Source organism: Nicotiana tabacum, chromosome 16 (assembly GCF_000715075.1).
Source record: "Nicotiana tabacum cultivar K326 chromosome 16, ASM71507v2, whole genome shotgun sequence".
NCBI classification, from domain to species: Eukaryota; Viridiplantae; Streptophyta; class Magnoliopsida; order Solanales; family Solanaceae; genus Nicotiana; species Nicotiana tabacum.
The window spans coordinates 17,802,647-17,874,735 of NC_134095.1; the positions used below are offsets into that span (position 1 = coordinate 17,802,647).

The 72,089-nt window shown below is 37.1% G+C and overlaps 2 protein-coding genes and 1 non-coding gene across 5 annotated transcripts; all 3 read left to right on the top strand.

The window, feature by feature from the left end:
• Positions 1-9,136: 9,136 nt before the first annotated feature.
• LOC107807465 (metal transporter Nramp3.2-like) lies at positions 9,137-13,871 on the top strand. The gene is made up of 4 exons (XM_016631863.2): positions 9,137-10,026; positions 10,782-10,918; positions 11,021-11,673; positions 13,195-13,871. Exons 1-4 carry the CDS (start codon positions 9,413-9,415, stop codon positions 13,417-13,419), a joined length of 1,629 nt encoding a protein of 542 aa, XP_016487349.1. The 5' UTR covers positions 9,137-9,412; the 3' UTR covers positions 13,420-13,871.
• A 16,180-nt stretch (positions 13,872-30,051) lies between these two features.
• Positions 30,052-33,955, top strand: LOC107807466 (metal transporter Nramp2). Of its 3 annotated transcripts, XR_001652902.2 has the most exons (5): positions 30,055-30,968; positions 31,422-31,558; positions 31,655-32,307; positions 33,215-33,496; positions 33,590-33,955. XR_001652902.2 is itself a non-coding variant. In XM_075232619.1 (4 exons), the coding sequence occupies exons 1-4, from the start codon at positions 30,421-30,423 to the stop codon at positions 33,416-33,418; spliced, it is 1,506 nt and encodes a 501-aa protein (XP_075088720.1). In that variant the 5' UTR covers positions 30,052-30,420; the 3' UTR covers positions 33,419-33,955. The 3 variants fall into 3 exon arrangements, 2 of the variants coding, with proteins under 2 accessions (XP_075088720.1, XP_016487350.1); XM_075232619.1 differs by having other exon boundaries at positions 30,052-30,968; positions 31,458-31,558; positions 33,215-33,955; XM_016631864.2 differs by having other exon boundaries at positions 30,056-30,968; positions 33,215-33,955.
• A 126-nt stretch (positions 33,956-34,081) lies between these two features.
• Positions 34,082-34,183, top strand: LOC142171308 (U6 spliceosomal RNA). The gene has a single exon (XR_012700882.1). It is a non-coding gene; the product is annotated as a U6 spliceosomal RNA (small nuclear RNA).
• The last annotated feature ends 37,906 nt before the right edge of the window (positions 34,184-72,089 follow it).

Here is a 72,089-nt window from a genome sequence, read left to right on the forward strand (position 1 = left end):
TGATTTGTTGTTGAAATGTTGAAGAAATCATGTTCATGTGATTTGTTGTTGAAATATTGAAGAAATCATGTTCATGTAATTTGATGTTTGAACATTGTTAGAAATTGATCATATTATCTATATTTTGGTTAAGTTTGATTAATTGATTGTTATAGCTGATGGGGTAGTTTGGTAATTTGTAGTACGTTCAGGGGTAAAATGGTAATTGCAATAAGGTCGGAGGGGTAGTTTGGTAATTGAATATTTTGTAATTCTTTATGTTAAGCATGGGGGACAAAATATAATGGGGTGGGTTTGTGATATAATTGTTTAATATAAAGGGGGGGACAAGACAAAATTTAGTGGGGAGGAATCTTGTATTTGTTTAGTGAAGCATGGGGAACAAAATACAATGGGGTGGGGTTGATATATTTATTTAATAAAATGGGGATGAGTGAGAAGAATAATGGGTTTGGTAGGAGAAAGTGATTGATTTTAATTGATTAAAGGGAATGTGATATATATAGGAGGTCTTGGACAGATATAAGAGAACAGACAGAGAAGAAGGAACGAATCTGAAAAAGAACAGATAGACAGAACAGAAAAACACAAACAGAGAAAAAAAAGAGCTAAATATTTAAGAGAGAGAAAAATTCCGAAAAATATTCAAACCTTCAAATAAAAAAAACAAAAAAAAATATTCTGCTTTCTTTCATTGTTTGAAATCAGCATTAATTGTTGTTGTTTCATAAAAGTTGGAAGCATTTGTTTTGGGATTACTACTCCACCGGTCTGTTACTGGGTTGTTACTGTTGCTGGGCTGTTGTTGCTATGTTGTACTGTTATTACTGCTGCTGATTCTCATCTTCATTTTCTTTTGCTTCCAATATCAGGTACACAACTGAAAAGCTGGTTATTGTAATCCGAATATGAAGCATGAATACGAAAAATGAAGAGTTGAAATTCTGAATTAGCTTTAATTATATTCTGATTTTTATTTGTATGTACAAATTATTTAGCTTGCAAAAAATCAGAATCATGTAGCTATTTAATACACATAGTGGAACATTCGACGATAGCTTAACAGTTGAACTATCTGCATATATTGCCTAAATAAATAAATGGTGTAGTAACTTCGTCGAGTCAAAAATCAAACGAATAGGTCATCTAGTATGAACTTGGTAGAAATATTGTTTAGTTAAATAATATTGGTTAATTTCAGCATGTAAATGGTCTAGGATTAAAATTAGATTGCTAAGTTTTTTTTTAATTTGACAAACTGATAGCATGCCTAGTATAATGTAACTAGGTAATAACATGTGAATAAGACGGCCCAGGTCTAGTTTTATGCCATACACGTTGGGCCTGGGCCTGCAGTGGCAACGGACTGTCATGTTTGCATCATTTTTAGATTTTATGAATCATATTCAAAATTCATCTATAACAACTCAAACATGTAAATAAATTAAGATATTTTTTCTTTTATTTTGTAGAGACAAATTTTAATAAAAATATGTAGGTATTTTAGGACTGTCCTTTTAAAAATAAAATGAGATGAGCCTCGCTTAATAAAATGTATAGATTGCGGGGCCCTCAATAAATGTACATTTAATTGCCTAGAATTCGGGAGGAGTCGTTTAGCAAATTTCTCGGCCCTACCCAAAATAATGATACGCTAGTCGCTTTAGGCGCGTATTTAATAATGTTATCTTCTTAAACTCGGGTGCGTATTTCATGCAACCCAAATCCAAATCCCAAAACATTGAATAAAAATGTGTTCCGGATTGCGGGAGCATTTCATGTGACGTAATCCAAAGACATGTTTTAAACAATGTTCACATTCTTGTAAAAATAATAATAACAATAATAAAAGCGGTAAAAAGATAAAATTTGCACATGAGCTCATAATTGTATAAAAATCAGATATTTAAGCCAAATATGACAGTTGAAGCGACCGTGCTAGAACCACGGAACTCGGGAATGCCTAACACCTTCTCCCGGGTTAACAGAATTCCTTATCCGAATTTCTGGTGCGCAGACTGTAATACAGAGTCATTCTTTTCCTCGATTCGGGATTAAAATTGGTGACTTGGGACACCTTAAATCTCCCAAGTGGCGACTCTGAAATAAATAAATAAATCCCGTTTCGATTGTCCTTTAATTGGAAAAAACTCCCTACGTACCCCCGCGGGGGCGGAAAAAGGAGGTTTGACATATATAGAGGAAGGCGACAACAATTCATTAGTATTGATGGTCGACCGACTCTGACGTGCATTTATTGCTTTTGGGGAAGAGAATCGACGGGACACTTCGGTCATTTCAATGCTTACGCCATAAGAGTGATGCCATCATAAAGGACTTCGGGAATTTAAAACGTTTAATATCATTTTATTCTAAGAAACGAGGGTACTATCTGTATGCGGTCGAAGCCGGAGAGCTCAATTTTGAGGACTTAGCGGAACCACGGGGCTCGAATTCGGGCAGTACGAAGCAAAGATAAGAGCTGAATGGAAAATGCATACCTCGAGGGAGCAGATCGGAGACCCAACATGATCTGCCTCGAGGGTAGTATAATTTCGATGACACTCAAGAAAGAGCGAAAATTTGCCAAGGACACGTGGGTCAGGTTATAAATTAAGGGATAAGCTTTGTACGAAATAGTACAAGTCTGTACTAGGTTAGTATATAGTTGTACCAATAGAATTCTTTACCATAATTGGAAATGTACTAGATTAGGGTTTTCCCCTTCTATATAAAGGGGACCCCAATCTTTGTAAAGGAGGATCTCATTCACTACAATAGAACATTCTACTACACTTTTCTCGTTTATCGTGCTCCACAATTGTTCTTCATCTTTATTATTTTTGCTTTATTATTCATACTTTATTGGCTCTTAGCTCACCTCGAGCCCCCCGAGATAATCGAGCTCGAGGTCCCCATTTCTCTAACAATACTGGCTTTGTTCATTAATTCTTCTTACTTAAAACTAATATGACCTTTTCCCCTGTTATGAAGCTCACCACCATCAAATGTCTGCTAACTCTTGCCATCAAAAGAGGATGGAATGTGTTCCAGTTGGATGTCAATAATGCATTCCTCCATGGTGATCTTCATGAGGAAGTTTATATGAAAATACCTCCAGGTCTTGATATCACTTCTTCTTCTTCCATTCCAATGGTTTGCAAACTTAAGAAGTCTTTATATGGCCTTAGGCAAGCCTTTCAAAACTGTCTGAAGCATTGCTCTCTAGAGGCTACATTTCAAGTCTGAATGATTGCTCCTTCTTCACCAAGTCTTCTTCTGGTTCTCTAGTGGTTCTGGTTGTTTATGTTGATGACATACTTTTGGCTGGAGATGACCTCACTGAAATGAACTCTTTGAAATCTTTTTTGGATGGTCAATTTAAGATTAAGGATTTGGGGTCAGTACATTGCTTCTTGGGGCTAGAAATCATTACTCATCCTCAAGGTTATCTCATGAGCCAGCACAAGTACACAACTGATCTTCTCACTTATTTCAATTGCCACCATTTCTCTCCAGTTGTGACTCCTCTAGATCCTTCTATTAAGCTCACTTTGGACATGGGGATCCTCTTCCTGATCCTAGTCTTTACAGAAAACTTATTGGGAAACTCAATTTTTTGTAGCATACAAGGCCTGATATCTCTTTTTCTGTCCAACACCTGAGTCAATTTCTTCAGCAGCCTCAGGTCCCTCACATGCTGGTTGGCCTACATGTTCTTAGATATCCCATGAATGATCCTTCTTAGGGAGTTCTTCTCTCCAATTCTTCTGATTTCTCTCTTATTGGCTATTCTGATTCTGATTGGGCCTCTTATGCCATCTCTCGAAAGTTTGTTACTGAGTTTTATGTGACTCTTGGTGGCAGTCCGATTTCATGGAAAAGTAAGAAGCAACCCACTATTTCTTTATCTTTAGTTGAAGGTGAGTATAGGGCCCTAAGGAAGGTGGCTGCTGAGATATCTTGGTTGATTAGACTTCTTGGGGATCTTCGACTACCTATTAACAGTCTTGTTCCAATCTGTTGTGACATCTAGCCTGCTCTTTATACTGCCAAAAACTCATTTTTCATGAACGTACTAAGCATATTGGGATTGACTGCCATTATATACATGAATTCTTGAATTCTGGACTAATTTCTTTGCAATTTGTTTCCAGTGCCAACCAGTTGGCTGACATAATGACAAAGGCCTTGTGTGGACAGCTTCATCACAACATTCTTGGCAAGCTTGGTGTGTGTTCACCCTCCAACTTGAGGGGGTGTTAACCTGCTTATGCGCACTCCAACAATGGGCCATCTTAGTATTAATAAGAGAAAAGGGATGGCCCAATAGTGTTGTCTTAAATACCCTGCCCAATTGCATTTTTCACTTTCTCTTTAGTTCCTATGCTTTTATTAATACAACTGTAATACACATAATAATAATGAGAGAAATAATAAAATGGAGGGTCTCTTTATACCGACCCTTTTCTTTCTCCTTCTCTTAATCTCTTCTAGGGTTTTTATTCTCTCTCTTTGGCCATAGCTCGCAGATCTTCGAGCTAACAAACACAACCTATATATAAGAACTTATTTTAATTAAGGATAATTTTTTTACTTAAGAGTTCAATAATTATAAGTTTTTTATGACAACATAAATGTAAACTCATAAAAGAAAATTATGCATAGCTTATCCTTCTTTCTTTTTCCGTTTACGTACCATATATTTTCATGTAGAGTAGGGAACGTATGGTTTCGTTTTTGTGATATGATGTCATGTCCGATCCGTTTGAACAATTTATGGAAAAAGTTTTTGGGGAAATCTTTTTTAGAAGAACTTAAAAAAAAAATTGTGCAAAGATTAATGAGATTCGTCAATTGTTGAATAAAGAAGACAACCTATATGTTAGAACTTATTTTAATTAAGGACAATTTTCTTACTTAAGAGTTCAATAATTATAAGTTTTTTATGACAACATTAATGTAAACTCATAAAAGAAAATTATGCATAGCTTATCCTTCTTTCTTTTTCCGTTTACGTACCATATATTTTCATGTAGAGTAGGGAACGTATGGCTTTGTTGTTGTGATATGATGTTATGTCCGATCCGTTTGAACAATTTATGGAAAAAGTTTTTGGGGAAATCTTTTTTAGAAGAACTTAAAAAAAAAATTGTGCAAAGATTAATGAGATTCGTCAATTGTTGAATAAAGAAGACAACCTATATGTTAGAACTTATTTTAATTAAGGACAATTTTCTTACTTAAGAGTTCAATAATTATAAGTTTTTTATGACAACATTAATGTAAACTCATAAAAGAAAATTATGCATAGCTTATCCTTCTTTCTTTTTTCGTTTACGTACCATATATTTTCATGTAAAGTAGGGAACGTATGGTTTCGTTGTTGTGATATGATGTCATGTCCGATCCGTTTGAACAATTTATGGAAAAAGTTTTTGGGGAAATCTTTTTTAGAAGAACTTAAAAAAAAAATGTGCAAAGATAAAATGGGATTCGTCAATTGTTGAATAAAGAAGTTTTGTGAATATTCTCAATGGTTTTTTTGTAAAAAGGTACCTCAATACAATTCTCTTTCGAGAAGAAATTTTCGAAAAACTTTTTTCTGTTAGAGAAAAGCACAAACAAACACTCAAACATTTGAAGATTGCATTATATATATATATTATGCTCTAGAAAATGAAAACAGGAATATTTGAACCGAATAAGTATAATGCCTCTTGCCTTTTTAACTTCAGAAAACCAACGAACGATATTTAATTAGATTGAAATTCAGTTCTGATATCCCTCTTGCTTTTGGTGCATTCATGCGTTTTCTCTTTTTTCAACAACTCAACTCATTGCCTGATGAAATACGTAACTCAATTGCATCCATAATAAATTTCGAAGGGTTCATAAATAACATTTATTTAACAATTTATATTTATATATGACAAAATAAATCGTTTTTGTTATATCTGTGCGATTTTTGTCCCCGCTTCTTTCGCTTAGAGCCCGTTTGAATTGACTTAAAAAAGTGACTTTTCCGCATAAATAACTTTTAAGCCAAAAAGAAATAAGTTGGGGTTGCTCAACTTATTGCTTTTGGCTTGTTTTAAGCAGTTTTTAACTTATTTAACCACATTTTAACTTTGTCAAACACAGAAAAAATCTAAAAAGACCTTGAATGCTGATTTGACCTGCTTAAAAGTCAATCCAAACACCCTCTTAATCATTATGAGTTAAAAATTTTTTTGTTATTATTTTAAAATAGATAAATCCAGATGTATATACTTTTCGCATTCATGTTTTGATCTAAGTGCAAAAGGAAAAGCAAGATCACAGCATTAGAAGAAGTAGTATTTATCCCCCTGAAAGTTGAGTTGTCCTTTATTTGAATTTTAAGAAGAGTCTGAAATCAACAAGAAATAGAAAAACTTTCAACTAAGGTTATTAATGGTACGATAAGAAAAGTACCTCCACTATAGATAAGTACTAATAAAAGTTCACAAAGAATCAGTCACCTATATTTTTCCCTTTAAAATTAGTTCACAAATAAATCATGCGATTTTTCCTCTCTAATAATCCAGAAACGACCAAACTTATAGCACTAGTGCTTGTATTTAATTTGTTCTTGTAATTGTTTTTTCTATAAAGTTGATTGATAAATTAAATAATACGTTATATTTCGTTGTAATGAAGATTAAAGTTGCAAAGTATTTCATGAGTGGGTATTAAAGTGATGATTTTGTATAGTAAAACCCACTTTGAGAAAATGACTTCCAAACTCATTAGACTATTAATGTTGGTTGCTTTCGGGATACTCCTAGTACTTTACTAGGAGAAATTTGCAACAACAAATCCCTTTGCTCCACGTATCTAACTAACCTTGTCCAATTCGCCTAGGCATAACAACCTATTTTTCGGTCTTTCACTCTGTGTCCAATACTCGTGTTGGGCCCGACTAAATCCGAATTTACAACAAAAAATTCCATATTAAAAGGTAAAAAACGCTCCGTAACAGAAGTAACTCGTATCTAGGGTTCGAAACCGAAACCTTTGGTGAAAGATATATGAATACATCAGTAGTCAGTACTCAAGGGCGGCCTGTCCATAAAGCAGGTAAAGCAACTGCTTTAGGCCCCATATTTGTGGAGGCCCCATTTTTTTTTACACCTAATAGGCTATATATAATTTTTTTTTTAAAAAGGTTATGTGAAGTGAAAAAATTTGGTTTCTTTATTTAACAGATAAAGAGATGAAAGATTTGCAACTGCTTTGATTTCGGCCATAGAAATTGCATTTAAAATTAATATCGAACCCGAATTTCATAAGAAAGGTGTAATATATAGGAAGAAACAATTTGATGAGAATGTTAATAGTGAAATCTCAAAATCTCTCGAAAAATCCTTTAGAGTTGATTACTTTTTTATACATACTCTCTCTAGTCCATAATAAATAGACTTTTTATCCTTTGTTGTGCCCCTTAAGAAAATATTGACTCATAAAATAAAAATATATTTTGACTGATTATCCTTAATTAAAATTTATATGTTGTTAATTTGACACATTGAGCTATGTAAATAAGGGCAAATTTTGGAAAAATAATGTTAATTCCTTGTCAATTATATAAAAGGACACTTATTTTGGACCAAAATAAAAGCCGAAAAGTCACTTATTACAGACCGGAGTGAGTAGTAGACAAGTTTATTTTTTTCACTTTAAAATAGATTTGAACAACTAGAGACATATGAAAATATTTTTGATTTTCTACATAGCGGTAAAAACTGAGAGCACTAGATAATGGAAATTTGAAAAAATATTGCCTTCATCTTGAATGCTCCTTAAATCATAATAATCAACCAGATATTAATAGTTTATATTTATTTTCTGAATTAAAAAATATTAAGAAAAATATTACAATTAGAAGATAACAATTTAATTGATATACTCAATCAAATAAAAAGATTTGATTATTTTTCAAATGTCTATATTACTTATAGAATAATGTTAATAACTCCTATTACCGTTGCTTCAGCGGAAAAAAGTGTTTCAAAATTAAAATTGATAAAACTTTACCTAAGATTAACAGTGTTTTAAAGATATTAAATGAATTAACTATATTGTCAATTGAGAAAGACTTATTAGGAGAAATTAATTATAAAAAATTAATAATAGCTTTGCATCTAAAAAAGTTAAAAAAAATAGACTACAAATAAAAATAAAATATTTTTTATTAATAAAAAAGTTAAGGCCCTTTAGGCCACGAAATTGGTCGGGCCGCCCGTCAGTACTCCACCACAACCTTTCTTAGAAGCATAAAAAGCTTTAAACATTGATGGTATGACACAGTTTATTGAATTATTTATTTCAAAAAAAGATACTTTTGTAAAGATAAATAAAGCGAAAAATTTCTTTATCTTTTTAACTTTTGCTTTCTTTTTTTCCCCTTGCTTTTAAACCTAATTATTTACAAATTGATTATCAAGTACCTATCAAAATAAGAGTAGCGTAATGTAAGAAAGTTATAAAAAGCACCAATAAATTCAACATAACAAAGTTTCTTTGGCAACAAAATGTTAGTAAATTAGAACAACTATTATCAAGTCCTAATCTCAAATTAGTTGAGTACATCTACCTGAATATTTATTACTCACTAATTCATTAAACTCGTCTCATTTTATTTTCATTTGAACATTGAATAATTAAGTCCTCTAATCTTAGACGTTCTTTATATTTTCTGCAAAGTATTGAACATCTAAAATAAACTAAAAAAATCAGCAACAACAATAACAATAACATACCCAATAAAATTTTATAAGTCTGTTAAGGGTTGTGTGTATTAGATTTTACCACTATCTTTATGAAAGTAAAAATATTGTATTCGATAATTCCTCGACTAAATTCAAATAATCAATAACAACAACAACAATAATATACTCAGAAAAATCTTAAAAATATGAGGTATGATAATGTATACACAGACTTTATTCGTATCTTTGTAAATATGAAGAAATTGTTTCGAATAAGCCATCAAAAAATAAAAAAAATTGAATAAATTGGAAAGTTCTCCTTTTGGTTAAGGAATTGAAGAAGAACGTAACGATCAAATCACCTTTACAGGAAAACAAAAAGCTCCACCAGTATCTAATTGGATAATACAGTAAGCACACGAAACATACTAAAAGTAGCTTAGCTACTACAATTTTTTCCACAAAAAATTAAATATATATAACGACCTTTGCCACTTAGCGCCACGAGCCCGACACAATCCCATATTCTTTCTCTATCGGGCTTCCTCCTATTCACCACCGCCGTCCACCACCTGCGCCACCGCAACCTCTACCTTTTTGCTAACATACGCCTCTCTTTTTTAACAATACTGAACAACGTATGATAATTCAGGAATTCCGGTGACTGGTAAAATGATACAATGAGCTCACCTCCACAACAACAAAATACACCCTCGGATTCCAAAGACGAAGAATCCCGCCACCTCCTTAGTACCTCTCTGCCGCAATCAACGTCGCCGTTAATTAACGGTTATGCTGATGATGACAGCGAAGAAGAAGAATTCGCGTACGGATCTGGAGAGAAGATCCACATCGTTGATTTCGATTCAGAACCGATCGACGGTGTTGATTACAGCACGGTACCTCCATTTTCATGGAAGAAACTGTGGCAGTTTACGGGTCCTGGATTCTTAATGAGCATAGCTTTTTTGGATCCGGGGAATTTGGAAGGAGATCTACAAGCTGGAGCAATAGCGGGTTACTCGCTTCTGTGGCTGTTGTTATGGGCCACTGTTATGGGCCTGTTGATCCAGTTACTGTCGGCGAGAATAGGCGTTGCAACGGGCCGGCACTTGGCGGAGCTTTGCCGGGAAGAGTATCCTAAATGGGCTGGGCTTTTACTATGGTTCATGGCTGAGGTGGCTCTGATTGGAGCCGATATTCAGGAAGTTATAGGAAGTGCAATTGCAATTAAGATACTCAGTCGTGGGGTTTTACCACTTTGGGCTGGTGTGCTTATTACTGCTTCTGATTGGTAAATTTGATTTACTTTTCAGTTGATTAGCTTGAAAAGATCAGTACTTTAGCTCAAATTAGCATTCAATGGGCAGTACTAGTATTATTTTGTTTGCCAATCGGATGCGAAAAATATAGTCTTTTTGATGTTCATCAACTGGGATCACTATTAGATTTTCCATATAGTATGTTTTTTCTTCACGCCTGGGTTTGTTAGGAGTCTTTTTCTTCTATTTAGAGCTGAGGCTAGTCGGCATTTGAAGTTTCTAAATTAATAATTGCAGTTATGGATCCTAGCCTTTTTGAGTTACTAGGTTCTAAATTAATAATTGCACGCCGGATGCTTTGTGCACCGGGCTGCTTTTCTTTTTATTTTTATTTTTATAAATAATAAGATGAATTTTTAAGACAAAGTTTGGGTCAAAGCTATTGAGTCCGAACCCATAGCGTCAACTCTACATCTGCCCCTGATTTAGATAATTGTATGTTATGTAGCGATAAGCGCGAGGCTTAAAGAACCTTTAATTTGCCATAATAGTATTGGAATATAATGGACCTGAATCGAGTGAATGGATAAAGAGGATTCATGTAGCCAAATTCAATTATTTGGGATTGAGGTGTAGTTGATTGATTGACGTAGTATGTTGCTAATGGAAGTAATCTGCTTTAGTTTGCATAAGTTACTATCATAAGCGTGATTTTATGTTTGCATACTCCTCTTGTAAATTGATCAATCTGTTAACGAGTTTTCTTTTGTTCTGTTTTTGCAAGCAGCTTTCTTCTTTTGGTTCTTGAGAACTATGGAATAAGGAAGTTAGAAGCTGTTTTTGCTGTTCTTATTTCGACTATGGCACTGTCCTTTGCTTGGATGTTTGGAGATGCTAAACCAAGTGGAAAGGAGCTTCTAGCAGGTGCATTTCTTATTCTAGTATTTGTTTAAATTAATTACATGGAATCATTATAGTTAGGTGCTGATATGTTTCTTGTCAAATTGCTTTTTCTCTTCTTCATAGGTCTCTTGATTCCAAAACTCAGTTCAAGGACAGTTCGGCAGGCTGTTGGAGTAGTTGGTTGTGTAATAATGCCTCACAATGTATTCTTGCATTCAGCTTTGGTTCAATCCAGAGAGATTGATACGAAGAAAAAAGGGCAGGTTCAAGAGGCATTGAATTACTACTCAATAGAATGCTCCTTTGCCCTTCTTGTCTCCTTTATTATCAATTTGTTTGTTACAACTGTCTTCGCCAAGGGATTCTATGGAAGTGAGCAAGCTAGTAGTTTAGGCCTTGTAAATGCAGGGCAGTATCTTCAGGATAAGTATGGTGGGGGAATGTTTCCAATCCTCTATATTTGGGGTATTGGATTATTGGCAGCCGGACAGAGCAGTACAATAACCGGTACTTATGCTGGACAGTTTATCATGGGAGGTTTTCTAGATCTACGTTTGAAGAAATGGCTTAGGGCGCTGATTACTCGAAGTTGTGCTATTGTGCCAACAATAATTGTTGCTCTGATTTTCAATAGGACTGAATCATCACTCGACGTTTTGAATGAGTGGCTTAATGTGCTTCAGTCTATACAGATCCCTTTTGCGCTTATACCCCTTCTGACATTGGTGTCCAAGGAGGAGTTAATGGGTGTTTTCAAAATTGGGCCTACTCTCGAGGTAAGATGACCTTCCCTATTATCTGTGGTTTTCAGTTCCATGTCTATTACTTTTTGAAGATTAGATATGATGCTGTCTCAAGTATGGTCAATTCCTTTATTTGTTTATATTTTTTCCAGAACAACTGGCTTTTATAATTCAAATCATCTTAGTTATTTAAGTGGCTAGCAGTTTTCTGTGAGTTTGATGTCAGAAAGTCTAGAATTTTGAGAAGTTGACAGAGAACGAAAAAAATCAAAACTATAAGCTAGCAAAAACAACCCACTTGTGATTAACACCATGAGTGTGTAATTTGAATATGTGTAAGCTGCTTGTTTAGTCCATAATAGCATAAATAGTTATTTAGTCCAGAAAATTGCTAGCCACTAGGCCCTCAGGGGTTGGCCTAGTGGCAATTGACTTGAGCCTTGGGGTTTGCTCCCTTTCAAAGTCTCAAGTTCGAAACCCACTGGGTGCAAACAATTTCTGAGGGTCATCGGACTGGGTAAAACCTGAATTAACCGTGGTGCACTTGCGGGAAACTCCTTGCCGAGGGCCTGTGCACCCCCGGGATTAGTCGGGGCTCTTAGAGACTCGGACACCCGGTGCAAATCAAAAAAAAAAATAGCATAAATAGTTACACGATCAATTTTTTTTTCTTGTGTTTCAGTATAGGTATGTACGCTCCTAGAAGTTTGAATCATCTTTCTTCTTATGAGCTAGTAGTCTTTTGCTGGGATAGATAGATTCTTCAATTGCCTTGATGTACCCTGTATCTAATGGGTGTGACATGGAATAAGTATTTCGTTGCAAATTTTTCAAAATATAATAAAGTTAGCAATACCTGCATGTACCCTTACCAGATATCAGATATGTATCCACATCCTAGTTGGCTATAGTGGCTAGTCCTAACTCCTAATAACATAGCTGTTATGCGTGTTTGATGTTCTAATGCGATACTTTGAATATAAACAGCACATATATTGTTTTATGTTTCATTTATTTTGAGAATGGTGGTAACCGGATCAGGGTTCACCTTGACTAATCTAGCGAGCACCTTCTGCTTCCCACCAATACAATACCAGTTTACTTTGTCAACCAAATGCTTAGACAGATACGAGTAAATAACTAGCTTCTTTTATCTCTACTAGAATCTGGACGTAAGTCTCCACAGTCTATTGACCGCTAGGCAACATCTTTCGGTGCTTAATGAATCTAAATCAATTGATAATGAACAATCTTAATAAAAATATTACAAAACACTCCATTCCATATAGAACCCTTTTGTTGGTTTATTTTGTGGTTGTACACCAGCTTGTCAGATTTATGACTAAGACAAACTAATACATCAAATGTGCAGTCCTTTCAGAGTTCTCTGGCTTATTTGCTATAATGCAGACTAAGTTACCCATATCACATGTATGAAGCCTCGTAAATTTATTAGCATTTTAAGTTTTGCATCCTAAATTTTGGACTGTCTTGTATCGGGTGCATTTTTAATCTGAATCCTACTTTTGAACTGCCCTTTCGTTATTACTGTAGAGAGTTGCATGGACTGTTGCTGCACTAGTGATGGTGATAAATGGCTATCTTTTGCTGGACTTCGTTATCTCTGAGGTCAACGGGCTGCTGTTTGCTTTTCTGGTCTGTGCTGGGACTGCAGGTTATATTGCTTTCATTTTGTACCTCATTTCACATGGTGGTGGCAATGTTGCCAATTGGTTCAACCTACTCCGCACAAAAGGATATAGCTATGCTGGTCAATGAGACATCTAAGATAATATATTCCATCAAATCCAAATGTCCTAAATAGGAATTCACGACATGGCAGAGAGGCCATGGCTCGGGAAGTTAGGTTACTGAAGCATTTTTTCCCCTGACGAGATTCCAATTTCATTGTGTCCTAACTGTCATAATAGATGTCCAATAGTTGTCAGCATTTGCTTTTAGCTGTAGGTTCCCCAAAAGAAATAATGGAGCAAACTATTCAGGACATTGACATCAGATATAGAGGATGAGGAAAGTATATATTCCGCCAGATGAAGATACTTCTTCATTGCAGGCGAATACGATCCTCAATGTTGTATTTATCGAATAGATGCAGAAGAACTTCAAAGCCATTGAATTTTTGTAAGAGAATATTCGATTGTGCAGTAATGTAATTTTTGGTTCAGCTGATTAGAAGTGATTTACATCAATACAAAAGAAGTATTTGGATCTTTTCTTGTGATATATACTTTTTATGCTGAACTCCTATCCATAGCCTCTCTCTTTTTGCTCTGTGACACTACATAGGGGATTGGTGTGTTGTCGAGGGGAAGAGAGCTTTCATTGTGCTGTGTTTGGATGATTCCGCTTCCAAATTTAAAGAAGGATAAAGGGAATTGTATTGTTAGACATAGATACCTTTTTTTAAAACTCAAACATAAGAATATTAGACTGAATCAGCAAATACCTTAAATATATATGCATTGCAAGTGTAAATTTTGGAGAGATAGGTCAATAGAATGAAATTTTTCTAAAATTATTTTATTATTGCAGCAAAAGACAAAATTATTCGGAATCAACAAATACCACGAGTATCTATTGAGATTCTTACTCTGAGCTAAGATGAAGCTCTTGCAAGAGCTTCAACGGTGGATCTGGAATGTTCCAAAGAAAGAAGAGAAATATTTGGGAGGAGAACAGAGGAAATATAATTGTGAAAAATGACTCTCATTCTTATTTCCACTATTACAACATGTATATATATGTACACGTGGGAAAAAGGAAAATAAAGGAATACAATTAACTTAGCTAACTAAGAGCTAATATAACAGTATCTAACTAATCAATATCTAACTAAACATATCTCAATACCTCCCCCCCCCTCAAGTTGGATGGGAGGATCTCACAGCCAACTTGCCAAGCACAGCATGATGTTTAACCCCGGTGAGTGCCTTGGTGAGGATGATAGCTAATTGGTCAGTGGTGGCCACATGGTTGAGAGAAATTAAGTCTTCCTGAAGTTTGTTCCGTACAAAGTGACAGTCAACTTCGATGTGTTTTGTCCGTTCATGGAAAACTGGATTGTGAGCAATGTGGATGGCAGATTGGCTGTCACAAAAGACAGCAATGGGGCTGGACTGTGAAATAGTAAACTCTTCACATAACCTGTTCAACCATACCAGTTCTCCTACCACCTTCCTGAGAGACCTGTACTCTGCCTCAGTTGAGGATAAGGAAATAGTTTCTTGCTTCTTTGATGTCCAACTGATGGGACTGTCTCCAACCAAAATAATGTACCCAGTGATAGACTTTCTAGAGTCAGGGCATGATGCCCAGTCAGAGTCACAGCAGGCACTGATGGAACAATCAGTGGCTTTGAAAAAGAATATGCCAAGTGTGGGATCAGTCTTGAGATACCTGAGGAGATGAAATGCTGCTGTCAAATGTGTATCTCTGGGTGCTTGCATGAACTGGCTGAGAAGCTGCATACTGTAGGCTATATCAAGTCATGTGTTGGTGAGAAAATTCAGTTTGCCCACTAATTTTCTGTAATATGTAGGATTTGGAAGAGGAGTCCCCTCATCAGCTTTCAACTTCACAGTAGGGTCAAGAGGAGAGGACAAACTGCTATAGGCAAAACAATCATATTCCTTTAGCAAATCTAGGGTGAACTTTCTTTGAGACATGATGACACCATCTGATGTGTAGAGAACCTCTAGTCCCAAGATGTAATGGAGTTTCCTCAGATCCTTGATTCTAAATTTCTTATCAAGGAATGATTTTAAATCGGCTATCTCAACTAAATCAGTCCCAGTAATGACATCATAATCAACATAGACAGCTATAAAAACAATGTAAGAAGAAGTCTTCTTGGAGAAGAGTGAATAATTATTCTCAGAGTGTTTATAACCCATTGATGATAGGGCTTCAGTCAGCTTAGCATACCATTGCATGCTGGCTTGCTTCAGCCCATACAATGATTTGTTGAGTTTGTAAACCACCTTTTGTGGACCAGTCTGGTCAATTAAGAGACCTGGTGGCACCTCCATATACACTTCTTCATATAAGTCACCATGAATGAATGCATTATTTATATCAAGCTGAAAGATATCCTAGCCTTTCTTCACAACAACAGTGACCAAGACTCTAACTGTTGTCATCTTGACAACAGGGGAAAAGGTCTCTGTATAGTCAATCCCTACTTGTTGGGTATACCCCTTTACCACTAATCTAGCCTTAAATCTCTCTATGCTACCATCTGCTTTGTGTTTAATTTTATAGACCCACTTGCAGCCTATTGCATGTTTTCCAGCTGGCAAAGGGACTAAGTCCCAAGTGTTATTTGCATAGAGAGCCTCAAACTCCTGGGTCATCGCTGCTCGCCATGCAGGACTGAGAGCTTCCTCTCCATATGAAGATGTCTCACTATCATGACAAACATTTGTCACCAAGTGCTGAAGTTCAGGATATAGGACATCAGGTGTAACATAACTGTGATTGGAGAAGAGTGCACTCAAAGAAGGTGGATCCTGAGGAACATCATGATATGATATTTTCGGTAGAGTATAGATGTAATCCTGAAGGTATGTAGGGGTCTTATGAGTTCTACTAGTTCTTCTTAAAAGAGGTGAATCTGATTGAGTAGATGTTGGTGAATGAGGACTGGGAAACTCATGTAAAATTACAGGGATAGGAGAATGGTGAAAAGACTGAATGTTTGATGTGTGCATTGTAGTTTCATTAGCAGGTGAGGATACAGGGGATTGAGGCACATCTGGAGATGTGATGCTTGTAGGGTTTTGAGCATTATAGTGTGGACTGCTATTCTCAGAGTGGACAGGAAGAGAGACTGACCTAAGACTATTATACAGAGAGACATTCTTAGACTTTAAAAAAAAGGGAAAAACACTTTAATGAAATACTACATCTCTAGAGACATGAATCTTCTTAGTGGTTAGGCTTAACACTTTGTAACCCTTTGTCCCAAAAGGATAGCCCACAAAAATATGAGAAGTAGTTCTAGGTTCAAATTTGTCTCTGTGCACCTTAGGTACAGTAGGATAACAGAGGCATCCAAAGCTCCTCAAATGAGAGTAGTTGGGCTTCTTGTGGTATAAAATTTCAAAAGGACACTTGTTGTTCAGGTAGGTAGTAGGTAGTATGTTAATTAGGTAAGTTGCTGTCAAAATACATTGTCCCCAATAGTTAGTTGGGAGTTTAGACTGAAACATAAGTGCCCTAGCAGTTTCGAGGAGATACTTGTGTTTCATTTCCACTACCCTATTTTGTTGTGGAGTATAAGGACAAGTTTTCTGGTGAATGATTCCTTTGGTTTGATAGAAAGTAGTGGCTTCATGACTGGTAAACTCCAGTCCATTATCAGATCTGATGGTTTTCACAGTGGTATTGAATTGGTTTTCAATCATATTTATGAAAGCTTTAAGTGTTGTAGGGCATTGCTTTTGTTGCTCAATAGATGAGTCCAAGTGGACCTACTAAAATCATCCACCAAGGTAAGAAAATACTTGTAATTGTTGTGTGTAGTAACATGATAGGGGCCCCATATATCAACATGTATCAATTGGAAATGTGGGTAGAGGTGCTGGTTCTTTGTGGAAATGGAAGTCTGACTTGTCTAGCCATGGGACAAATGGAGCAAATGAAAGGTTGTTTGGGTGAGAAGTTCATATCTATTGAGGATATTTTTTATCATTTTGGAAAAGGGAACATGGCCAAGCCTATTATGCTACAAAGTATCTGCATCATGTTTATCTAAAACATTCAAAGAGTCATTCTTATTATTGTGAATGGAAGTATTTACATATGTTGAATAAGACTGTGAATGAAGAGGACTACTAAAGACTCCACTATTTGTACCAGCAGAAACAGAACAATTGCAATAAGAAATTGGAAGACTAGTAGCTGAAACAGAACTTTTACCCTTTAGACACCCGGAACATAGGTAGTATAATCCCTCTCTGCTACTACCAATCATCTGAGGCCTCTTCACTGAAGGGGCCTGCAACAAACATAGTGTATCAGTGAAAAATACAATACACTTGAGATGTGTTGCAAGAGAATTGACAGAAATTAGGTTGTACTTAAAGGATGGGACATAAAGGACTTTGTGTAGGGTAATTTCAGAGTTAAGTATCACATCCCCAAATTGAAGCACTTTCACCTTGTATTCATTTGGTAGGCTTATTAACATAGGGTATGGTAATGTTGTTATGTTACTAAGAGCAATTTTGTTGAAGGTCATGTGATTAGAGGCTCCTGAGTCTATGATCCAAAAGTCAGTTTTAGATTCGAAACATTTGCACGATGGTTTGTCAAAATCAATATAAGAAGTGTAGACCACAATACCTGCAAAGTTAACAACACCACTGGTGATATTGGCATTGCTGGGAGATCCTCCTGTCTGAAAATGTTGTAGCAGGTTCATTATCTGCCCATATTGCTCTTTTGTCAAGCTGACATTCTGATTCTCACTGCGTAGGATTGGATCATCTTCCTTTTCTTGCATCAGATCAGCAAGGGTTCCATGCATATTTGCCACAGTTCCTTTACCTCTGTTGAATTTGTGACCTTGAGTTTGACCTGAGTTGTTTCCCTGATTGAACTGTTGAGTATTAGTGCGATTTGAGTTTTGATTGTTATAAGAATTGTTCTGGGGATATCCATGTAATTTGTAACACTTGTCCTTTGAATGGCCTGGCCTCTTGCAGTAGTCACAGAATGGTCGACCTTGAATTGGCCTGAGTTGCATGTATAATGTGTCTTGAAGTACTGAGCTCTAAAAGGATTCTGATGTTATGAAGGCGCAGTGTTCACATGAAGTGAGGTAGACTCCAGGCTCAATTGATTGTTTGGCTTGAACTCCCTTTGCTTTTCCTCTAGTACCAGTAGAGAGAAGGCTTGTGCCAATGATGGTAAAGTTTTCATCATTAAAATGCTTCCTCGCATTGTTGTGTACACTTCATTCAAGCCCATCAGAAACCGAATAAGTCACCTGTCCTATTCTGCCTTATGCATATTGTCCTTTGACCCACACGTACAAACACAAGTGTATAGAGACTTTGCACTGAGATTGCTCAATTCTAACCATAGCATTTTCATTCGCGTGTAGTAGGCAGTAATGTCCAAGGACCCTTGAACCAGATCATTAATCTCCTTTTGAATTTGATACAGCTTTGCACCATTCGTTTGATCATATCAATCTTCCAATTCTCTCCATAATTCTACTGAATTGCTAATATATTCAATACTATCAGAAATTTCCTTCGACAGGGAATTGAGAATCCAGGAAGTTACCATATCGGCACACCTTTCCCATTGACAAAATTGTGGAGAATTGGGAGGAGGCTTCCTATAATCTCCATTTACGAACCCTAATTTGTTTTTGACTGACAAGGCTCTCAATACACTCATTCTCCATGACCTATATCCAATTCCATCAAAAGGAACTGGTACTAGAGTCACTCCGGGACTATCCGAAGGATGAATGTATAGAGGACTACTTACATCGATGACAGGTTGATCACTTCTGCTCGTACTGGGTGTGAGTTCTTCGGTCTGATCGATAGCCATGAGAAAAGCCCTAGATGATGAAATTGGCTAATTTCCTAAGCAAATCGTTGAATAATCTATCCAATTGTGCATATAATGCCTTCACTTCGCACAAAATCTGCAGGTCGAAATCGCAAAACCAAAACCCAGTAGATGATGGAGAGAAAGAGGTCTTGAAGAAGAGAAACTCCGGCAAATCTTTGACGAGGATATCATGCCGGATCTAATACCATATTGAGATTCTTACTTTGAGCTAAGATGAAGCTCTTGCTAGAGCTTCAATGGTGGATCTGGAATGTTCCAAAGAAAGAAGAGAAATATCTAGGAGGAGAGCAGAAGAAATATAATTGTGAAAAATGATTCTCATTCTTATTTCCACTATTACAACCTGTATATATATGTACATGTGGGAAAAAGGAAAATAAAGGAATACAATTAACTTAGCTAACTAAGAGCTAATATAACAGTATCTAACTAATCAATATCTAACTAAACATATCTCAATACCTTAAAATAGGAGTCATGACAAGCATATGAATAGGCCGTTAAAGCTGGATAATATATATCTAACTAAATCTTTGTATTGTATGTACGTTGTGATGAACTTGTAACAGCCCAGCCCGCTAGTGATATTGTCCGCTCTAGGCCTAGGCCCTCACAGGTTTAAAACGCGTCACTAGGGTCTAAGGCTTGTTAACTTATATACCCAGCATCCCTCTTGTGTTTTGCCGATATGGGACTCTATCTAAAGCCTGGGGTGTTACATACACCCCCTCTTATGGACTCAGCCCCACCGCATGGGATTTGCCTAGACTCAGCACTGAGGTTTGCTCCGCCTAACCGGGATTTTCCTAAACTTAGTTGAACTCTGACTCACCATCGGCATGGCTGACACAAGAGTGGCTCTGATACCATCTTTTCATTCTTAGATATCATGTGTCCTATGAACACCTCCGAGTCTAGCTAAAGTTCACATATCAAGAACTTGGTAAAAAGCTAATTTTTCGGCAGCATCTATAACACATTTTTTTTCTTCCAAGTAATTCTTCGTGTTCTTTCTAGCTACAAGAATATACTAAATATCATAAATAATGGCCATGATACTTTTTCCAGAAATAACTTGAACACTATATTCATTATATCTATGAATGCAGCTAGAGAATTGGCCAGTCCGAAAGGCATCACAAGTAACTCATAATGTTTGTACTGAGTTCTAGAGGCTTACATCGAAATATCTTCCTTTCTTATTCTAAGCTAATGATAACTAGACTAAAGATCAATCTTTTAAAAGTGGGAGGCTCCTTGTAACTAATCAAACAAGTCATCTATACGAGACAATGAGTATATATTGCATATTGTTATCTTAGTCAGTTGTATGTAGTCAATTTACATTATTACGGACCTATTTCCCCCTCTCTCTTTTTTTCCCAACAATATTGATGCTCCCCATGGTGAAACACTCGGTATGATAAAACTTTTATTCAATAGGTTTTGTAATTGTTCACTTAGCCCTTTCGACTCCTTGGTTTCATATGATATAGTTTGTATGTCAGGTGTCAGTTCAATACTAAAGTCTATTTCTCGTATTGGAGGTAGTCCTAGTAAATTCTTAGGAATAAATTAGAGAATCTCTCATTATGATACTTCCTCTTTTTTTTAAACTAAGTATTTCTTCTCTTGTGCCCCTTACTGCATCTATGAGATCCAAACAACCTTTCTTCTATAACCGTTAGGTCTTCAAAATATATAATTTGCTCTTCTCTAAAACCTATAATCCCCTTTTTGGACAAAATCAGCTTTAAAAGTTCACCAAAACTAATAGTCTTTCCATAGTAATCGAGGGTAGCATGGTAAGAAAATAATTAATCCATGTCCATCTGTACGTTAGAGTTAACCATATCAAGTATAACTTGGTTAGCTGGGGTTTCCTTCTCTTAGCTTGAATCTTAAAAGTTTTAAACACATTTCTAACTACTATAAATTTTTCACAAATGTGGCAACTCGAAAACAATCGCTTAATATCTGAAAATGTTCTTGATTTTTAAATCTTCGATTCATATTAAAATCCATACTAAAAGATATTCTAATCTCGATCTTCTTATGTGAGTTTTTGCACGCCTATCATGTCCATATTTTCAATCTTTTTGGTAAGTGCAACTGCTATAAAATAGGTTTAAGTCTTCAATCTTCATATATGCAGTTACTACCTTGTTTAAATAATTGACGAACCTTTCAACAAGTCGCTAAACTTAAGATGTTGCTTGCGTATCCAGCTGAGAAAGTTTGGTGTTATATGTAAGTATACCCAACGTCTAAATCAATTTCTTAAATGATCTAGCTGGCAATTTTACGTCACAAACTATCAAGAAGGAAGTGATTCATAAACACTTTAGTGAAATTATTTCCAAATTAGTTGTGTTGCTCTTGTTGGCATCTCTAAGAAAATAGTAGCATTTCATGTATTCGCCATGTTCTCTAGTCTAAAAGTTGTTTGTTCCATAGAACTCTTCATGAAATATCTTATAGCTCATAACCTGGTAAGTATTCTACTAAAGACCTTTAAGGATCCTTTGAACTATCAGAAATAGTAAACTTAGTAGTTTCAATTTTAGGAGCTTTATTAAGAATATTTTGTTGTTCCTCATAATCTTTTAGGTGCATGAGAACTTTAGAGCCCCTATTCTGTTGTTCATTCTTCTATGTTTATCTATTATATTCATAGAGATCTTTTTCTTTTTTTCTTTTTCATGAAGGTAAGTACCTTTTTATGATAGCACTCCTCTATCGCTATAGTGGTAGACTAGCATAAATTTTCGAAATGGACTCTATTACACATCTTACCAGAAAGCACCTCATATGGCACAACGAACATTTCACTGGTCTTGTATACTTACTTATCTAGCATTTCTTTGCTCGGAGATGGCTGCATGTCCATTGGCAAAATTTGACGTCTTTGAAGTTTGAACCTCTAGCCAAATTCTATTATAGGGTAATTGGTCCGAGCCATACACGAATAGGATAAGTAATGATAGATTCATTTATCTGACCCTAATCGCCACACATGTACGGAGGAATAAGAAAGAAAGACAAGACACATCCTATCACGCCCTCACAGAATCACGATTATGGGAATGGTCGGCTACATAACCATAATTGAGATTCTACTACTGACGTGTGCTCCATTAGTCACAAGAATAACCTAGTGCTCTGATACCAACTTTGTCATGACCCAATTTAGGATCATGACCGGCGCTTAGGAGCAAGTGCCCCCAAGTAAGCCTCATCGATATTTTTCAGAAAATCGAAAAGAGTTTCCTCTATTTTAGGACTATCCAAAAATTTAACCTGTCTCACAATTCAACAACAGAACCAACCTATATCAACCAAAATATCTCATAATCTTCATCAACTAATCAAACAGTTATTCACCACTATTAATCAATAATTTGCAACACAAAAATCTTAAATTCATCTCCAAAATACTATAAGAGAATCTACTACTAGTCGTGGGTCTAACAATGAATGAATACTAATGACACTAATAAAAATGACGATGGAGCGACTCTAAGAGTTCAAAAGGAAAAGATGATAATAAATAAATAAACTCTTCGCCCACGCGAACAAGTGCGGGGCTCACCAGGAACTATCAACTCGTATACTCTAATTAACGGAATCCTCGCATGCGTCTATTGCTGCCTCTAAAAAAAATAATAGCGGGGAGTGAGTCGCTAGCTCAGTGAGTAGTAATACTTAACCACAACCGTTTTTAATAGGGGACAAGTTAGAAAACATGCTTGTATAATAATCACAAAATTAAATGCCCTTTTTAAAATGGTAATAACAATCAGTCTCATCATGTATTTCCTGTAACAAAATCAATTTAACAATTTAGTAATAAACTCTGTAAATACCGTATCATAGCAAATCTTTATATTGGGAGGCTTCCAGAAAAGGATCATGTAATCTGTATCATTATAGGGACCCCTTGGCAAAAGGAGTCAAATATAACTGTAGGTCCCTACTCGAGGGAAAAACTGTAACTGTATGCTAGTTCTACATTCCCACTAGCGAGGGCTATAACTGTAATCGGTAATCTATAAATACAAGATGCACCAGGTCTAACGAACCCGTCGTTAGCTACGAGATCCTTCAAAGTCTCCTCCCATTTATGCTTTTTCTTGTAACCAGTAAATATTCATAAAAAAAGCATTTTCAAAATCATAAAGGCATATCAATTCTTATCAAATCATGTAAATCCCTTTTGGTAATGGTAACCATATCTCAAGTAATAGTAAAACATGTCTAGTAACAGTGAGAACATTTTAAATAACGGTAAACATCTCCAGTAAATTTTTCAGTACCATATCAAGTAAAGGACTTGTCCCACATGCAATTTCAAACATCCAGTAACATATTTTATTTTCAAAATAATATATAAACCATGCTGGTTATGAAAATACAAATTGTGGTAAGATTACTACTCACAGTACTCGTGCAGGAATACCCAATGCGCCACCTCGAACACTTTATTCAACTTCTTCAACTACCTACTTGTAACAAAACCAATCTATAATCACATCATATCGATCCCGTATCAATTTGTTGTTTAGGCTAATCCGTAACTAATTTACAATATCCAACTCTTGGAGTTTCACGTTGATTCTCAATTATTTTTCTTGAGTTGGATTTGTCCAGACCATGGGATAATTATTTTATATCTTAATCATGCTCCTTAAGCCGTATGTAAACTTATGAGATTTTACTGTAGAAAACGTAATTCCATATTGCTTTTAGAAACTTCTAAACTTGCTTAAGTTAAATAATTGCACTATGTCATCATTGAAGCAACTTTCTGTAAGGAGTTTTTCACTCAAATTCATATATAATTGGTCAATTCCAACCGTTTCATAGAATATATTAAATCTGATTCTGAACCCGATAGGCGTATTGATGATGTCCATCTCATTGAAGAAGTATTAGACATGTGCCTAATAAAAGTTTCTTTGGTTTGGTAGCCAACCTTGTTGACTTGGTTTGATTAGTTAGCCAACCTTGTTGAATTAGTTTGGTTTGGTAGCCAACCTTGTTGAATTTCTTTGGTTTGGTAGCCAACTTTGTTGAATTGTGAAAAGTGTGTGTAAATTGTCAAATATTGTAGGCTTTAGAGAGTGAAGCTTTGGCTATAAAAGGAGAGCTTCAACTCTCATTTCTTCATACCAACAAAGAGAGAAAGAAAGAGTGAGGTTTCACAGACAGGGTATAAGAAAATAGTTTGTGAGGAAAATAGAGAGTGAGCGATATTGTAGTAAGGTGAGAATATCAAAAGAGGGTTATTTCTTTTGAGTGTTGTAGTGGTCTTTGGAGTATTTTACTTGGACCTACAAAGTGTAAAATTCCTTACTATAGTGATATCAGTTGCTCCTCTCAGGGTCGTGGTTTTTTCCCTTATTAAAATGGTTTTCCACGTAAAAATCTTGGTGTCATTGTTACTCTTTTATTCTTGTTAATTACTGTATCTCGGTGCTACAATATTATTCCATTTTTATTACCGTGAATATTATTTATGTGGGGGTTTATTCCCAACAACTAGTATCAGAGCACAAGTTCTGCTCGTTCACTGAAATACTATTCACTATCGGTAGTACTATACTCGATGAAAAATAAAAATGTTCGGAGTAAAGTATGAGGTAGCAAAATTCAATGGAGATAACGGTTTCTCAACATGGCAAAGAAGGATGAGGGATCTGCTCATCCAATAAGGATTACACAAGGTACTAGATGCTGATGCCAAAAAGCCTGATACTATGAAAGCTGAAAATTTGGCTGACTTGGATGAAAGAGCTGCTAGTGCAATCAGGTTGCACTTATCAGATGATGTGGTAAATAACATCATTGATGAAGACACTGCACGTGGAATTTGGACAAGGTTGGAAAGCCTATACATGTCCAAAACACTGACAAATAAATTGTACCTGAAGAAGCAATTATACGCCCTACACATGGGTGAAGGTATGAATTTTTTGTCACATTTAAATGTGTTTAATGGACTAATCACACAGCTTGCAACCTCGGAGTGAAAATCGAGGAAGAAGATAAAGCCATCTTGCTATTGAACTCGTTGCCATCTTCGTACGATAATTTGGCAACAACCATCCTGCACGGTAAGACTACTATTGAGTTAAAAGATGTCACATCGACTCTTTTACTTAATGAGAAGATGAGAAAGAAGCCTGAAAATCAAGGACATGCTCTCATCACAGAAGGTAGAGGCAAGAGATATTAAAGGAGTTCGAACAACTATGGTAGATCCGGAGCTCGTGGGAAGTCAAAGAACCGATCCAAATCAAGAGCTAGAAATTGCTACAACTGTGATCAACTAGGTCACTTCAAAAGAGATTGCTCAAATCCAAGGAAGGGAAAAAGTGAAACCAGTGGCCAGAAGAATGACGACAACACAATTGCCATGGTGCAAAACAATGATAATGTTGTCCTCTTTATTAATGAGGAAGAGAAATGCATGCACCTGTTAGGTCCAGAGTTGGAATGGGTGGTTGACACATCGGCATCTTACCATGCCACACCGGTAAGAGATCTTTTTGCAGATATGTAGCAGGTGATTTCGGCACAGTGAGAATGGGTAACACAAGTTACTCAAAGATTGCGGGGATTGGTGACATTTGTATCAAGACAAATGTCGGATGCACATTGGTTCTAAAGGATGTGCAGCATGTACCTGATTTGCGGATGAACTTGATCTCGGGAATTGCTTTAGACCGAGATAGATACGAGAGCTATTTTGCAAATCAAAAGTGGAGACTCACTAAGGGATCATTGGTGATTGCAAAGGGAGTTGCTCATGGCACATTGTACAGGACAAATGCAGAAATATGCCAAGGTGAATTGAACACGGCACAAGATGAGATTTCTGAAGATTTGTGGCACAAAAGAATGGGTCATATGAGCGAGAAGGGATTGCAGATTCTTGCCAAGAAATCACTTATTTATTATGCCAAAGGTATAACGGTAAAACCTTGTGACTACTGTTTATTTGGTAAGCAACATAGAGTCTCATTTCAGACATCATCTGAAAAAATTGAATATACTTGATTTAGTATATTCTGATGTTTGTGGCCCAATGGAAATTGAATCAATGGGCGGTAACAAATATTTTGTTACTTTTATTGATGATGCTTCACGAAAATTATGGGTTTATATTTTGAAAACCAAAGATCAGGTGTTGCAAGTTTTCCAGAAGTTTCATGCTCTAGTAGAAAGGGAGACGGGTCGAAAGCTAAAGCGTCTCCGAAGTGACAATGGAGGTGAGTACACTTCAAGGGAATTTGAAGAGTATTGTTCAAGTCATGGGATTAGACATGAAAAGACAGTTCCTGGAACCCCGCAGCACAATAGCATAGCCGAGAGGATGAACCGCACCATTGTGGAGAAGGTGAGAAGCATGCTTAGAATGGCTAAACTGCCTAAGTCATTCTGGGGTGAAGCAGTTCAGACAAGCTGTTACCTGATCAATAGGAGTCCATCAGTTCCATTGGCATTTGACATCCTAGAGAGAGTTTGGACCAACAAGGAGGTGTCCTACTCGCATCTGAAGGTGTTCGGTTGCAGAGCTTTTGCACATGTACCAAAAGAGCAGAGAACAAAGCTGGATGATAAATCTGTTCCCTGCATATTTATCAGATATGGAGATGAAGAGTTCAGGTACAGATTGTGAGATCCTGTAAAGAAAAAAGTCATCAGAAGCAGAGATGTAGTCTTCCAAGAAAGTGAAGTTGGAACTGCTGCCGATATGTTAGAAAAGGCAAAGAATGGTATAATTCCTAACCTTTTTACTATTACTTCTACTTTTAACAATCCCACAAGTGCAGAAAGTACGACCGACGAGGTTGCCGAGCAGGGGGAGCAACCTGGTGAGGTTATTGAGCAGGGGGAGCAACTTGATGAAGGTATCGAGGAAGTGGAGCACCCCACTCAGGGAGAAGAACAATCTCAACCTCTGAGGAGATCAGAGAGGCCAAGGGTAGAGTCATGCAGGTACCCTTCCACAGAGTATGTCCTCATCAGTGATGAGGGGGAGCCAGAAAGTCTTAAGGAGGTGCTGCCCCATCCAGAAAAGAACCAGTGGATAAAAGCTATGCAAGAAGAGATGGAATCTCTACAGAAAAATGGCACTTACAAGCTGGTTGAACTTCCAAAGGGTAAAAGACCACTCAAATGCAAATGGGTCTTTAAACTCAAGAAAGATGGAAATGGCAAGTTGGTCAGATACAAAGCTCGATTGGTGGCTAAAGGCTTCGAATAAAAGAAAGGTATTGATTTTGACAAAATTGTCTCACCTGTTGTCAAAATGACTTCTATTCGAACAATTTTGAGCTTAGCAGCTAGCCTAGATCTTGAAGTGGAGCAGTTGGATTTGAAAACTGCATTTCTTCATGGAGATTTGGAAGAGGAGATTTATATGGAGCAGCCAGAAGGATTTGAAGTAGCTATAAATAAACACATGGTGTGCAAATTGAATAAGAGTCTTTATGGATTGAAGCAGGCACCAAGGCAGTGGTACATGAAGTTTGATTCATTCATGAAAAGTCAAACATACCTAAAGACCTATTCTGATCTATGTGTATACTTCAAAAGATTTTTTGAGAATAACTTTATTATATTGTTGTTGTATGTGGATGGCATGTTAATTGTAGGAAAAGACAAGGGGCTGATAGTAAAGTTGAAGGGAGATTTGTCCAAGTCATTTGATATGAAGGACTTGGGCCCAGCACAACAAATTCTAGGGATGAAGATAGTTCGAGAGAGAACAAGTAGAAAGTTGTGGCTATCTCATGAGAAGTACATTGAACGTGTACTAGAACGCTTCAACATGAAAAATGCTAAGCCAGTCAACACACCTCTTGCTAGTCATCTAAAGTTGAGCAAAAAGATGTGTCCTACAATAGCGGAAGAGAAAGGGAACATGGCTAGAGTTCCTTATTCTTCAGCAGACGGAAGTTTGATGTATGCAATGGTATGTACTAGACCTGATATTGCTCACGCAGTTGGTGTTGTCAGCAGGTTTCTTGAAAATCCTGGAAAGGAAAATTGGGAAGCAGTCAAGTAGATACTCAGGTACCTGAGAGGTACCACGGGAGATTGTTTGTGCTTTGGAGAATCTGATCCAATCTTGAAGGGCTATACAGATGTTGATATGGCAGGTGACATTGACAACAGAAAATCCACTACTGGATATTTGTTTACATTTTTAGGGGGAGCTATATCATGGCAGTCTAAGTTGCAGAAGTGTGTTGCACTTTCAACAACTGAAGCAGAGTACATTGCCGCTACAGAAACTGGCAAGGAGATGGTATGGCTCAAACGGTTACTTCAAGAGCTTGGATTGTATTAGAAGGAGTATGTCATCTATTATGATAGTCAAAGTGCAATAGACCTTAGCAAGAACTCTGTGTACCATGCAAGGACCAAACACATTGATGTGAGATATCATTGGATTCGAGAAATGGTAGATGATGAATCTCTAAAAGTCTTGAAGATTTCTACAAGTAAGAATCCCGCAGATATACTGACCAAGGTGGTACCAAGGAACAAGTTCGAGCTATGCAAAGAACTTGTCGGCATGCACTCAAACTAGAAGACAGTGCTACCTCCTCTAGATGAATGAAACTGGAGGGGGAGATTGATGATGTCCATCTCATTGAAGAAGTATTAAGCATGTGCCTAATAAAAGTTTCTTTGGTTTGGTAGCCAACCTTGTTGACTTGGTTTGGTTAGGTAGCCAACCTTGTTGAATTAGTTTGGTTTGGTAGCCAACCTTGTTGAATTTCTTTGGTTTGGTAGCCAACTTTGTTGAATTGTGAAAAGTGTGTGTAAATTGTCAAATATTGTAGGCTTTAGAGAGTGAAGCTTTGGCTATAAAAGGAGAGCTTCAACTCTCATTTCTTCACACCAACAAAGAGAGAAAGAAAGAGTGAGGTTTCACAGACAGGGTATAAGAAAATAGTCTGTGAGGAAAATAGAGAGTGAGCGATATTGTAGTGAGGTGGGAATATCAAAAGAGGGTTATTTCTTTTGAGTGTTGTAGTGGTCTTTGGAGTATTTTACTCGGACCTACAAAGTGTAAAATTCCTTACTATAGTGATATCAGTTGCTCCTCTCGGGGTCGTGGTTTTTTCCCTTATTAAAATGGTTTTCCACGTAAAAATCTTGGTGTCGTTGTTACTCTTTTATTCTTGTTAATTACTGTATCTCGGTGCTATATTATTATTCCGCTTTTATTACTGTGAATATTATTTCGGTGGGGGTTTATTCCCAACACGCATAACTCTAAACCAAATAGAACTACTGTCCGTAGTAAAAAAAAATTCCCAGCACCCTATAAAATTTCATAAATCAAAGAATATGAGAAACAAAACTATAGAGAAGAACTTACCATTCTTTAGTTGAAAGAGACCTGCCACAATTTACTTAAGCTTGAAAACTTCTTGTTATTTGGTTTCGATTATTTGATGAATTTAAGACCTTTGCCGATAGGTTTAGTTGCGGTAGAAGCTTTGGCTTCATTCCTTAATCCCCTTTTTTCTTTTTGTTTAGTCTTTTCTATTGGGTTTTTATCCTTATTATTATTTTGTTTAAACTATTAAATTACTAATATGCCCTAACTTAAATATGGGGTATTACAAAACTATAATGATGACAGATTAAGAAAAGAATAACAAGTAGGAATATATGTATCATATCAAAACTTGCATTTCCATCAAAAACTCAGCTCGGTTTTGCGTGGAGACGGCATGGAGGAATGTTAAAAATTGAGAAATGAATACTTTCAATCAATTATTTTCTCTCAAAGAAATAAAAAAAAAAGCAACCATTCCTATTATTATTATACGTACTTCTGGTGATCTACAGATCAAAATCTTCTTCGGCCTCGTGACTTAAAAGAAAAAGCAAATTCGAACAGAACAAATGCAAATGGTGGTCCCCCAACCTTAATCACCGACGCTGATGAATCCTGTCTCCTTGACTTTCACTTTTATGTGGTCAATGTGAAAATGGTTGTCTATTTTATTGTACGCACCTGCATCGACAAGATCTAGGTCTGTTGGTTTTTAAATATTTAGCTCCGTCATTGAAATTCAGAGCCAAAATTTTGACCATGTCTAGTACAAAAAACGTATAGAACTAAGTCAGAAAACTATGGTGAGTTCTCCATCACCAAAGCACAATGGCATGCGAGAATCAAATCATCTATTATCAGATGACGACGGTTATGATTATGATGATCAGGCTAATGATAAAATCTTAGCCATTGAAATCGAGAAAGCTGATGCCGATGATGTTCCAGGGGTGGTCCCACCTTTTTCTTGGAAGAAGCTATGGGAGTTTACAGGGCCTGGATTTTTAATGAGCGTTGCATTTCTTGATCCTGGAAATTTGGAAGGAGATTTACAGGCCGGAGCAATTGCGGGCTACTCGTTGCTTTGGTTGCTTATGTGGTCCACATTTATGGGCTTGCTTATACAGCTATTGTCTCTTAGATTGGGTGTTGCTACGGGCCGACACTTGGCTGAGATCTGCCGGGAGGAATATCCAAATTGCGCCAGGATTTTGCTTTGGTTAATGGCAGAGGTGGCTTTGATTGGAGCTGATATTCAGGAAGTTATAGGAAGTGCCATTGCTATTAAGATACTTAGTCGTGGGGTTATTCCTCTTTGGGGTGGTGTCCTCATTACTGCTTCAGATTGGTGAGTTTTTCCTTTTACTTTGGCTTCTCTTCACGTCTTTCCTTTTTGTTAGTATTTGTTTGTGTTATAATGATGGTCTCCGGGTCACTTTGTGCGTGTCTCGACCGAATACTATTGCATTGGATGCCCGGCTGCCTCCCACCACCACAGGGTGGCCAAATAATTCTATCGACCAGTGCTTAGGCAAATTAGGAGAAATCAACTATCATTTTTGTCACAATGGGGATTTAAACCCTAGTCAGTTTTATAGTTTTCACTCACTTCATTGATCATTAGGCCACATACTTTAATGTTGTCCCTCCTTTTGTTTTTCAGTTCAGTCCAATTGAAATTGAAAATGTTAATTTTTAATGTCTTGGCCTACCTAATGTGATAAAATTCTACAAACGAAATGTTCTTGAAGCCTGTTGATATGTTGCTCTGTCGACAATGATTGTTATGTTTCAATAACAGCTTCATCTTCTTGTTTCTGGAAAATTATGGAGTAAGGAAACTAGAAGCCTTTTTTGCTGTTCTAATTTCAACCATGGCTTTATCATTCGCCTGGATGTTTGCTGAGACTAAGCCTAATGGCAAGGAACTCATAATAGGTCAGAAAACTTGTTTTCACATGATCATTTCCTTACTTCTGTGGTCAGTATCATTTCCGTGCCTACCTTAAATTCTTTAGCTTGGATTGTTTTCAGGTCTTCTGCTACCAAGACTCAGCTCAAAGACAATTCAGAAAGCTGTTGGAGTTGTTGGTTGTGTCATAACTCCTCACAATGTGTTCCTATACTCCGCTTTGGTACAGACAAGGAAAATTGATCCCAAAAAGAAAGAAAAAGTTCAAGAGGCATTGAACTACTATACGATCGAGTCATCAATTGCTGTTTTTGTTTCATTCTCAATCAATTTGATGGTAACAACTGTCTTTGCCAAAGGTTTCTATGCAACACCACAAGCACATAGCATAGGGCTAGTAAATGCTGGGCAATATCTTCAAGAAAGATATGGTGGAGGGTTGTTTCCAATTCTATACATATGGGGCATTGGCCTATTGGCAGCCGGTCAAAGTAGTACAATGACTGGTACTTATGCTGGACAGTTTATCATGGGAGGTTTTCTGAATCTGCAGATGAAGAAATGGATAAGGTCAGTGATTACAAGGAGTTGTGCTATCTTGCCAACTATAATTGTGGCCATTTATTTCAACAGATCTGAGGATTCACTTGATATATTAAACGAATGGCTAAATGTGCTTCAAGGAATGGTGATCCCATTTGCTATTATTCCTCTTCTAACATTGGTGTCAAATGAGCAGATCATGGGAGTCTTCAAAATTGGGAAGCTTATGGAGGTTAGCCACCAGAAGCTTTGCAATACTGATTTATAATAGAAACCGCCTTGTCAATGGCCTTTAGCATGATGATTATCCTCTCTAATCATTAAACAGTAACATATGTGTTTTGCATATAATTAATTGGCATAGTTAATACCTACTAGTTGCTAATTAAACTGACTCAAATTGCTGACACCACTTTAGACATTTCCCATACATCAGTACGTATGAAGGATCCAAACCTCTCTTTGTTGATGTCGCTGTTCGTAGCTTTCTTTGTCCTAACCTATAAACAGACTCAGCTGATAAAAAGAACAACTGTTATCTCGTCATTGTCTTAGGGAAGAATGTTAAATTCTTTTATGTTTTTGCTTCTACCATTACAGTTTCCTCAGTTCTAGGTTGTTTTGCATGATTAAAATTCCATAATGTCTGTACTTCCCCTCTTAAATAGGTCAAGTTGAAGTGCAAGTGAGAAAATTGGAGTACAACCTCAATTCTTGTTACTTTTTTTTCCCTTCCTATTCTCGTTACCTTTACTGAATTGGAATTTTGATGATATGATTCAAGCTACAACTGTAGGAAATTAAGAATGTAATGAACAGTAGCGATGATCGGTGGAGAACTTTTGTTTAAAAATTCAGATTATTTGGCAGGGCTTTTGTATTTCCCTAAACATGTAGATTATGTCCGTTCATTCATTTAGAGCTATCCCGCATAGGTTTCTAGCTTGCTTTCTGCATATGAGCTGCACCCCTTTTACACACTTTTTCAATTAAATTTGGTCTTAACTAAATAAGAAATGAATGACTTTCCTTAGTTAAAGTCTGAAATCTTTTTTTTTTTCCAAAACCAAATATTAGTAGTAGTGTTTATGACAGAGGACCTTATGTTCAGTTTCTCAAACATCACATGTTGATTGCAGAGAACTGTTTGGACAGTAGCTGCGCTGGTGATAATGATAAATGGATATGTTATGTTGAGTTTCTTCCTTTCTGAAGTTAATGGCCTGCTGTTTGGTTTTGTGGTTTGCATGGGAGCTTCAGCATATATAGCTTTTCTTGTGTATCTCATTTCCCAGCGTCATAACCAGGCGGAGTTGAAAGGTTTTACTCACCTTACAAATTAAGCTAATAGCTTTATCCGAGAATTGTGAAATATTACAACCTAACGTGATCAGGGAAACATCCCTTCTACCTCAAACAAGGTAGGGGCAAGGTCTGCATACGCCCCACCCTCTTCAGACCTCACTTGTGAGATCACATTGAGTATGTTATTGTTGTTGTTGTTGTGCTATCAGGGAAATGGAAGAGCAGGAGAATACATTTGAAAAGGAGAGATTCTGATTTTGACAAGAGCCTTTTGGTGTAAAGAAGCTTGAATCCGAAAAGTTTTGCAAACTTGGCACTAGAGAACTATGACAAAAGCTGAGGCATTGATCAAGTCTCTATAAGATGAAAGTTTTAAGTCTCATAATTACTGCATGAAGAGATCAGGAGCTCAAACAAGGGGATGGAATGCACTACTTTCCACTTCTATCTTGTGTACAAAATACAAGTGTTATAAACTTGGAACACAAAATACAAGTGTTATAAACTTGGAAAACAGTATGTTGTTCCCTCCGTTCCAAAGAATGAAAAGGATAGAGGACGAGTATTAATCTCTATATAATTAATTCTTGCATTATAATTCCGGTATAACTTGTCTTCGATCTAAACGACCCCTTAAGTGTTACTCATGAGAATAAAAGATGTACATCTTGATAAATGGCAATCTTAAGTTATTGTGATTAGTCCCTTTGGGGACATATGTTAAAATTGGAACGGTATAGGGAAAATTAGCATGGCCCATGCTGAAGGATGACATGCAAAATTGAGAGTCGGTCCAATTTTTTTTTTTTTAAAAAAGAAGAAGTTATAGTGATCACGAATATTATCTATTACATCTGAGCTGCATATAAAATTATCATTTTAAAAAAAGAAAAAAGAAAAATCCCGTTTTAATTTATGTTTTTTCGCCAAATATGATGATGACAAAATATTGCACACTCTATGGATTGGATTTCACCCAAACTAGTTACTCTTTCAAATGTTGTTACTCCATTAGTATTTAGTTTCAGCAATCTTTGTCTCCACAGATGTTTTTTATCTTATATAGTAATTTTTTCCCCCAAAACTAGCATTAATGTTTGAAGTTTATGTTATCCATAAAACATACATCACATTTGAATTTCTCTGACAATACTAAAGAGCAATTTTATTTACCAATATTGCAAAGGTGATTAATGATGTTATACCATTGATGCCTTTATGACCAAGATTCTCTTCTTTCAATCAACTGTAACATTTGATTAATTTGAACTACAGGTATACTTTGTATGCTTAATGATTTTGCTAATTTCTTTCGACTCCTGTTATATGTATATATTGAATTGAGTTTAATTTCTATACACTAAAAGTGTATATATGTTTAAATCGATAATTATATTTGAAATTTGAATTGAGCGTCATTATTACGTTAATAATCATTTATCAGCTGCGACAAATTTCGTCATTAATTGGACTTGGTTTGAAAGTCATTATAGTAAAATGTTGACCACAAAGATCCTAAGAGAAATAATGTTAATGAAACCTTATGGTCAAATTTTTAAAACATTTGCCAGATCCAAATTTGGCAACAGGAAGTAGTCAAAGGACTTGTGTTGAACAGCAAATTAAGCCGTACTCCTTCCTAATTTAGTTTATTCATTGACAGGCTTAAATCTAGTCAATTTTGTCAAGAAAGCTAATCAAAATAAAATAAGTCCTACTATTTACAGCGTTATAACTTTATATGGAAGAAAGATAAAAAGTCATTTTATTCAAACTTGTCGGACTCAAATTGTAATCTTCTGATTAATAGAAGTAAACGAAGTTTCTTAAGTAAAAGACTTAACGTCGGATTAATCAATTCAACAACTTTATTAAGTCACAGGCACGAAAATATGCGTACAACAACAACATAATCAATATTGATAAAAGATGAAACACATTAATTACTAATTAGAGAGAACTAATAATCTAAGAAAGACCACCCAAGTATTCCTTATCGCCCTGTAAGGAAATTTTCATTTGAGTCAAACCAATTCAGCATCAATCTGTAAATAACACAAAGTTAGAGTCTTTTATATTATTATTATTGTTAGAGTAGGCTAGTTAGTTAGTTAGTGAAGCAGTATATTACAACTTGTACACCTCTGTACAATTTATTCAGTTAATGCCATAAGTAAAAAATCTCAATTCTGCTCGTCTGCTTCACTCTTCTTCTTTATTTTTATGGCTGATTCTAACATGGTATTAGAGCCATAAGAGAGTAAATTGCTTGAGCTGTGGTTGATATCACTTGCATAGCTGGACAATTCGTAAGTTTCTCAAGTTTGACACTTTGACATTTCTCTATTCTTTGTCTCTGAGCTTCTTCGATTTATCTCCAATGGCGGAAGAAAAAATCGATCACACTCATCCCTTATATTTGCAACCTTCTGACACGCCTGGTTTGCTTTTGATTCTCATCCAACTCACTGAATCTGAAAATTACGGACTATGGAGTAGATCAATGCGACTCGCACTGAAAGGAAAACGGAATCTAGGATTTGTAACAGGAACTTGTACAAAGTCATTGTTCAAGGAGGAACTTCATGAGGAATAAGAGACATGCAATGCGATTGTCCATTCCTGGATTATGAACTCAGTTTCAAAGGAATTAATCAGTGAAATCGTTTATGCATCTGATGCTCGTGCCGTATGGGAAGACCTTAAGGAGCATTTTGACAAAGTGAATCAAGTGAGGATCTTCCAATCGCACCGTGAAATTTCGAAATTATCACAAGGAAGTGATACTGTTGTTGTGTACTTTATCAAACTGAAAGAATTGTACGTTGAGTATGATGTTTTAATACCTTTTCCAAATTGTGGTCGTCTTAAATCGAAGAAGCATATTGTGCATCTTAAGCAACAGAGGATGATGCAGTTTTTGAAAGGTCTCAATGATACTTATGATCAAGCATGTATGTAGATCCTCACGAAGACAATTGAGTCAAAACTTAATCAAGCGTATGCCATGATCACGCAAAATGAGAGCCAACAAACCATAAACACCAGTAACATTGGGATGAACAAGGTTGATCCTTTAGCATTACAAGCTGGGAGAGGTCTACCATATCGTTGGAAGAAACAACCTATGCAGTGTGACCATTATCACATGAGACGATACACTAAGGAGAATTGCTACAAGCTAATTGACTATCCAGATGATTACAAGAATAACAGAGGATGACACCAGACAAAAGGTGAACAATCAAGAGGTATTCTTTTGTCAACTAACAATGTTGCAGGACCTGCTAATGTAAACATCACTCAAGGGACCTCACAGACCAAAAGTGGAGACAATTTTTTCAAAGAAGCACAGTACCAACAGATTTTGAATTTTCTCAACAAAGATGAACCTAATGAGATACAATCTCAAGCACATATGGCAGGTACAACTGTCTCTTTTTCATCAAGTATGCATACAGAAAATTGGATAGTAGATTCAGGGGCTACACATCACATAGCTTCTACAATGAATCTACTAAGTGATATGAAGACTGTTGATAATTGAGTAGTCACTCTGGAGCAGGTTCTTCGACTAGATCAATGCATGTATGAACCCTAAAAAAATCCCAAAGGTCTAGTCTAGAAAAAACCCGGATTTTGTTGGGTTAGAACAATAAGGTTAGGCTGCCTAATGGAGATAGCACAAATATCACACAAATTGGTATTACTAGTTTGACAGGAGATACCAAGTTGAATGTGCTCTATGTCCCTAATTTCAAGTTTAACTTAATGTCAGTTTCCAAACTAACCAGGGCTTTATGCTGTGCTGCCATCTTTCTGCCTAAATTGTGTATATTTTAGGATCTTTATAATGGCAGGGTGAAGGGGATTGGTATAGAGCATGATGGCTTGTATCTGCTGAAAGGAAAAGATATCAGGAATCTGGTAGCTCAAGCTAATGCAACAGACAAGACAAGTGCAAAATCTAGTAGTTTGTGGTATTAAAGGCTATGCCATGCCTCTATTCCAGTAATACAACATATCTGTTTTTACATCATAAAGTAGATCATGTTGTTCATGATAAGTGCATTGTTTGCCCTTTGGCAAAACAACCTAGGTTAAGCTTTCCTAATAGTGAGAGTAGAAGTACTAAGTTCTTTCAGTTAGTACATATGGATGTATGGGGACCATATTGAACAACAATTAATGCTAATAAAAATTACTTTCTCACAGTTGTGGATGATTTCTCCATAGCAACTTAGATTGTTTTGATGCATTTGAAGAGTGAAACTGTAGTTTTTTTGAAACAATTTCTATGCATGGTGAAAACGCAGTTTGATACTGCTGTCAAGGCTAATAGAACTGATAATGGTATTGAATTCTTCATCAATCAGTGGAATAAGTGCTTACAGACACATGGTGTGATTTATTAGAGCAGTTATGTGTATATACCACAGCAAAATAGATTAGTAGAAAGGAAACACAAGCATATTCTAGACATTGCAAGGGCCTTGAAGTTTCAGGCATCTACCCCACACAAATTTTGGGGTGAATATGTGCAAGATGCTGTTTATATAATGAATAGATTGCCATCTAGAATTCTGGATGAGAAAAGTTTTTTTGAATTATTTTATGGTAGGGAGCCTTCACTGGCCCACTTGAGGGTGTTTGTTTGTGCTTGCTATGCCACAAATGTGTTGAAGGAGGATAAATTTGTAGCTAGAGCAAACCAAGTTGTGCTCATGGGCTATTCTACCACTCAAAAAGGCTACAGGCTATATGATTTATCTACTAATACCTTTTTTGTTAGCAGTGATGTTGTCTTTAGAGAAAGTGACTTTCCTTTTGCAAAGTTACACCAATCAACTGCTCCACCAATAGTGATCAGTTTGTAGATTTTCTGTATGACATTCCTCCTTCAGTAACAGCAGAAGAGGTGGAAGAGCTGATCAGATGGAAGATCCAATAGCAGACAGTACTATTAATCCAGTACCTGTCTCAGATGTTCCTGATACTAATTCAGAGAAAGTGGAATCTCCATGCCTCCACACTCCTAACAATCATTCCACTAGTATTCCCATGGATGAGTCCAATTCTACTATAGCAACCTGACATTCTACTAGAACCAAACAACCTCCCATATGGTTGAAAGACTATGTGACCAATGGTCCAAAGTCTTCACCCCATGTCTAATTTCCTTTCATATGATCAGGTGTCACAGAAGTGCCAGAGATGCATATTAGCTCTTTCAGCATTAAGAGAGCCTCACACTTTCAAGGAGGCAGTAAAAGACCCTGAGTGAATTGAAAAAATAAAGCAGGAAATTCTTGCTTTGGAAGAAAACCAAACATAGAAAGTTGTTGACTTGCCTCCTTAGAAGCATGTCATAAGATCTAAGCGGGTATACAAGATCAAGTATAAGGCTAACGGTAAGATATAAAGATTTAAGGCTCGAATAGTAGCTAAGGGTTACAACCAACAAGAAGGGTTGGACTATAATAAAACCTTCTCACCAGTTGCTAAAATGGTGACAATTAGGTCAGTTATTGCACTTGCAGCAATGAATTACACCATATGGATGTAGTCAATGCATTCTTGCAAGGCGATCTCTTAGAAGAGATATGCATCGATTTGACACTGGGATTTCAGAGATAGGGGGAGCACAAGAAGGTTTGCAGGCTTTTGAAATCATTATATGGGCTCAAGCAGGCATCTAGACGGTGGAACTTAATGTAACGACCCGGCCGATCGTTTTGAGTATTTTAGCCCCGATCCCCTAATTTATGCTTCCTCTATGTTATATTGTAATTTTGTGACTTTCTGGGGTTCTTGGTTTTGGTTTTGGGTGAGTTTCGGAGTGAAATAGGACACATAGTCCCTAAATTGGAGGTTTAGATTGTAAAGTTGACCGTAGTTTGACTTGTGTGAAGATGATCCTGAATAAAATTTTGATAGTTCCAATAGCTTCGTATGGTAATTTTGATCTTAGGATCATATTCGGATATTTGTTTGGAGGTCCGTAGATCGTTGCGACATGAATTGGCGAAAGTTGGAAAATGGGAGATTTTGAAAACTTGACCGGAAGTTGACTTTATTGATATCGGGGCCGGATCCCAATTCTGGAAGTTATAATAGGTCCTTAATGTCATTTATGACTTGTGTGTAAAATTTAAAATAAATCGGAGTTTTTTTTGTATGAATCAGCATTGGTTTCAGAATTTGAAAGTTCATAGTTCATAGGCTTGAATTTGGGTTGCGATTCATAGAATTTGTGTTGTTTGATGTGATTTGACGCTTCGAGAATATTTTTGTATGATATTTTAAGACTTGTTGGTATGCTTGGTTGAGGTCCCGAGGGCCTCGGGCATAATTCGAACAATGTTTGGCGCATATCGGATCATTGAGGAATGGCTGAAGTACTGGTTTTTCTTAGTTCTGGTTTCCTCTTATGTGATGGCGAAAGAAGGGCCGCGATCGCAAAGCTCTGAGACTGGAAGGCATGGATTGGTTCTATGCAATCGCGAAACGGCATACGTGATCAAAAAGCTCAGAAGGTCAATGCATCGCGAACGCGTGAGTGGTGCCACATTCACAATGAAGGAAAGAGAGGCCTGAGAAGGTGGATGCATTGCTCTATGCGGTCACAAATGGGTGCACGCGATCACATAGCTTTGGAAAGTTTCTCAACGCGTTCGTGACCAGGCTTTCACCATTCACGTATAGGGTTTTGAGCTAATGAAATTTTTTTGTTCTTCGCGATTGCGAAGGAAATTCTGCGATCGCGATGTGTAAATCACTGGGCAACAAATTTAAGTTTCAAAATCGAGGGTTTATTCCATATTTCATATTATGGACTTAGATAGCTCGGTTTGAGGTGAAATTTTGAGGGATTTTCGAGAGATCATGGGGGTAAGAATTCCTAACTCGATTTTGGTTAAATTACTCGAATCTATTATTATTTTTATCATGTAATTTGGGATTGGAATTGGAAAAATTGGGAAAAAGTGGTAGAACTTCTTAGACTAAAATTTTGAGTTTTGAAAGCTGAATTGAGGTCGGATTTGGGTAATTATTGTATGGTTGGACTCAATATCGAATGTGTGTTCGGATTTTATAATTTTAGTCGAGTTTCGAGATGCATGCCCGGGTTAACTTTTTAGGTCGATTTTTCAATTCTTTGCAAAAGATTGTAATTTTATTGTTTCATTTAGTCTCTTATAGTTATACTTATAATGTAAAATTATTTTGGCTAGATTTGAACCGTTTGGAGTTGGAAAATCGAGGGAAAGGCCTTCTAGTGGATTGATTTAGCGTGTTTTGAGGTAAGTGACTTATCTAACTTTGTGTGAGGGAATTTCCCCTTAGGATTGGTATTGCTTGTGATAACTGTGATGTGTAAGAACCGTGTACGCAAGGTTGCTGGTGTATAAACGGGCTAAGTGCGAAAATTATTGATTTTTAGCTATGTGGATTCCTTTCATGCTTTAATTGAGTTACTTTAACATGTTATAGATATCATATTTAATCTAATTTCACATGTCTACTTGTATTTTCTCTTACTTGCTAATTTCTCTACACGTTTGGTTGAAATTCTTGTTTCCTTATTCCATATTCATTATTTAACAGTTGATTTCTTACTTGAAATTGCTATTTCTTGGAATATCTTGTTGTTGAAATTGGTATTTAGTTGAAAATGCCGTGATTCCTATTTAGGCTAAGCATTAAGTTGTGAAATATTGATCTATTAAGTTATTCTGCCGGTATTATTGTTGAGACTTTATGTATGTTGTGGTTGAGCCGTGGGCTTCTTATGGTGAAATTCTGTTATTGTTTGATTTCTCTGGCAAATTATGATATTGGGCACTTGAGGTGCGATTTGTGATACGTTGTGATATTGATATGCATGCAGTGATATAAGGTCTGGGGTGATGAAATGCTATGAAGGAAAATTGGGGTCGTGACACTTAAAGCTTACTCAAGCCCTGTTACATGCAGGCTTCACATATAGTAAGTTTGATTATTTCCCGTTCACTAAGAAGGTTGAAAGGATATTTTGGTGATACTAATCTATGTAGATGTTTTGTTACTTACTGGTAGCAATCTAAAGTTAATCAATGAGGCCAAAAATTCATTGCATCAACAATTTAAAGTCAAGGATTTAGTGAGCTAAGGTACTTCCTTGGCATTGAAGTGCTGAGGTCCAAATATGGTGTCCTACTCAATCAAAGTAAGTACACTCTAGAGTTAATCTCAGAACTAGGGCTTAATGGAGCTAAGCCAGCAGTAACTCCTCCAGAAATCAATCAAAAATTGGCCAAAGTGGAGTTTTATAAGGTGGCAGGATGTTCATCTACTCCTGATCCTTTGGTAGATCTTCTGAGCTATTAGAAGCTTATTGGCAGCTTTAGTACTTGATAGTTACCTAGCCTGATATATCATATGCTATCCAAAGTCTTAGCCAATTCATGCAGGCTCCTAAAAGGTCCCATATGGAGGTATTTCTTAGGGAGGTAAGATATCTAAAAAATGCACCAGTCTTGGCATTCTCCTGAAGAGATCACCTGTGCATTCTTTTACTGCATTTTACTACTCAGATTGGGGTGCTTGACCTATCACTAGAAGATCTGTTTGTGGCAACTTGGACAAACTTGGGTACTCCTTGATCTTTTGGAATAGAGAAGCAACACACAGTATCTAGGAGCAATGCAGAAGCTGAGTACAGAAGTATGGCCACTATTGTTGGTGAGCTCACTTGGTTAATGGGACTTTTTGCAGAGTTAGGTGTAACTGTTCTTCGACATGTTACTCTCTATTGTGATAACAAGGCTTCTATGCAGATTACTGCCAATCCTATCTTGCATGAGCTCACTAAACATGTTGAAATCGACTGCCATTTTGTTCGAGAGAAGATTACCCACAGAGTTCTGGAAACCAAGTATGTGCATACTTCAGATCAGTTGGTTGATCTGCTTACTAAAGGGGTTAACTTCTAGGCAACATCATTTGTTATTAAGCAAGTTGGGTGTGCTGAATATACTTCACCCTCCAACTTGAGGGGAAGTATTGAAGTATAACATGTTGCAATAGTTTTGGGGTCAATCTGCAAATAACACAAAGTTGGGGTCTTGTATTATTATTGTTAAAGTGGGTCGGTTAGTTAGTTAGTGGAGTTGTATATTACAGCTTGTACACCTCTATAAAATTTATTCAGTTAATGCCATAAGTGAAAATTCCCAATTCTGCTCGTCTGCTTCACTCTTCTTCTTCTTCATTTCCATTGCTGATTCTAACAGATTCGTATTCGGTAATAATATTGTGGTTTGATAAAATTCGGATTCATACCGAAAAATTTCATATTGAGTGTACAACGCTCACTATCAAAGGCGATTTCATCCTCGGGGTTCGAAATCTGAGAGCCTTTATTAAGGATGAAAAACTATTTATCACTGAATCAATCACAATCCTTGTTAGTTAATTCTATTGCATTATTTAATCCTTTCGCAGAGGTTAATACTATCTATTAGGGGTGTACATGAACTAGGTTGATTTGGCTTTTATCAAAACCAAATCAAACCAACTATATAGGTCTAGATTGGTTCGGTTTTGTTGGGGTTTTCAGGATTTATTCTTACATAAATATTATTTCAATATTACTTTATTAAATTTATAGATAAAGTTTTTGTTAGTAAAATGTATTTGTAAAATAATTCTGGAGAAGATAAAATAACGTATAAACAGAAATGTAAAAGAAACAGAATTTAATCCGACTCCACTGAATTCACAGTATTTCCTTAATGAACTTAATTTCCTCCTAGTACACGAGGTTGTGGATTATTTTCTCCCAGGATAGAACCAATTACACACTGGTGTAGCGGTACTTTAAACCCTAGTGTTTCAGTGAACACAATGATCGGTAGCAAATCACACTTACTATTGCTTTCTTTGTAGTTAAAACAATGCAGAAGAAAGGAGGAAAATTCAAAATTTCGTATGGAAAATCTGAAAGAACAGACTGCTATTTATAGCTCCAACCTGTTGACTTTAATCGAAGAGGCACAACTCTTCAGAGGTCAGTTACGTAAAATGACCATAACGTAAAAGGCCATTTACGCAAATTAAAACGGGAATTCAAACGTAGAGGAAATTACTTTTTCGCTACAAAAAATGGATATTTTGGATTTAATATTAATTTTCCATTACAAAAACGGATATATAATAATATTATGTTAATATTTACTATTAACAAATAAATTTGGTCCAAAAAATTAATCAATCATTCGATCCTTTGACCAAATCCAAATATGAATCCAAAGCCGAGCGAGCGACGACGACGATGGCGTGAGGCTTGCCTTCTTCTTAACTATTTAAGAGCTAGAAGAAGAGCAATTGTATATATACCCATCAAAAGTCTTTTCCTCCTCCAATATGGGATAATGTCCCTTTGTCAAGGAGGGAAACTCAAATATTTTATTTTCCCTGCATTTCTCATTTACCCTCTTTTAAGCTAAAATAAGCTTAAAAAACTCAACAATCCCCCAAGTGAATGGGGAATGGCTATATCATGGAAATATGAATGAAAAACTATGTGATTCGCAAGCAAGGATTAATCGCATCTGGATAAGTAGGTTTCCCTTTGAACTTTCCGTAGTGAACTTATGTCGAATATACTCGGTCAATCGATAGATTTGATATCTTTGAACCGTTGAACTTTGGTGTATACCTAGACAACCATAAGTCACACAATTAACCCTTAACCGTCTTTGGTTCTCATCGTTGTGTTCGTTTCAGCCATTAACACTGCCTTGTTTCATAATTGTGTAGAGAATTGGCCTTACAAAATTCTCCTTGAAGCGGCTAACACTTCACATTTACATAGGTAATTCCTAAATGTGTCATCCCGTAGATACACTATTTGATATACCCCGTATCAAATTTAGAAATCATTAAAAAGCCTTAATGTTTTATCCTTGGTATTGAACATTGTCTCATCACGAGAATGGACCAAAATTTTAGTTGACAATGTTGAACTGTTATTAATGACTTTGTTTGATCTATTTGAACCTAGATCTTGGGATATCAAGTCTTCTAGGAATAGTTACCGCCACAATGACTTGTCCTCAACCATAGTCCCATTCCCCTCGATGATTTCTCAACTGCCTCTTTAGTTAGGCATTTTGTAAGTGGATGCGATACATCATCGCTTGACTTTACGTAGTCAATCATGATAATTCCTCTAGAGAGTAATTGAATGGTTTTATGTCTTCGCCATATATGACGAGATTTACTGTTATACATAACGCTCACAGCCCTTCCAGTTGCCTCTTGGCTATCGTAATGTATGCATATTGGTGCCAACGGTTTGGGCCAAAATGGAATGTCTTCCAAGAAATTTCAGAGCCATTCAGCTTCTTCACCAGCTTTATCTAAGGCTATAAACTCAGCCTCCATTGTAGAGAGGGCAATACAAGTTTGTTTGGATGACTTCCAAGATACCGCTCTCCACCAATAGTGAATATATATCCACTTGTGGACTTAGAATCAATTGAACCGGCGATCCAATTTGCATTACAGTATCCCAAAATCACCACAAGATATTTACTGTAGTACAAAGCAAAGTCCTGGTTATGTTTTAAATATCCCAAAACTCGTTTCATTGCCATCTAATGAGATTGACCTGGATTACCCGTGTATCGACTTAATTTACTTATAACACAAGCTATTTCTGGTTGTGTATAGTTCGTGATATACATTAAACATCCCAACACACGAGCATAATTCAATTGTGATATGCTTTGGCCTTTGTTCTTTGCTAGTGCAAGATTCATGTCAATTGGAGTCTTTGCAACTTTAAAATCTAAGTGCTTGAATTTTTCAAGGACTGTCTTAATATAATGAGATTGTGACAATGCCAGACCTTGAGGAGTCTTATGGATCTTATTACCTAGAATTAAATCAGAAACTCCCAAGTCCTTCATATCAAACTTGCTAGTTAGCATACGCTTAGTCGCATCTATATTGGTAATGTCATTACTCATTATCAGCATATCATCCACATATAAGAAAACAATGACTGTGATTTGGAATTTTTTTAATGTATACACATTTATCACATTCATTTATCTTAAAACCATTTGACAACATTATTTGGTCAAATTTTACATGCTATTGTTTGGGTGCTTGTTTTAGTCCGTAACGGGACTTAACAAGTCTACATACCTTCTTTTCTTTACTTGGAACCACAAACCCTTCAAGTTGTTCCATGTAGATTTCTTCCTCCAAATCTCCATTTAAGAAGGTCGTCTTAACGTCCATTTGATGAATTTCAAAACCATAAATTGTAGCTAATGCTACTAACATTCGTATGGATGTTATTCTTGTAACTGGAGAGTATGTATCAAAATAGTCAAGACCTTCTCGCTATCTATACCCTTTGACCACAAGTCTTGCCTTATATTTATCAATAGTGCCATCATCTTTCATTTATCTCTTAAAAATCCATTTAGAACCCAACGTTTTATTTCTAAGAGGAAGATCAACCAATTCCCATGTATATTTCTTCAATGTGGATTCTATTTCACTATTGACTGCCTCTTTCCAGAATAATGGTTCTGAAGAAGACATAGATTCTTTAGATGTTCGAGGCTCATTTTCCAATAAGAAAGTCACAAAATCTGGTCAAAATGAAGTAGACATTCTTTGATGTTTACTACATCTTGGATACTCCTTATTAAATGTACTTTCTTTTGTTTCTTTCCGAGGTCGTTTAGATCCTTCACCAATTGACTCACATTCCTTTTTATACAAATATATATTTTCAAAGAACTCAACATTATCTAATTCTATAACCGTATTATTATGAATGTCGGGATTTTCTGATTTATGAACCAGAAATCGATATGCTTTACTATTGGTTGCATATCCTATGAAAACACAATCAACGGTTTTCAGTATTATTTTTACCCTTTTGGGTTTAGGAACTTGTACTTTTGCCAAACACCTCCACACTTTGAAAAAATTCAAGTTGGGCTTCTGTCACGACCCAAAATAGACTACCGTGATGGCGCCTATCGTGAAACTAGGGCAGTCTCAACTTAACAACCCAACACAACAAAAATAGGTTTGAAAACATAAACGGAAGCATTTAATATTTAAGAAAAACTATTTGAAACATAAGAAAATCCCAAAGTGATACAATCTATTCCAAAACCAGGGTGTCACTGAGTACATGAGCATTTACTCGGAATAAAAACCACTACAAAATCGAAGGAAAACGACTGAAAATACATCAAATGATAAAGAAGGAGAGTCAAGACCGCGAACGCAGTGCAGCTACTTTAATTGTCTCCAAACTCTAGAATCCTCAATCAACAACCACCGTTGTGACCGATATCGCCTGGATCTGCACACGAGGTGCAGGGAATAACATGAGTACACCAACTCAGTAAGTAACAAGTCCAAACTTTAGACTGAAAGGTAGTGACGAACTTAACCTCAACAATTATAAAATAAATAAATATACAAAAACATAGGCATTCTTTCAGGTCAAATATACAACTCAAAGCAATAAAGGAAATACAGATCTAAATAGTGTAAGGTATACAACTCAGCTATCTCTACATGCCAATGCATAGACTGTATGAAATGCACCATGTGCTCCCACTCTCAAGTGCTCAACCACTCGGTACTGTATATGGCCATCCAGCCCAAGGGAAATCCATCTCAAAACATATACAACACTGACTGTAAGTCACCCAGCACCGAGGAAAAAAGGCAATCTAACCCTGTAGAGAAATCCATCTCCAGGTACCAAGTACTTCGGACAAATATATGTCAAGGGAAATCTATCCCTCAATAATATCATCCGCACTCACTGGGGGTGTGTTACAGACTCCGGAGGGGCTCCTACAGCCCAAGAGCTATCATAATCATCAATATAATCGCTGCGACATGCAACCTGATCCTATAACTACCACTCATAACCAGGCTTTCGTCCTCACTCAGTCATCAACCTCTCCAGTCTAACCCACAGATTCATAATGTCAAGAAACCCGGAACAATGATATGATGAATCAATAAATAATTGAGACTGAGATATGATATAAAATGCATGAACATGACTGAGTATGGAATATTAATGAAAATAGTGAGATAACAACAAGAAACAACCACTAAGGGTCCTAACGATATCTGTAAAAAGCCTAACACATGATATTTAGCATGATTTACAGCTAAATTACTTTATCACATGATGAAAACATGGATATCAATAGGATAGAGTCATTAAACGGTGCCATGGAATCACCCAGGTCACAATTCTCACGGTGCACGCCCGTCACTTGGTATGTGCGTTACCTCAATACAATTCACATACACATAAGTTTGGGTTTCGAACCCTCATAACAAAGTTTGAAAGCGTTGCTTACCTCAAACCAAGCAAATCCCTACTCCGCAATGCTTTTGCCTCTCAAATCGGCCTCCAAATGTCCCGAATCTAGCCACAAGCAATACAATACGATCAATATAAGCTAAAAGAATCAATTCCACAAGAAAAACTAAATTATAGCAAAAAATCCTAAATCGGCTCGAACCCGGCCCCTGGGCCCATGTCTTGAAATCCAACAAAAGTCACAAAACCTGAAATTCCATTCACTCACGAGTCTAACCATACCAAATTTACTCAAATCCGACAATAAATTCCCCTTCAAAACCTCAAAATTCCATCTCAAGAACTCTTCCACTTTTTCCCTAATTTTTCACCCCAAATCACTATTTAGATGATAAAATCAAAGATATAATCATGGAATTTAGCCAAAACCAAGCGAGAAACACTTTTCCTAATCAACTCCACGAAAATCCCTTCAAGAATCGCCCAAATCCTTGATCTCTAGCTCAAAATATGAAAAATAAGCTCAAACCCTCGATTTGAATTAAACACTGTCTGCCCAGATTTTCTTCTTCGCGAACGCGAGCATCCTCTCGCGTTCTATTACATCTCGCATTTTCGTACGTTAAAATTTTATTTTCTGTTAACCGGTGTAGACTCAGGGATGAGATCATCTTGACGTTAACGTACTTGTGATATTTATAACAAGCGATAAATAAGTGTTATGAAGAATGAAAGGGTACATGGATTAAAGAAAATGAGTTTCGTTGAAAGTGGTCAATTTGGAATAAAATATGGGTCGAGCAATAATACCCGATAATTATGAACTAGTACCATGCAAGGTATCATATGACCAAGGTAGTATAATATATAAAGTATATATGAAGTATTTTAAAAATAAATATAATTTTAAGTAATTTGTGGTAATTTTTAAATTATGCCGGTAGTTGATTAATTACCGGATAACGAAATATTACCTAGTTAACTAATAAGTGGATAAAGATTATTAGTATTCACCCACTCTCCACGTGGCACAAGGCCACCAAATTACAAGACGACTCACAACAAATCATACATAAGTGTCTACACCTAAGGAGTAAATAAAGTAACTTTATCAAAATAAGCTTTTAAGTCTTATCTCCTTGTTATCTAACGTGTGGTGGAATTCATTTTACAATATGAAATTTTAAAAACTAAATTGACAAAGAAAAAGTCATGCATATCAAGAAAGTAATGTTACCCCCTCCCAAAAGAGTGCAAGAAAGATTCCTTCCTTGAGATTGGAATTCAGAAACCAATTTGTATCAAGGAAACGTAGAAGACAAACGTTCTTTAGAAAATTTTTATTGAATTTTAATTCTTCAACTAGAGGAAGTCTATTTCGTTCATTAGGTTCAAAAGAGCAGAAGCAGTTTCGTCCAAAATTTTAACGAAAGTTCTCCAACGGGATATTATACAGAGTTTTTCCTACTCCAGGTATGTTAAGGCCCTCCCTTGTTTCTTTTGGCATGGTCCAAATTATACTGAAGAAACGAACAAATACACAGTTTCTATAGATTACTCTATTCATAGAAATAGTAGGGGTGTCTATATTCTTGATTCCCCATGAGAATTATTATTATCTTCTGTTCATGGGTCTCAGAATAATACGCAATTGGAAAAATTTATCCGAAAGGAATATCGAGATTATTATGTATTTTTCATGTATTTCACTCATTTATACATGTGCATTGACCCATGACCAGATGACGTTATATACGCATATATAAGTAAATATATATGTATATGGGATATGGGAAAAGGTTACTGCCTTATATACGCACTACCACCTGATCAGCTGGTATATGATGATGATGTTGCCTACAGTGGGTGAAATATGATTCAAACGACATTATATACGCGTATATATTTATGTATATATATATATGGGATATGGGAAGAGGTTATGACATTATATACGCACCACCACCTGATCAGCTAGTATATGGTGATGATGTTGCCCACAGTGACTGAAATATGATTCAAATGGCGTTATATACGTGTATATATGCATGTATATGTATATGGGATATGGGAAGAGCTTATGGCGTTATATACGCAACACCATCTGATCAGCTGGTATATGTTGATGATATTGCCCATAGTGGTCGAGATGATATGATGGGATGCTCTCAGTGGCTTGATGATATTATTTACACTCATACCTATGCATGACATGACATTTACACACACGTGCATGACGTTATAAACGTTTCGGAATTTACAAAGTTATTCAGATTTAAAGATGTGTTTCATTATTCTATGTTTCATCTATATCTTTTACATACTAATTTCCATGCCTTACATTTCATACTGACGCCCTATTTCACTGGGACTGCGTTTTATGCCCGCAGGTGCAGGTAGGCAAACTGCCCTGATCAGCGAGAGTTGGCGTGCTCCATTTGATTCGGAGCTACTTTTGATATTGGTACGATACATTTGTACATATATATATATATATATGACATGACTCAGTCCCGTCTTTGTACAGTTATGTTTCTGTTAGAGGTCTGTAGACAGTATGTCTAGTTGGGTTGTATGTGGCCTTGTCGGCTTTCAGTTTTGGATGTATGGTTGTCTATAGCAGCCTTGTCGGCTCACCCACTGTATTCTGCATGTATACGTACATATTCCTTGATGGCAGGTTTCCTTCACGTATGTTAATTTCGTAATGCAGCAGGTGTTATTCAGGTTCATTTCTTAGATGCATGTTTAGGGGTGTTGACAGGTAGGACTCAGGCACCCGTCGCGGCCCATCGGTTTGGGTCGTAACAAAAGTGGTATCAGAGCAGTTCTATCCTAGGGTTGTCTACAGACCGTGTCTAGTAGAGTCTTGTTTATGGGTGTGTTGTACACCACACTTATAGACAGGAGGCTACAGGACATATAGGATGTTATCCTCTCTTTTTATCTTAAATCGTGCGATATAAGGATTCATGTTCCTAATAATGTGTTACGTTTTTAGCGATGCCTCCGAAGACTATAGCCGCTAGCACGGGTCATAAGGAAGGTGTTGGAAAGTGATATAAGTTATAATATGGATTCAGACCCATCGGATATCATGGGTTCTATTAAGGAGGATCCATCCGAGGATCCATATGAGTCATCCGTTTGAGTTGTTTTGACCACTCTGGAAGTAGATGGGGTGAGAGGAATTCCGGCTTCACCAAGACCCTTAGTTTCACAGCCACTTGACCAGGGTATAAGGGGAGTAGTGCATGGATTGGCATAGCCAAGATTCCCTCAGGCTTGTCAAGGTATTTGCGGACACCAGCTCTTCTGAGGTTCTGGATAGTCCACAGTCTTGGGAGTCCGCCAATCAAGGTTCGTCGGTATATGTTATGGGATACGCAGAGGAAGAAGATAGTAGTCGGGCTAATAGGAGGAAGGTAACTGATAAGGACATGAAGATTCCGCTTCGAAGCATGTCCGATCGAGGTTCTTATATAGGACGAGGCAAGGACCCTCTGCTTTAGACTTCCTCTCAGTGTCAGTTTTTGGTTGATGAGTTCCACCTCTTCTTGGAATATTACCAATTCAGGGTTCTAAATGTGTGAGGTTGTTTTATGAGGACGTAGGGAGCCCCGTCCCAACTTGTATATAGTATGGTTATGCCTACTTAGAGGTTTTGTAGACATTATCCTGTATATAGTTTTGGGTATGACATGTCTACGGCCTAGTCGACCCCTATGTATATAACCCTTTTTAAAATTAGTCATGCAAGTTATGTTTTAATATTGTTACCTATATATATGTATGTGGCCCGAAATGGCCCGTGATAGATTTGATAATAAATAAGGATAAGATACGCAGTGTTCGGTTGGGTAGAACTTGATATCATAATAGGTATGGATTGGTTGGCCTTTTGTTATGCTAACATCAAGTGTAGATAAAAGATGGTTTGATTTCAGTTCGTATGAGAGCCTGTTTTAGAATGGAAAGGTGATACGACATCGCCAAGAGGTAAATTTATCTCCTAATCTCAAGTCAAGAAAGATGATCAAAAAGGACCATAATTATCACTGAGTTCGGGTTTGGGATGTGGATGTAGAGTTACCAACCATTTAGTTCTTTCCTGTAGTTTATGAGTTTCCCGATATTTTTCCCGATGAACTTCCGGGTCTTCCGCCAGAGCGAGAAATTGAGTGTCATTGACCTACTACTACTAGATATTAGTCCAATATCTACTCCCCCATAGAATGGCCCCTACAGAGCTGAACGAGTTAAAGGAACAACTAAGGGGATTGCTTAGAAAAAGGTTTTATCAGATCTAGTACGTCACCATGGGGAGCACTTGTTTGTGAGAAAGGAGGATGATTCCTTAGAATGTGTATTAATTATAGACAATTGAATAAGGTGACGATCAAGAATAAGTACCCGCTCCCGAGGATTGAGGATTTATTTGATCAGTTACAAGGTGCCAAGTGTTTTTCAAAGATAGACTTGAGGACCGGGTACCATCATGTAAGGGTTAAAGAGGAAGATATTCCGAAGAAAACATTCAGGACTGGATACGGGCACTTTTAGTTTCATGTTATGTCGTTCGGTTTGACAAATGCCCCAGCAGTATTCATGGATTTGATGAACCGTGTTTCAGGCCTTTTTTAAGATCTATTCTTAATCATATTTATCGGCAATGTATATTGTTATATTCTCGATCAAAGGTTGAGCAGGCAGATCACTTGCGTACTGTGCTCAGAATTCTACAAGAAGGGAAGTTGTATGTAAAAATTTCTAAATATGAATTCTGGTTGAACTCTGTAGCTTTCCTTGGGCATATTATTTCGGATAAAGACATCTGAGTGGATACACAGGAGACTGAGGAAGTGAAGACTTTGCCTAGACCCATAACACCAATGAAGGTTCGTAGCTTCTGTTGACAGGTTATTACAAGAAACTTGTAATGAAAGTTTCTTCTCTTCTAAGTACCTTTGACCAAAGTAATAAGTGGTGTCTTGCTTGATGTTCCGGAATAACATAAGGAAATCTATGGTGCAAGTAGGTTCAAGAAAAGGTTGTGAATAAGTATAAACAGATATGTGTAGGTCGTAAGCTAAAGTATGGTAGAGCGACAAGGTTCTATGAAGACGGGAGGAAGGATAAGAAAAGATGAGTAAAAAGGTAACAAGAATGGATAAGTCCTTGGGAATAAGTTCGTAAGAGAGCTGATGGTTTCTCTAAGTTATAGAAGGCTCAATATGGCCTAAAAGAACTCAAAGGAGTCTAAGAATAGTAACGTTTAGAATAGATGAAATGTTGCCCTAATAGTGGGATAAGGGCATAATTGTAAGGGAAAAAGGATGAAGTTTGGGCCTCCGAAGAATTTCCTGAATTGTAAAAGACTAGGATACCCATGTAAGTTAACTCAGAAGTGAACTAAGTTTCAACGGACCAATGCTTGCGAACGGAGTTTCCAGGCATTGAAGGACATATTAACTTCAACACCGGTTCTACTGCTCCCAGAAAGGACCGATTGTTGTGTTATTTATTGTGACGCTTCAGGCATTGGATTGGGTTGTGTGCTGATGCAGGATGGTAAGTTTGTGGCTTATGCTTCTAGACAACTAAGTAAGCACGAGAAGAACTACCTGACCTACGATTTAGAGTTAGCCGCTGTGATTCATGCACTAAAGATATGGAGGCACTACTTTCATGGTATTCACGTTGATATCTATACGGATCATAAGAGCCTCCAGTATATGTTCAAGCAAAAGGAATTGAATCTACGTCAAAGAAGATGATTGGAGCTACTTAAAGACTATGACGTTGATACTTTATACCATCCGGGGAAGGCGAACGTAGTAGCTGACGCCCTCAGGCATAGACCTATAGGTAGCCTGTCGTATTTACAACCAGAAAAGAGGAGGAAGAGCCCATGAAGTTCACCAGCTATCTAGTCTTAGAGTTTGGTTACTAGACTCAAGTCATATTAAAATTTCGATTCAGGATACGACAATATCCTCTTTATCAACTGAAGTAAAGGAACGCCAGTACGAGGATCTTGTGTTAGTTCATTAGAGGGATAGCACCTCTCAGAAGGAGAAGATACCATTTGATATTATAGAAGATGGGGTCCTCAGATATCGAGGACGATTATGTGTGCTTGATGTTGCAGGGCTACGTCGGCAGGTTATGGAAAAAACTCACTATTCTCGTTATTCTATACATCTAGGAGCAACAAAGATGTATCATGATATCAGGGAAGTGTATTGGTAGGACGGAATGAAAAAGGATATAGCAGAGTCATTGCTTAGTGTCCAAACTGTCAGCAGGTTAAGATTGAGCATAAAAAAACCGGTGGGTTATTGCAAGCTATGTAAATTCTGACTTGTAAATGAGAAGTAATCAATATAAACTTCACCATAGGTTTACCTTGTATCCAACATAAGTTTGATTCGACATGGGTGATTGTTGATAGGCTTACAATGTCAGCCCATTTTCTGCCTGTTAGGACTACATATTCCTCAGAGGATTATGCAAGACTTTATATTAAGGAAATAATATGACTGCATGGTATCCCTATATCTATTATCTCGGATAGAGGAGCTCAATTTACAGCTAACTTCTGGAGGTCCTTCCAAAAGGGATTGGGGACTCAAGTAAGTCTTAGTACAACATTTCATCCCCAGACAGACGAACAGGCGGAGCACACTATTCAAACCCTGGAAGATTTGTTACGAGCTTGTGTAATAGACTTCAAAGGTAACTGGGATGATCATCTGCCGCTTATTGAGTTCATATATAATAATAGTTACCCTTCTAGTATCCAGATGACTACATACGAAGCTCTTTATGGACATAAGTGTAGGTCGCCTATAGGGTCGTTTGATCTTAGGGAAACTACGTTAGTAGGACCAGAATTGGTACAACAGACAATCGAGAAAAATTAAGCTTATACAGGAAAGGCTATTGTCAGCTCAAGGCCGTCAGAAGGCTTATGCAGATAATCGATGATGAAACTTGGAATTTCAGGTAGACGACTGGGTATTCCAAAAAGGTACCACTGATGAAAGGTGTAATGAGGTTCGGAAAGAATGGAAAACCCAGCCCTCGATACATGGGACCATAAAGGATTATACGCCAAGTAAGCAATTTAGTATATGAATTAGATTTGCCTTCAGACTTGGAGTCTATACATCTAGTCTTTCATGAGTCTATGCTCCGTAAATGTATCGGAGATCCTTCCAGAATTGTGTTAGTTGATGACGTTCAGGTCATAGAGCAGCTATCATATGAAGAATCTCCCATTGCTATATTAGACGGACAGATTCGGAGATCCAGAACTAAAGACGTAGCTTCAGTAAAAGTACTTTGAAGAAACAACAATGTGGAAGAAGTGACTTAGGAGGCCGAAAAAGACATGAAGTCTAGATATTCCTACTTATTTCCTCTTCAAAAAAAGAATCCGACTGAGACGTCATAACCTTAAGGTACATGTATGGACTCTTGTAATAGTTATTGTCATTGGTCATGTGAGGCCATTCTCGTTATTGATGGTCGTGGTCCTATGTATCGTTGGGTTATTAAGCTTCTACGGGGAGAGTTGGTAGTGGTGTTGTTACAGAGACGACCTTGCCAAAGTTATATAAATCATGGGGATTTGAACATTCGAGGACAAATGTTTCTAAGGGGGGAAGGATGTTACCTCTCGCGTTTTCGTACGTTAAAATTTTGTTTTCCATTAACTGGCGTAGACTTGGGGATGAGATCATCTTGACGTTAACGTACTTGCGCTATTTATAACAAGCGATAAATAAGTGTTATGAAGAATGAAGGGGTACATGGATTAAAGAAAACGAGTTTCGTTGAAAGTGGTCAATTTGGAATAAATATGGGTCGAGCAATAATACCCGATAATTATAAACTAGTACCATGAAAGGTACCATATGACCAAGGTAGTATAATATATAAAGTATATATGAAGTATTTTACAAATAAATATAATTTTAAGTAATTTGTGGTAATTTTTAAATTATGCGAGTAATTGATTAATTACCGGATAACGTGACATCACCCAGTTAACTAATAAGTGGGTAAATATTGTTAGTCTTCACCCACTTTACATGTGGCACAAGGCCACCAAATTACAAGAAGACTCATAAAAAATCATACATAGGTGTCTACACCTAAGGAGTAAATAATCTAACTTGATCAAAATAAGACTTTTAAGTCTTATCTCCTTGTTATCTAACATGGGGTGGAATTCATTTTACAAGATGAAATTTTAAAAACTAAATTGACAAATAAAAAGTCATGCATATCAAGAAATTAACGTTACCCCTCCCAAAAGAGTGCAAGAAAGATTCCTTCCTTAAGATTGGAATTTAGAAACCAATTTGTATCAAGGAAACGTAGAAGACAGACATTCTTTAGAAATATTTCGTCCAATTTCAATTCTTCAACTAGAGGAAGCCTATTTCGTTCATTAGGTTCAAAAGAGCAGAAGCAGTTTCGTCCAAAATTTTAACGAAGGTTCTCCAACGGGATATTATACAGAGTTTTTTCTACTCCAGGTATGTTAAGACCCTCCCTTCTTTCTTTTGACATGGTCCAAATTATACTGAATAAACGAACAAATACACAGTTTCTACATATTACTCTATTCATAGAAATAGTAGGGGTGTCTATATTCTTGATTCCCCATGAGAATTATTATTATCTTCTGTTCATGGGTCTCAGAATAATACGCAGTTGAAAAAGTTTATCCAGAAGGAATATCGAGATTATTATGTATTTTTCATGCATTTCACTCATTTATACATGTGCATTGACCCATGACCAGATGTCATTATATACGCGTATATCTGTAAATATATGTATATGAGATATGGGAAAAGGTTACGGTGTTATATATGCACCACCACCTGATCAGCTGGTATATGATGATGATTTTGCCAACAGTGGGTGAAATATGATTCAAACAGCATTATATACGCGTATATATGTATGTATATGTATATGGGATATGGAAAGAGGTTATGGCGTTATATACGCACCACCATCTGATCAGTTGGTATATGATGATGGTGTTGCCCACAGTGATTGAAATATGATTCAAACGACGTTATATACGCGTATATATGTATGTATATATATATGGGATATGGGAAGAGGTTATGGAGTTATATACTCACCACCACCTAATCAGCTAGTATATATTGATGATATTGCCCACAGTGGCCGAGATGATATGATGGGATGCCCTCAGTGGCTTGATGATATTATGTACACCCATACCTATGCATGGCATGACATTTACATGCACGTTCATGACGTTATAAACGTTTCAGAATTTACAAAATTATTCAGATTTAAAGATGTGTTTCAGTATTCCATGTTTCATCTCTGCCTTTTACATACTAATTTCCATGCCTTACATACTCAGTACATTTTTCGTACTGACGCCCTATTTCACGGGGCCTGCGTTTCATGCTGGTAGGTGCAGGTAGGCAAGCTGACGATTCCCCTTCTTAAGATCCCTGATCAGTGAGGGTTGGCGTGCTCCATTTGATTCGGAGCTGCTTTTGATAATGGCACAATACGTTTGTACATATATATGTATATGGGTATGACGTGACTCAGTCCCGTCTTTGTACAATTATATTTCTGTTAGAGGTCTGTAGACAGTATGTCTAGTTGGGTTGTATGTGGCCTTGTCGGCTTTCAGTTTTGGATGTATGGTTGTCTATAGCATCCTTGCCAGTTCGCACACTGTATTCTGCATGTATATGTACATTTTCCTTGATGGCAGGTTTCCTTCACGTATGTTAATTTTGTACTGCAGCAGATGTTATTCAGGTTCATTTCTTAGACGCATGTTTAGGGGTGTTTGACAGGTAGGACTCAGGCACCCATGCGGCTCATCGGTTTGGGTTGTGACACGTTCGAGTAGACCAACTTGACTGCCTTTTCACTTTACTCTTAGAGAGTGCGACAACTGCTTCATGAATGCAATACTTTACCAGCCCAACCCTCCTCGAATGTGACTATCACCTCGCGAACGCGTAGAACAAAAGGCTGGGGGTCCCCAGCTACCTCTTTCATCTTCGCGAACACAACCCTACTCCTGCATTTGTGATGAACATGCAGCCCACACCTTCGCGTTCGCGTCTTCCCCTTTGCGAACGCAAAGAACAAATCCTCATTATCTTAGAAACATTCTTCGCGAATGAGAAGACCCTCTCACGAATGTGAAAGAGGAAACCAGGAAAATGTAGCAGCAGATATTAGCAATCTCACCAATGCCAAAAATGATCCGTTAGCGACCCGAAACTCACCTGAGGCCCTCGGGACCTCAACCAAACATACCAACACGTCCCTAACATCATACAAACTTGGTCTAACCTACGAATCACTCAATAGTGTCGCACCCCTCTTTTTTCCCTCTTTGTGCAATTGGGAGATCGGGGTTGTGACATTTGGTATGTGACAACTCATTCCTTTTGGGAACTGGGTTTTGCATTTTTGAAGAGTTGCCACCTAATGATTTAAAGTACATTAGGACACCTATAAGATCCACTCCTAAGCTTGTTTGATAACCAGAGATCGGGTAAAGACTTGAAATTATCCTAAAGAAAAGGTGTTAGGCACCCCTCAGGATCCACTAGTGTGGTTCCCGGCCAGATAGTTTATTGTGAAGTTGTAAAATTTAGCAAATAGACAAATATAGGCTCAAATAGTAGGGGGTTTAAGTTTAAACACATAAGAGTTTGAAAAACAATTAAAGGCGAATTTTGAGAAGAAAGGGTTATAATTTCTACAAATACTTGAAAATATAAAAGAGGAAGGGGGAGGGGGATCCTAGGTTTATTTATAATATGGATCACATCAATGCGATACCCGGTATGACACTCCTCAGAAGAGGGGATACACGTGGCAGTAGTGCACTGGTCATCATATCCATATCTACCTTTCCCACCCCGTTAAGGTATTAAAGCGTGAATTGGTCTCGATGCCTATTGTATGCTACTACCCGTCCCTTCCTATCAGTCTCGGAGGATTTTTAGGACTACTATTCCTAAAGGGGAGGGATATTAGGCTGATTTTAGGTTTTAAAGGTGAAAAATCTAAGGCGACATACAAAACATATAGGGGCTGCACATTAGGGGAAACATATAATAAATAAGAGGCTCATGTATACCTCCTCAAACAAAGCACATAAATAGCATGATTTAAACATACATCTAAGGTCTGAATTTAACATACTAAGGTAAGGGAAATTTCAATTGTTGAGGCAGACCAGTTTATTACATAACTCAGATAAGAAGTCTGAATCAGGCCTACATGTTGGTTGTAGCAATTAACAAAGGCGGATTCAATTTTTGGTTGTTATCACCTAAGGCTTGCCTAAGCATTTAGGAGAGACCATATAGACATGGTATCTATTCAGAATGAAGCAAAACAGTAACAATTGAAGAAGAACGATTTTGATCTTATAGGCATGTTTTCTAAACTGCATTAAAGTAAAGAGTAAGGTTGTTTAAAACTGATTCATAGCCAAACTAATTTTAAATTGGTTTAAGATCCTATAGGCAGGATATCTAGTGTTGCTCATTTTTAATCCTATAGACATGATATCTAACCGAGCGTGAATTGAAGCATGCAGTATCCTTATAGGCATGATTTTTACGAAAGGGAGTATTGAAAATAATATCTGATTTTTAGCTCGTTAGTTCCTAAGCATGGTGTTTAAGTGTGGTAATGCAAAAATTAAGACAAGTCCTATAGACAGGTTCTCTAAATGCGGAATTCAATATGCAGAATTTAGGTCCTATAGGCATATTCTCTAAATGTAGAACATTCAGAAATCTAATGAAATTGGATCTTATAGGCATGGTATCTAGATGCAGAATTAAACATGCAGAACAACAGATGATATCTAAATTGTAGAATTGAACATGCAGAAATTTAGATCCTATAGACATGATATTTACCCTTGAGCATGCATAATTACCTAGTCCCTTTCACTAACCAAGCCCTAAAATGTTATTACAAAATTATCACAGACTAGACAATGAATTACACCAATGAAGCACAAAAGAAAAGTTATAACCAGAGGAATCCTGATTCTTGACTTCCTCTCTAAGTTATGGAATAAACCACCTCAAGTGCCATTATTTCAAAGCCTTTCTCAGACTTGAGTGTGTCAAAGTTCCCTAAGGGTCTCAAGAGGACCCCAAACAGTGCTCACACCTAAGTTGCATAACCAAATAGAGATGAGTGTAGTGTGGAAGGGCCAGCCCTTATGTTTCCAAGTTCAGAGGGAGTTCATGGGTCCCAAGGCCAGGCTCACACAAGAGGGGCAGAACTTAAGTCTAAGAATATGGTCGAAGTGCAGGAGTAGAGATTTAAAATTGAGTGGAGAATGGAGAGGGGAGAGGGGAGAGGGGAGAGGAGTGAGTTGAAAACAGTAGTAGTAAAGCTAAAATCACAAAATCAGCAATTGCACAAAGGGGTCAGGGGTTTGGGAAATACATTGCAAGGAGCATATATCCTTAGGTAGGGACCAGGTTTGGGCACGTATAGTAATAGATGGTGTTGTCATGCCTATAAACCAACCATAACACACAACATATAGAGGGGATATGGAGGTTATGATCCCAGGGAATCAGGTTTGGGTCATGCACAACAATGTTCAATGCTGCCATGCCTCAAGCCAACCAATGATACCAAACACATAGGGGATGTGGAACATATGACCCAGAGAGGGTCAGGTTTAGGTCATGCACAACAATGTATGATGCTGACATGCCCTCAAACCAATATACAAACATATATGGGGTATGGGGTATTGGGGTTCATATATGAGAAAACATTAATTTAGAAAAAGGAAAGAGCAGATCATAACATGCTTGATAATGAAACTCGATTAAACATAAGCAGGAAACAGGTAAGAGTGAAGGAATTAGTAAAGAAACATGTTGTTGTTGATGCTGGAAGAGGAATTAGGACATACCAGTAAAGAAAGCAAATGCTGAAAGAAAAAGTAGGCAAGTTTCCCACAGCCTAGCCTTGGCTTTCAGCCGGCTAGACAAGGTAGCAACACAAGTAGTAACAGAGAAAAGAGAGAGAGTTTGAGTGAAGTGTGTGTTTTTGAACTCAATTGGTTCGTGTCTTTGAAAGAAGGGGGTGCAGGGTATTTATAGTTTTTTGAAAACGAGTGAAGGAAAAGTAATAAGATACAAACATGGAAACAATCATAGGTCAGAATCAATTACACAGGTGATTCCCTTTAATTAAGGAATCATTGTTTAACAGATTCAAATAAGGAAAGAGATCAGTTTAGATACAGACTGATTATTGCCATAAAAGAAGTAGTACAAGCATTTAGTAAGTAATCAAGTCTAAGTACATAATATACTTATTTTGGAAATAGATTGAGCAAGGTAAATATTACAATAAAGGAAAAAGAATCAATTAATTTTGAACGGGTGAGTGAAATTAGGGTTCATAAAAGGGAATCTTTAAAAATCAGTCACAAGGTGAAGATTAATCAAGGAAGAAATTTCAGCATATAAATAAAGTGAATAGGGCCATCAGACATGTGAGGCCAAACAAAATAGATAATCACAAACATGCAATAGTGGCAGAAATAAGCTAGTAGTAAAGCAAACATTCGAAGCATATTAATCAAGTAGGTCAAGTCACATTGAATCAATAGTGAAGAAAAAATAGAGTATCAGAAGCATACAAAGGTCTCACAATAACAGATGAGAAACCTTTTGAAAAGTTAGGGTTTCAAGCATTGTCAAGTTTTAAAGATAGTAGAAACATAGAGTCAGAGGAATCACATAAAGGAAAAAGGATTCTGAAACAAGGAACTTCAAATCGAGTTAGGCATTTAAATGAACAGTTTCAGACCCAAAGCCACAAGGTTTTCAACAATAGTCGAGCCCTAAAAATAGATCAAACAAAACTTAACCAAACGAACACTCATCTAACAAACAGCTTTTAGAACTCGACTGAGACCCACAAGAATTTAGGGTTTTCAACAACAACGAGTTCGAAAGATGGTAAAAAGATGAGTCAAACAAGATTTTAAACAAACAAACACACATCTTAAACATATTAAAAGTCAGAGAAAAGATTTTGAAATAACTTAACAGGAAAAACCCTAATCGGAAAAATACAAAGAGTCGTTTTTGAAAGCAAAATTGAAGAAACTTCGAGAAGATGCTTAAAAGTTCAGAGCAAGTATAGATCTAAAGTAGATCTGAAAGAAATCGAAAAACCTTAGAGATTGGGGTTTCAGAAAACCCAGAAAAGATGAGAAAGGCTTCAAAAGTTACCGATCTAACCAGGAGAGTCAAGAGTCTGACTCGAACGACCATGGCCGGTCGGAGAAAGGACAAAAATGACCGGAGAAGGGCCATGAACTAAAATCGAATGAAGACTAGACTAGAGCTCTTCGTAGTTTGGCCTTGAAACCATAAGGACAAACACATAGGAGCCAGGGAAGGCTGGTACAGGTCTTCGATGACCTCGGAAGGCCGTGGATTAGTGCGGATTAGGATGGCGGCGACTAGGGTTTGAGTGGTGTTGCAGAGAGTGTTTGAGAGGAAGGGGATTCTAAGGCGGCGATAAGTGAGAAATGATAGGGTTTCAGGGTTGTTTGGAATTAATTAAGGCAAGGGCAACTATTGGCCGTTGATTTGAGTGATCAACGACCTGGATTAAAACGGGTAAGTGGGGCGGTTTATGAAACTGGGTTTGGGCCTGGTCCGATGGGTTCAATTGGGTTGAGAATTGGGTTAAAATTGGGGTAGGATTTAGGCTATGATTGAAATGAATTTGGGCTATTATTTAAATAGCCAATTTCCCCTTTTAAAATTATAAAAAATAGCAAATTGATTTCTGGAAATAAATTAAAGGTAGAAAAATGATTTATAACACATAATTATCAATTTAAAAATAATGGACTTAATTTTTATAAATGTAAACGCAATTAAATCTTAAAAGGGGCGAATATTGCAATTATATGCAATTTAGCTTTAAAAAATACTAAATAAATTTGTAAAAATATGCAAAAATATCTGAGCTATATTTTAGTACAAATATGAGAATCCAATAAATGAAACACCAAAAATTATAATTTTAGAAATTATTATTGGGTTTTTATGAATAAAATTAGGGGAATAAATTGGTTAAAAAATCTTTAAAAAAATAAGGAAAAATAATAAAGCATTTGGACACACTTATACATGCATACACATGTTGTTTTGAAAGTATCTTTCATATTAAAAAATATATAGGGAAAAATTGGGTATCAACAAATACAACATCAAAATACCAAATTACACCCGGGTTCAAGCCTAAAGAACTTCTAAACTGTCGAATTCCACAAACGATGACAGAACCTACCAAACCATGTCCGAATGACCTCAAAATTTGCTCACAAGTCAGAAATGACACCACGAACCTAAAATCCAATCCGACCCCGATATCAAAATTTCCACTGCCGGCCAAAATCGCTAAAATTCTAACTTTCGTCAATTCAAGCCTAATTCTACCACGGACCTCCAAATCAAATTCCGGACGTGATCCTAAGTCCAAAATCCCCTAACGGCGCTAACGGAACCATCAAAATTCAAAATTGACGTCATTTACACATAATTCAACATCCGGTCAACTTTTCCAACTTAAGCTTTCAAAAAAGAGACTATGTGTCTCAATTAACTCCGAAACCACTCCGAACCCGAATAAACTAACTCGTTGTATCATAATATAGCTATAGAACAAAAAAGAAGCAGGAAATGGGGGAACATGGCTATAACTCTTGAAGCGATCGGCCGGTTAGTTACATCCTCCCCCTCTTAAACAAACATTTGTCCTCGAACGGGTCTAGAAACATACATGGAGCCTCAAATAAGTGTGGGTATATGCTCCGTATCTCCCGATCGGTCTTCCAAGTAGCCTCCTCCATGGGCTTACCTCTCCACTGCATCTTCACTGAAGCTATTTCCTTTGACCTCAACTTTCGAACCTGATGCCCCAAAATAGCCATCGGCTCCACATCATAAGTCAAATCACCATCCAACTGAACCGTGCTGAAATCCAAAACATGAGATGGGTCACCGATATACTTTCGAAGCATAGAAACATGAAATACCGGATGCACACTCGATAAGCTAGGTGGAAAAGTGAGCTCATAGCCACCTCCCCAATCCTCCGAAGCACCTCGAACGGCCCAATTAATCGAGGGCTAAACTTTCCCTTTTTTCCAAATCTCATAACACCCTTCATGGGTGAAACTTTCAGGAAGACCTTATCCCCAATCATGTAAGACACATCAGGGACCTTTCTGTCAGCATAACTCTTCTGTCTCGACTACGCCGTACGAAGCTGCTCCTGAATCAATTTCACCTTGTCCCATGCGTCCTGAATCAAGTCTTTACCCAAAAGCCTAGACTCGCCTCATATGGAGCTATTTGAATACTCGACTGATAACTGTTATTGTAAGCAAATTCCGCGAGTGGTAGGAACTGGACTCATGAACCCCAAAATCAATGACACAAGCGCGTAGTATGTCCTCCAATATCTAAATAGTGCACTCGGACTGTCCATCTATATAAGGGTGAAATGTTGTGCTCAACTCAACTTGAGTGCCTAACTCTCGCTGTACGACCATCCAAAACTGCAATGTAAACTACGTGCCTCTGTCTGAAATGATGGAAACTGGCACCCCATGAAGGCAAATAATCTCTCTGATGTAAATCTCAGCCAACCGCTCTGAAGAATAGGTAGTGCTCATAAGAATGAAGTGCGCAGACTTGGTCAGTCGATCCACAATCACCCAAATAGCATCGAATTTCCTCGAAGTCCGTAGGAGACCAACTACGAAATCCATGGTGATCCGCTTCCACTTTAACTCTAGAATCTCTATCTTCTGAAGCAAGCCACCCGGTCTTTGATGCTCATATTTCACCTGCTGGCATTTGAGACACCGAGCTACAAACCCAACTATGTCTTTCTTCATTCTTCTCCACCAATAGTGCTGTAAGGATGGATGGAATATCGCAAACTGTGGGCCTCCTCAAGAATCAACTCCAGTAGCCCATCCATATTGGGCACACATATCCGGCCCTGCATCCTTAATACCCCATCATCATAAATAGTCACGTCTCTAGCATCACCGTGTTGAACTCTGTCCTTGAGGACAAACAAATGAGGATCATCATACTAGCGCTCTCTGATGCGATTGAATAGGGAATACCGAGAAACCACACAAGCTAGGACCCGACTGGGCTCCAAAATATCCAATCTCACAAACTGATTGGCCAAGGCCTGAACATTAACTGCAATGGGTCTATCACAAACAATTAAGAATGCAAGACTACCCATACTCACTAAATTTCTACTCAAGGCATCGACCATCACATTGGCCTTTCCCGGATGGTATAAAATGGTAATATCATAGTCCTTTAGCAGCTCTAACAATCTTCGCTGCCTCAAATTGAGATCCTTCTTCTTGAACAAGTGCTGAAGGCTACGATGATCAGTAAATACCTCACAAGACACGCCATAGAGATAGTACCTCCAAATCTTCAATGCATGAACAATGGTAGTCAACTCCAAATTATGAATGGGGTAGTTCTTCTCATGAGGCTTCAATTGACGCGAAGCATAAGCAATCACTCTATCCTCATGCATCAAAACACACCCAATGCCAATCTAAGAAGCATTAGAATATACGGTATAAGAACCAAAAGCTAATGGTAGAACTAACACTGGAGCTGTGGTCAAGGCAGTCTTGAGCTTCTGAAAGCTCGCCTCACACTCATCCGACCACCTGAAAGGAGCACCCTTTTGGGTCAATTTAGTCAAGGGAGATGCAATAGACGAGAAACCCTGAACTACCTCTATCTTCTTCGAATCAACCATAATACCCTCACTGGACACCACGTGTCCCAATAACACTATTAAACTAAGCCAAAACTCACACTTTGAGAATTTGGCATAAAGCTTCTCCCCCCTCAGCCGCTGCAATACGACCCTCAAATACTCGGTGTGCTCATCCTGGCTACGAGAGTACACTAGGATATCATCAATAGATACAATAAGGCTGAAACACGTTGTTCATCAAATGCATGAACGTTGCTGGAGCATTGGTCAACCCAAAAGACATCACAAGGAACTCATAATGACCATATCGGTTCCTGAAATCTGTCTTAAGAATGTCTGAGTCCTTAATCTTCAATTGGTGATACATTGACCTCAAATCAATCTTGGAGAATACCCTCGCTCTCTGAAGCTGGTCAAATAAATCATCAATACGAGGCAAATGATACTTGTTCTTGATTGTGACTTTGTTCAATTGCCTGTAATCAATACACATTCTCATAGTGCCATCCTTCTTCTTGATAAATAGAATTGGTGCACCCCAAGGTGACACACTAGGCCGAATAAACCCCTTATCAAGGAGTTACTGAAGATGATCCTTCAATTCTTTTAACTCCACTAGTGCTATAGATACGGTGGAATAGAAATGGGTTGAGTGCCCGACACCAAATCAATTCTAAAGTCAATATCCCTATCTGATGGCATGCCCGACAAGTCTGCAAGAAACATATCTAAAAAATCTCGCACCACCGGAACTGAATCAATAGTAGGAGTATCTGTACTGACATCCCTCACAAAGGATAATTAAGAAAGACAACCCTTCCCAACCATCCGTTGGGCCTTCAAGAATGAAATCACTCCATTGGGAACATAATCTAATAAACCTCGCCACTCAATCCGTGGCAACCCTAGCAATACCAATATTTACCGTCTTAGCGTGACAGTCTAGAATAACATGACACGGAGACAACAAATCCATTCACAATATCACATCAAAGTCAACCATACTAAGCAGCAACAAATCAACTATAGTCTCTAATCCCCCAATAGTAACTGCACACGATCGGTATATACGATCCACAATAATAGTATCGCCCACCGGCATACATACACGGACGGATGAATCTAGAGACTCATGGGACATATCCAGATAATGAGCAAAATATGACGACACATATGAATAGGTAGAACCACGGTCAAATAACACAAAAGCATCTCGATGACATACAGAGATAATACCTGTGATCACTATGTCTGAAGAAATGGCATCTAGTCTGATAGGGAGTGCATAGAAACGGGCCTGACCGCCACCTGATCCGCCTCCCCCTCTAGAGCGACCCCTAGCTGACTGACGTGCACCGCGAGCTGGCTGGGCGGGTAGTGAAGTAACTGGTGCTGAAGTCAAAAGCTGACTCTTCTGCTAAGATGAACCTCCCATAAGGAGGGTAAAGTACCTCTTGAGATGACCCAAATCTCCACACTCAAAGTAACCTCTACCGGCCACTAATGGTGGGGATTGGGGGACGCCTGTTGATACCCAATTTTTTCCTATATTTTTTATATATGTATAAATACCTTCAAAATAGCATATATATACATATATAAGCATGCACAAGGTTTATATAATTTTTCCCATAATTTTAATGATTTAAATTGATTTATTTCCTTCCTTTTTATTCATTAAATCCCCAATAATTATCCCTCAAATTATTGTTGTGGTAGTTTAGTCATTTAATTTCTATATTAATGCCAAAATATGGTTAAAATATTTTTATGCATTTTCTATAATTGCAATTCGTATTTTTAAAGCTAAATTGCATATAATTGCAATATTAGCCCATTTAATGTATAATTACATGTATATGCGTGAAATTGATCTTCTATATTTTTAAAATGTTAAATATATATTTTTAATCATTTTAGTACACAAAATTATTTTCCAAAAATTACTTATTATTTATTATAAATTATATAGGGGAAGTTTGGCTATTTAAAATATAGCCAGAGTTGCCTTTCAATTTCAGCCCAATTTGAACCCAACCCCAACCCAATTTCTAACCAAAACACCTGACCCAAACCCTGAACCCACCTACCCAACCCAAGACCCGTTAAATCTTGGCCGTTGATCTAAAAGATCAACGACACTCATGAGTTCCTTCCTTTTTTATCCCAAACGACCCCCTAACCCTATCTCATTTCTCAAATCCGATGCCTCTGTATTCGCTCATCTCTTCTCCCCTCTCAACCCCTCAACCTAACCCTAGCTCCTTCAACCGCCGACTCCCTTCTCCGGTCTTCTCCAGTGATCTCCCTTCAACTCCTAAGCCTCCAATGGCTCCTCTATTGCCATGCTCGCCTTCTTTGAGGCCTTCAAGGGCCCTGTGCCACACTAACTTGCATCTATGGTTTTCCATCTGGTCTATTCTTGGCTACTTCAGTATAATTTCAAGTGAAATCTTGATGTACTTGTTATGATCTTGGAAATTTTAGACAGGTTATATCATCTTTACTTGGGGTTTCTTATGAAACCCTAATTTTTGCTTACATTTCCTAGATCTGTACGATTTTTAAATGATTTGAGTCTATTTCTTTGATATTTTACACTCTCCTTGTAACTCTTTACAAGAATCATCGATTTCAAAGTGTTTTCACCTTTTTCTAAAATTAGGGTTTTCGGAACATCTTCTAAAAACTTGTTTAAATCGATTCTTTATGTTTAAACTTCTATCTCTTGTATATTTTGACTGATTCTATGATTTTACTACCTTTTCAACTTGGCTATGTTCAGAACCCTAATTTATTAGTTCCAATCTTGGGTGTCTGAGTTTTGTTTTGATAGTATGTTCAGTTAATCTATATGTTTCTGTGATTCTATGATTTTTCCCTATGATTGCTTGCTAAGGTTCCTAATTATGGCTATCCTTGCCTATTGTGTGATTTTGCCCTATTTTGTTCACCAATGTTTCTGATTCTTCACTTCTCCTACCTGTATCATGCTTATTCTACTAATTTAGACTATGCTCTACATGAATCCCTAATTTATATACGATTTTTTCCTACTCGACCTCTTAGAGTTCTGGTTTTTGCTTACTATATGCTTGTTCTTATAAAGTGGTGCCAAATCAGTGCTATTTTCTACTTTTGAATCCTTGAGTCTTTGTGATTGATTTTTCACTGATTTCACGTGATATCTCTACTGATTTTTTAACCTTGTAAAATATTTTTTTACCTTATTCTATGACCAATTATGCTATTAATTGATTTCTTAAGTCGTTTCCTTAATTGAAATATGCTGAACCTAGCCTCTTTATATGTTGGGTACTGGTACTATGCATAAATATTTCCTTATTTTTTATGCTCCTTTATACGATTTCCTTCCTTATTTGTCACATGTTTATTACCGTTTGAAGTTGACTCCTCAATTAAAGGAGTACTTACCTTGATTTCGTGACTGATTGATTCTGAGTCCCCATAAGTACTGATGAACTTTGATTTTTACCTTATTTGCTACCTGCTTTCAAACTATATACACACACTCTCTCTTATTAGCACAAACATACGAACACTCTTGGTTCAAAAGCTCTCTCTCTCACAGTTAAACTTTTTGCTCTCTCTCTTTTGTGCTACTTGCTACTATTCTAAGTTAGTTGGCTGCAAGCCAAGGCTAACCATTGTTTTCTCATGCTCTTTCACTTTGCTTATTGTCTTCTTTACTAGTATGTTCTAGTTTTAATTCAAGTTCCAACAACAATATGGTTCTTTTATTGTTTCAGTTCTTCCTATTTCTAGTTTGCTTCTATTTATGGATTTGCTGTAAAACTTGTAGTTGATATGTTTACATTATTAGCATGTTATGTGCTCTCCTTCCTTAGGATCAGTAGATTACCCCCTATGTGTTGTTTCTAAAACAAGTTTGCACCAATTATCTCTACCTGTTATGTGCTTACCATCATATGCTCCATGTATCCCCAAATCCCTATCACCCCTGTATGTAAGTTTGGTCTTTATGTCTGGTTCTGTGACTATGTCTGGTCAGTTGTTTCTAAGCATGTCTGTACCAAATCCAGGACCTTTGCTTGTTATGTGTTCACATTCAAGTGTTCATGTATCCCCAAATCCATTGATGACTATTGAACCTGTTTTGGTTCTATGACCACTGACTGTGTATGAACCTGTCTTAAAGGTGTTGTGTTTGCTCCTCCATTATCTTTTCAAACTGTCTCTGTTGTTTTACTAAGTTATTTCAGACAAACTTCCTCTTAGTATAGTTTTCCCACTAAAACCTTTCAACTTGTGTCAAGCACTTTCACTATACTCCTAAGTCAATAAGTTCTGCTCCCTCCAGTATGTGTACTGTCTTGGGATCCTCTTGATAACCCTCTGAACTCTGGCATACTGAGGCCGATCCTTTCACACCGCACTTATTCAATTTTGGTTTCCAAGTCTAGGTGTAAGAACTACCCGGGATCCTTGAAATTCTTAGAGAACTTTGATGCACCTAGACTATGACATTGTCTATGGAACTTGGGCATTTGAGGCTATTGGAGGCTTTGGGAACCTGGGCCTATCTATAGGCTCCCTATATAATAACTTCTTTTTTTCTTATTTACTTATGTAATTCATTCATATGGTCTGTAATAACTTGTAAACGAATATTGGGGTAATTAGTGAAAAGGGTGGGGTAGCTACATATTTATGGATAATCCGGGTAGAAACCATGCCTATAGGACTTTACAATTTGCTGTGTTTGCCTTTATAAGTAGAAACCCTGTGTATAGGACTTTTGTATCTTGTTATATTAGAAATCATGCCTATAGGTCTCTATTGATTCCATAATAGAAATCATGTTTAATAGGTTTTAATCGGTTTCACAAGTAGATGTCATGCCTATAGGATATAATTCAATCCAAATTCTGTTATAACAAGTGTTTACATGTGTTCATGCTTGAAAGCTTCTAAAATCAGTATTAAAACTAGATATCATGCCTATAGGGAACAACATCAAATTCTGCCTATAGATCTAAACTAGTTTGATTTTACATATTTAGTCTAGATAATGATTGGTTCAATTCTAAATAAGTTCAATTAGTGGTTTTATATTTCCTTGAAGTGAGTTCTTTTAAAATCGCCTTAGACAACATGCCTATAGAGATTAAAAGAGTCCGTTTTAAACCTCCCTTGTCTTGTTCTATAAAAAATGTAGTCATCAGTATTCCACGCATAGGCAAGCCTATAGGGCATTTCCAAAACTTGCATGCTGAAACTATTTTGTTACTTGGTGTCATTCTGATCTTTTTAACAGGCTTTAAAAAATCAGTAGGAAACTGATAGGGTCATTACTTATGGTTTATAAAACAAACTGCCTATTTTCTATACATTCACTTAGACATTATGCCTTAGGATACTGTTTAACGAAAGACCTTATTTGTACTTGAGTCGTACTGTTTATGTGCCTTATTTGAGGAGGAAACTTTGAGCCCCTAATTGCTCCCTTTTGTTCTTATTTGCTAAGAGTCCTAATTTTTCTTGTCTGTCGCTTTAGTATTTTCACCTTTAAAACCTTAGGGGTCTGTCTAGAACCACCTATAGGTAGAAGTCCTAAATCCCTCCAAGAACATTAAGAAGGGCGGGTAATAGCACGCAATAGAGATCGCCGACAAAACACTCGCTTAAAATGACCACTAAGGGGATGGTAAGGGTAGATATGGGATGTAATGACTACGCGCTAATGTCATGTGTAGCCCCTCATTGAGGAGTGTTTACCGGACATTGTGTGGGGTGATCCTATAGGCTAACCAACCTAGGACTCCTCCTTTCCCAAAATTCATTTTTTTTGTTAAAACCTTTATTTTATACAACTTGTTCAAAAAATCTTTATCTGAGTTATCCAACGTGCTTTACTTGCAACCTTTTTGATTCAACTACTTATTTGTAATAGATTAATTTGTGATTACGAGTATGGCCGGGACCCATAGTTGTGGACCAAGAGGGTTGCCTAACACCTTCTCCTCGAGGTTATTTCGAGCCCTTACCCCTAATCTCTGGTAATACATGTCACACCTCCTTTTTCCGCCCCCGCGAGGGTACAGGGAGTTTTTTCCAATTAAAGGACAATCGAAACGGGATTTATTTATTTATTTCAGAGTCGCCACTTGGGAGATTTAGAGTGTCCCAAGTCACCAATTTTAATCCCGAATCGAGGAAAAGAATGACTCTGTATTACAGTCTGCGAACCAAAAATCCGGATAAGGAATTCTGTTAACCCGGGAGAAGGTGTTAGGCATTCCCGAGTTCCGTGGTTCTAGCACGGTCGCTCAACTGTTATATTCGGCTTGATTATCTGATTTATACAAATATGAACTTATGTGCAAATTTTATCTTTTTACCCCTTTCATAATTGTTATTATTATTTTTACAAGAATTTGAACATCGTTTAAAAACATGTCTTTGGATTGCGTCACATGAAA

Coding starts and splice junctions, on each gene's coding strand:
- LOC107807465 (XM_016631863.2), top strand. CDS start 9,413: ATGAGCTCACCTCCACAACAACAAAATACACCCTCGGATTCCAAAGAC. Junction 10,919..11,020: donor TGGAAAGGAGCTTCTAGCAG/GTGCATTTCTTA, acceptor TCTTCTTCATAG/GTCTCTTGATTCCAAAACTC. Junction 11,674..13,194: donor AAATTGGGCCTACTCTCGAG/GTAAGATGACCT, acceptor TTATTACTGTAG/AGAGTTGCATGGACTGTTGC.
- LOC107807466 (XM_016631864.2), top strand. CDS start 30,421: ATGGTGAGTTCTCCATCACCAAAGCACAATGGCATGCGAGAATCAAAT. Junction 31,559..31,654: donor TGGCAAGGAACTCATAATAG/GTCAGAAAACTT, acceptor GATTGTTTTCAG/GTCTTCTGCTACCAAGACTC. Junction 32,308..33,214: donor AAATTGGGAAGCTTATGGAG/GTTAGCCACCAG, acceptor TGTTGATTGCAG/AGAACTGTTTGGACAGTAGC.